Raw genomic sequence first — 71714 nt, 5'->3', positions numbered from 1 at the left:
TTGTGTTTTCGGTTCATTCGCTTTTCCGAGTTTGTCGCTGGTTTTTCTTTCCATGATTGGATGTTTCTCATATCGATTGCTTTTATTTGGAAAAATAAATAGTAGGATGACACGAGGAGGCAGCGGCATGCAGGCTTGTGAGGATGTCCATGTTCGTCATTCAGCAAGACAGGCAGGACACTCCCCCGAGCCGTATCCGCAACCACCGCCTCCACCACCAAATCCACCCTCCACTGAACAAATTATGCGATTGTTTGATGAAAGAAGGAATAATGATCTGATTGAGTTGTTAAAAAGTGTGCAAGCTATGGTTGGATAGAATGGAAATCCAAATGGACATCATTCTAAGTTGTCAGATTTTCAAAGGACTAAGCCTCCTAGTTTCAGTCAAGTGATTGACCCTTTGGAAGTAGATGATTGGTTGCGAACCATTGAGAAGAAACTTGAGATTGCTCGCACTGATGAATCTGACAAGGTTCCGTTTGCTACCCACTATCTTGGAGGAGCCGCTGCTATATGGTGGGATAATGTGAAAGCTCTGTGGCCTGCGGGAGAATAAATTACGTGGAATAATTTCAAGGACCAATTTCTCAAGTATCATATTCCAGCTGGTATGATGAAGGTCAAGCAACGCGAATTTCTTGGTCTCACTCAAGGCAGTCTGTCAGTAAGCGAATATTTGCACAAGTTCAACCATCTGGCCCGTTATTCCCTTTATGATGTGGCCACGGAAGAAAGGAAGATAGACATATTCCTTGGAGGATTAAATCAACACCTCAGGAGTGCTCTCTGCATGCTCGACTTTCTAGATTTTCAGTCTCTGGTGAACAAGGCTATCATTACAGAAAGAGAGTACAAGCCTGTGCAAGACAACTGCCCCGTAAATAATGACTACAAGTGCAAATTTGAGCCAAAGAAGGACGGACAGCCTATTCAGAAGGCCCGTACCTAGCAACAGACTTAGGCGGAGTATCAACCAAATTGGCAGCAGAATGTGAACAAGACCACTACTCAAGTCAAGAATGATCTGACCAACCTAGTGCATGAAGAGCGTTAGCGCAACAACGCCTGCTTCAATTGTGACCTGACCAGTCATTATACCAGACAGTGTCCCAAGAAGTCAAATGCTCTGTTCCGACCGCAAGTCAATCGCATGGGCCCATATCATACCCAGAAGCTCATCCAAGGGCAAGTTAATAATCTCTCCGCAGAAGAAGCGCTGGAAAACCCCGAAGTCATCATTGGTATGTTTCCCGTTAATAACATACCCGCAATAATTTTATTTGACTCTGGGCTTCCCACTCTTTTATTTCTCGGAGTTTCGTTGCCCAAAACAAATTTTCTTGCTCGCTATATGCTGGTTCAATCCCCGGGATCCGTGATCAAAAGCCATCTGGTCTGCAAAAATTTGGAAATTGATATCAAGGGAGTCCGTTTTCCAACCACCTTGATAGTCATTGAAGCTGCCAAGTTGGATGTTATTTTGGGAATGAACTGGTTGACTCAGTATCAAGTATGCATAAATTGTGTGACCCGAGAAGTCACCCTGACAAATTAGGAGGGCCAAGCCATAAAATTTATTGCCCGCAAATGTAAACCCAAAATGGACATGGCCTTCACTGCAATAGCTGAAGAATTGGATCTGATTCCGGTGGTCAGTGAATTTCCCGATGTATTCCCCAAAGAATTACCCGGAATGCCTCTAGACAGAGAGCTTGAGTTTGCAATTTATCTTCTACCCGGGACTGCACCATTGTACAAAAAGTATTATCGGATGCCTTCCTCCAAACTCGTGGAATTAAAGTTGGATGACATGCTGCAAAAAGGATATATCCGCCCAAGTTCGTCACCATGGGGATCACCTGTAATATTTGTGGACAAGAAAGATGGTGGTCTCAGGATGTGCGTGGACTACTGTCAGTTGAACGATGTCACCATCAAGAACAAATACCCACTACCAAGGATTGATGATTTGTTCGATCAGCTCAGTGGTGCAAAGGTATTTTCCAAGATTGATTTAAGGACCGGATATCATCAACTGAAGATGAAGAAGGAAGATATTCCTAATTCCATGTTCACTACTCGTTACGGTCTTTATGAATATATGGTGATGTCCTTCGGTCTCACAAATGCCCCCGCCTTTTTCGTGCATATGATGAATAAGGTGTTCATGGAATTCTTGGATAAGTTTGTGGTGGTTTTCATCGATGATATTCTCATATACTCTAGAAGTGACGAGGAGCACAAGGAACACCTCCGAGCAGTCTTACAGAAGCTCCGTGACCATCAGTTGTATGCGAAATTCAGCAAGTGTGAGTTTTGGCTCAAACAAGTCGGATTTCTGGGGCATGTTCTATCAGCAGAAGGTATTGCAATGGATCCAACAAAGTAAAAGATGTGCTTGATTGGGCAGCACCCACGACAGTATCCGAAGTCAGGAGTTTTCTTGGATTAGCCGGATACTACCGCCGGTTCATCGAAGGATTCTCCAAAATTGCCAAGCCAATGACAAAACTCCTCAAGAAAGACAAGAAGTTTGAATGGACTGAGGATTGCGAGTAGAGCTTTAACGAGCTAAAAACCAGATTGACATCGCACCAGTCCTGACTCTCTCAGACATTTACCGCAGCTTCGATGTGTATTCTGACGCATCCAGAAAAGGTATTGGGCGCATAGTTATGCAAGATGACAAGGTAGTAGCTTACGCATCTCGCCAGCTACGACCTCATGAAGTAAATTATCCTACGCATGATTTGGAACTGGCTGCGGTTGTGCACTCTCTAAAGATTTGGAGACATTATCTCATTGGGAAGAGATGTCAAATATTTACCGGCCACAAGAGTCTCAAATATATCTTTACTCATTCAGACTTAAACCTTCGACATCGAAGATGGCTCGAGTTGGTCAAGGACTATGATCTAGGAAAAAATTACCATCCGGGAAAAGCTAACGTGGTCGCTGATGCCCTCAGTCACAACCCTGCCAATTTAAACGTCATGTTGGAGTCGTTGCCTCCATAACTCCAGAAAGAGATCGCTTAGATAAACTTGGTAATTGTAAATGCCGGTCTCGTGAATATTTTGGAAGTAACTCCTACTCTAGAAGAAGTCATTCGCATGGCACAGGCTGACAACAAGAGTCTGCAAGTATATTTCCAACGTCTGCACAAAGGCAAGACTCGGGATTTCTCAAAGGACACACTGGGTACACTTAGGTTTCGAGGAAGGATATGCGTACCTGAGCAAGCAGACTTAAAGAAGAAAATTTTGGCAGAAGCACAAAAATCTTCATATTCGATACACCCCGGCAGTATCAAAATGTACGAAGACTTTAGACAGGTATTTTGGTGTGATGGAATGAAACAGGACATCGCATATTTTGTCGCTTGTTGCGACATCTGCAACAAAGTAAAGGCAGAACACCAGAAACCCACCGGACTTCTCCAACCTCTACCCGTCTCACAATGGAAATGGGACGATGTCTGCGTACACTTTATCACCGGTCTACCCAAGACTCACCAAGGCAATGATGCTATATGGGTCATAGTGGACACGCTGACAAAAGTGGCTCATTATATTCCCATCCGCACCACCCTCCACGTTGATCAACTCACACAGTTGTACATATCTCGGATTGTCAGTCCGCATGGAGTGCCAAAAACAATCACTTCGGACCGAGGTTCATTGTTTACCTCCGCATTTTGGTCCTGACTCCATCAAGCATTGGGAACCGCTCTCAAATATAGCACCGCCTATCATCCACAGATAGACGGACAGACCGAGCGAGTGAATCAAATTCTTGAAGGTATGTTGTGAGCATGTGCCTTAGCCCATGGACCCAAATGGGAAAATTGTCTTCCATATGCGGAATTCTCGTACAACAACAGTTTTCAAACCAGCCTGAAAATGTCACCCCTTGAAGCGTTATACGGCCGTAAGTGCCGCACTCCATTAAATTGGTCTCAAACCGGAGACAGTCGTATCTTCGGTACTGATCTTATATTGGTGGCAGAGAAGCAAGTCAAGGAAATTCGAGATAGACTTCAATTGGCTAAGTCATGACAGAAAAGTTATTATGATGCCAAGCATCGACAAGTCAGTTTTGAACCCGGTGAACATGTGTATCTCTGAGTCACCCCGATGAAGGGAGTCAAGAGATTTCAGACCCGAGGCAAATTGGCACCAAGATATATTGGTCCGTTCCCGGTTATGACATGAGTTGGCACCGTTGCTTATCAGCTGGAATTGCCACCAGAATTATCGGATGTACACAACATGTTCCACGTGTCACAACTAAGAAGGTGTATTTCACCACCCGAGAAAAGGACTAATATGTCAGAAATTGAGCTTGCCATGGATTTAACTTATGAGGAGAGACCGTTCAGAATCTTGGATGAGGCAGAAAGGGTTACACGCAACAAAGCGATCAAATTTTACAAGGTCCAGTGGGAGCATCACACAGAAGAAGAAGCAACCTAGGAAATGTTGGGTTCTACGGTAGGGTGCGTCGACTGCAAATTAAAATTTACCTACATGCAGGACAATAGGAACATGCTACGGGAGATGGATCATAGTTCGTTACCACTAGACGTGCAGTGCCGTGCAGCGGAAGAAGAGTTGGGGCAGCGCGTCCGCGTGGATCGTCTCCTCCTTGTCCGATCTCCCTCGAACAGTCGGTCGTCCGATCCCACGTACAAGTTCGCCAGAGCGGCGCAAGTGCACCGCCTCTAACGGTATCCGCGCGTGCAGGAGGAACACCGTGCGGCGGACTGCTAGGTTTGATCACACAGTTGGCAGCGAGTGGAGGTGGCTATTCGCAACACATGCAAACCATAATGACAACGCCAAAGCGATCAACTGAATAAGTGCGCTGCACCTCCACTATTTATAGGCATCCATCGCAGGCTCAACACTTGGGCCTTGCACGGATCCTAAAGCCCAAAGTCTACTCAGTCGCGTTCCAAGTCCAGCTCGGATCACATCCGACCAGTGTCCTCCGAACCGATCTCGTAAGTTCCTTCCCTTAAGCGCGCGACCCCTTAGGTTCAAGTTGGCTTGGTCACAGTCCGGGTCACCTCCGACCTGCACGGTTGGTAGCGGCCTCTAGCAAGGCATGTCGGCCACCAAGCAGACTATGAAGTTGGTTAGGCGAACCTGTACAACGTGTCACACTTCTGTTCCCTTTGCCTCACGATATATGTTGTCGGGCTCAAGGCGAGACTATCATCCTTGTGCTAGTCCGACCTCTTTCTCATTCCAGTGATTCCGACCACAAACCGGATTATCTCATAATCCTTGTCCCATGGCCATGCTTATCCTGGTCAGATCACACGAGGGGCCCAGAGTATATCTCTCCTGATCGAAGGGGCAAATCCCATCTTGCTCGACCTTGTCTCGCAGCATGGGACTGGACAAACCCGAAACCTACCTTTGTAACTACCCAGTCATGGAGTAGTGTTTGGTCGGCCCAAAGCAAGTCTGTCACCATCCCGAGTACATGCGTCAGCTCAGGTCTTAGGACATAGAACGTATGTTGTACTAGAGACTCATGTATGACATATCGCTGCGTCTCATAGTCGGGTCTGTCCGACTCGGACCTTATCTCGACTCGGATTCGACCACATCGAATCCGACCAGATCCTTCTGAGTCCATATTATCCGGTTAGCATCCAATGCTCCATGGCTAGTGAGACCAAGCCATCGACCGTTCCATATGCTAGTCTAGTCTAACGTGTGCCCACACGTCACTTGCGACTAGGGACAATCTAGGATGTATCATACAACATAAGATCTCACAGACAAGTCACGTACTTGCCAACAAGTATCATTGATTACATCCAAGGACTATCTTTATTCATAAACACATAGGAAATATCATCATACATGATTGCCTCTAGGGCATATCTCCAACAGGAAAGAGATGCATTAACCGAATCCCCTGGTTGCTTTTTAAATAGTCATGGAGGCAAATAATCGAGAACATTAACTGCCCCACGCCCCAGTCAGAGGATCACGATCGCAATGAAGACTCCGGATTCCATGAGGATCCGGACATATTTGTAGAATTTGAAGACGGAGTATACTATCAGGCGAGCCTTGATGGCTCGGAAGTAGCTGTTATGGCTGATTACCCCGACCTCTATCCTTTCGTGAATGTGAGTATTCAAAAATTGTATTCTCAGGGAAGAGAGATACTTATGCTCATTTCTTACCCTCCACGTCGGAACATGTTTCACAGGATCGGTGCTCAGTGAGACGTACCCAGGGATGGGCAACCAAGAGAAGGTCAGAACCTTCGCAAAAGGGTGGCGCAAAACGAAAGGAAGTCAGAAGCGCCACTGAGCCTGCTCCATCACCGAAAAGGTATATTCCTCCTATTTCATATTCAAGCGTGAAGCCGAATTGTCATTGGCATCCTCCTTCAATCATAGCAGGAGGGGTATACGGTGAACCGTGAACAAGATCCTAGACAGCCGAGCTGCGGCCAATACGGCGCCGGAGACATCAACCAGGACGGGGGCGCATGTTGGTGCGGCACAAACTCATTCACCTCATGGAGAGCCGGATGAGATGTCTGTCACTAACTCCGAAGTTGAGAGTGTGATGAATCATCGTCACTTGAAGAAGCCTTGCGCGCCCCTGCCTTAACGGAGCCAGAGTTTACCGCCCTAAGCATCATAGGTGCATATATCCGAGCTGCCCGGGATGGACTCACAGGAGTTGCTTACCTGCTCTCAAAGGATATGCAGGTAAAAAAAATTAATAGATAGATAGTAGTAGCCCCCGAGACTTAAAGCGGTAGGAAAAAACCGATTTGAGGATCTTTTATGACCGCAGGTACCCAAGGAGAAGAACAGTGCATTGTCTCAGGAGCTTGAGACGAGCCGGACACGGCTAAATACAGTTGTTGCCGAGCTTGAAGAAATGAAAAGTGCCCCGATGTACTTTGGCAAAGAAAAAAAACTAGAAGAAGGAGTGAAGAAGCAGGCCGAAGAGATAAAGAGCTTAAAGGCTCAACTCTTGGAGGCACAACAGGAAAATCAGAAGCTGAAGGGCGGCATATTCGGTATGACTTGTGAACTATCTGGATTGTTGATATAATCATATAATGCAGAATGTTATAGTTTGGTTGATATAGGTATGTTGACTGGCCGCCCCGAGGAGGAAGTTGCCGGACTACAAAGCGACATTCTAAAAGAGCTGGCAAAGCTGCATGAGCATGCCCGGAAGGCCGCGCCATGAAGAATATGGCCAAAGCCTTATGGCCCTCCGACGCCCTTCCAGAAAGTATGGAGGGGTTGGCATCGCTTCGAGCTATGGAAGACGTCTGCATGCTGTGAAGGTGCTCGAGAGGCATGGGCCATGGTGAAGACACGCTATACCGGGCTTCATCTGAATCATATGGCCCGAGTTAGACTGCAAGATCCTGATGGGAAGGAATTCCTGTAAGCTTGGTGTATGGCCAAGTAATGATAGCGGCGAAATACTCACAACAAGATTGTAAATTAGATAGCCTATTAGATTGAATAGAAAGAGAGTAGGCGTTCCATTCGATGCATCAATGTACTTTCTGACCGAACTTATCTCCTGCCGAACTTTATAATTTTTTTGTCATCGCAGACCTTCGGCTTCTACCTCCGGACCAAGAAGTTGGAGTGTTTCCGCATACTATGTTTAACAAAGAAACATTGAGTATTTTCGGAAACCAGGCAATCCGGTCATATTGCTTGAACAGATAAAATGTGTTCGGGGAGTTATGTTATATTATTGTTTAATGTAAGAAACATCTTCCAAGAAAAATTGTTCCGTTAAGGGTTCCTTTCCTGGGGCTAGGCTTGTATCCGAAGACAGGCATCCGATTTTGTAGTTTTTTTCCAGGAACAATTCGTTGTATATGTGCCGACCAATTATTCCCTTAAGAACGCTAGCTTTCGGCTTCACCCATCTGAGGTATAGGTCCGGATAACCCGGTTGTAACAATCGTAGAGGTGATCCCTTTACACCCTAGCCGAAAAATCAGGAACGTGGGGTATAAGCACGGGAGCAAGGCAACCCAGTTTGGCAAAAACTTCAGTCATAGAGGTGCATAAAATGGCAGAAACAACAAATAGTACGGGCAAAAGAAGCTCGTAAGCTTTTCAATAAAATGCTTCTTTAAAAGAAGCACCCATGTATGGTGGGGTGTATACATTTAAAGATGTGTACTCCCTACAATGCGGTCGATCCAGACATACAATTAACAAAAAAGGGAAAAAATTAAAAGGGGAGAGAAAATAGAAAAAACCTAGTTCAAAATGAAACCTAAGGAGGCCAAACTATGTGTAAAATCTTCAGAGCTGGGCGGCGTTCCATGGGTTCAGCTCAAGGCGATTATCCTCTGCATTGCGAAGGCGATAGGCTCCTCTAGTAAGTACTTCATCTATTATGAAGGGGCCCTCCCATTTAGGTTAGAGCTTATCCTTTTTCTTTTCCGGGAGGCATAGAACAAGTTTTCCGACATTGTATGTTTTAGCCCGCACTTCTCTGCTTTGGTAATGCCTGGCCTGTTGTTGATAAAATGTGGAATGGGCCTTGGCAACGTCGTGCTCCTCTTCAAGTCCATCTAGGTCGTCCTGCCGATCTAGTTCCGCCTCTTTCTCTTCGTACATGCTCACTCTAGGCGAGTCATGAATAATATCGAGGTCAATACGGCCTTTGCGTTGTACACCATAAAGAAATGTGTGTATCCGGTCATTTGATTGGGCGTGGTCCGGAGTCCCCAAAGTACGGAATAGAGTTCCTCAACCCAGTGCTTGTCTGATTCTCGTAAAGAGCGCACTAATCTGGTCTTAATACCACTCATGATCAGACCATTTGGCCCGTTCGACTTGGCCGTTTGTTTGAGGGTGGTATACGGATGCATAGTCAAGTTTAATGCCCAACATAGCGCACCAAGTTTTCACCTCATCAGTTGTGAAGTTAGAGCCATTATCAGTGATGATACTGTGCAGGACACCATAAGGTGGACTATGCCGGATATAAATTCAATCAGCGGTCCAGCGTCAGTTGTTTTTACTGGTTTGGCTTATATCCATTTAGTGAATTTATCAACCATGACCAGCAAGTATTTATTTTTATGGCTTCCCCCTTTAAGGGGTCCAACCATGTCGAGCCCCCATACCACAAAGGGCCAAGTAATGGGGATCGTTCTTAATGCGGTGGGAGGCATGTGGCTTTGATTGGCGAAAAGCTGACAGCCCACGCAACGTTGGACGAGGGCTTGAGCATCTGCTCGAGCCGTGGGCCAGAAAAACCCTGTCCGAAATGCCTTTCTTACAAGGGCTCAAGTTGCGGCATGATGACCACCGAGGCCAGCATGTATCTCTGCCAGGAGCTGCCTTCCTTCTTCTTCGGAGATATACCTTTGAAGGACTCTTGTAGTACTTCTTTTATACAGTTCACCCTCATGCACTTTAAAGGATTTAGAGCGTAGAACTATGCATCCACCCTCGTTTTGATCGTGGGGAGCTCTTGCCTATTAAGGTAGGCCAAGAATGGTTCATTCCAGGGAGCGATAACTGCCATGATCTCATGAGCAGAGGGTGTTATCTCGATATCCGAACCCTCGATGGTGTCTGCGTTGTGTTTCGCGGCTGGGGGTGTGATCAGGTCCATATTGCCTTCTCCGCTCTCACCCGGCCACACCACAAATGGCTTAAAGAGCCTTTCTACAAAGGTGTTGGGTGGCACGGGTCGCACTTGGCGCCCATACAAGCAAGGATGTCGGCTGCCTGATTACTTTCTCGAGTGACATGATGGAACTCAAGTCCGTCGAACCGAGTTGATATTTTTAATATGGCATTCCGATATGCCACCATTTTTAGGTCCTTTGCATCGAACTCTCCATTAACCTAGGAAATTGCGAGGTTCGAATCGCCGCGCACCTCCAAGCGTTGTATACCCATGGAGACAGCCATGCGAAGACCGTGTAGTAGCGCCTCGTATTCGACTGCATTGTTCGAGTCCGTATACTTAATTTGCAGTACTTAGCAGATTGTGTTCTCGGTAGGGGATGTGAGGATTACACCAGCCCCCAGTCCAGCCAGCATTTTAGAGCCATCGAAGTACATAATCCAATTGGAGTGTGAGTTGTACTCTTTAGGGAGTTCGGCTTCCGTTCATTCAACGACAAAGTTGGCCAATACTTGGGATTTAATAGCCTGACGTGGCTTGTATATGATTTCGAACGGTAATAGCTCGATGGCCCATTTGGCTATGTGGCTAGTGGCATCCCTGTTATTGATAATGTCATTGAGTGGTACTTCAGATGCCACTATGACCGAACACTCTTGAAAGTAGTGTCGAAGTTTGCGGGATGCCATGAAGACTATGTAGGCTATCTTTTGATAGTGGGGTATCAGGATTTGCAAGGTGTAAGGACCTCCAATACATAGTCAATTGGTTTTTGGGTGGGGGATTTATGTCCCTCCTCCCCTCGTTCGACCACGGGGATGGCGATGACTAATTGGTTAGTTGCTAAAATGTATAATAACATAGTCTCTCCAACACCTGGTGCGGCCAAGATTGGGTTGCTTGTGAGAAGGGCCTTGCTTTCTTCCAATCCGGCTGTGGTTGCATCCGTCCATTTGAAGTTGTCAGTGCGGCGCAGTAGCTTGTATAGTGGTAATGCTTTTTCTCCTAATTTGGAGCTAAATCGGCTTAAGGCTGCGACACACCCAACTAGTTTCTGGACCTACTTTAGGTCTGTTGGTATGGTCAATTGTGACAGAGCTCGGATCTTGGCTGGGTTTGCCTCAATTCCTCTATGGAAAACAATGAACCCCAACAGCTCCGGCCGGAACTCCGAAGACACATTTTTCCGAATTAAGTCGTATGTCGTATGTTCGGAGGTTGTCAAAGGTGAGGCGAAGATCGTCCACAAGTGTCTCGACGTGCTTTGTCTTGATGACCACGTCGTCCACATATGCTTCGACTGTTTTGCTTATTTGCTTTTCCAGGCAAGTTTGAATCATGCGCTGGTAGGTAGCCCCAGCATTTTTTAGTCCGAAGGGCATAGTATTAAAGCAGAAGGGACCATAAGGAGTGATGAACAAGTTTCCTCCTGGTCTGATTCCTTCATCTTAATCTGATGGTATCCGGAATAAGCGTTGAGGAAACACAAGGAGTTGTGCCCTGCAGTTGCATCAATAATTTGGTCAATGTGAGGCGGTGGGAAGGGGTCTTTAGGGCAAGCCTTGTTAAGGTCCTTGAAATCGACACACAGGCGCCGGGATTTATCCTTCTTTGGTACCATAACCAAGTTGGCTAACCAATCCGGATGTTTAATTCCCCTAATAAACCCAACCTCTAACAATTTGGCTAGCTCTTCTCCCATGGCTTGACGCTTTGGGTTTGGAGAATCATCGTAGCGTCTGCTTCACGGGTTTGAATCCCTTGATTATATTAAGACTGTCTTCGGCCAGTCTTCGTGGGTTGCCGGGCATATCTGAAGGGTGCCAGGCGAAGATATCCCAATTCTCTCGTAGGAATGTGCGTAGGGCGGCATCCACTCTCGGATCCAGCTGTGCTCCGATAGATGTTGTTTTATTAGGGTCCGTCGGATGCACTTGGAATTTCACTATTTCCTCGGCTCGCTTGAAGTAGGTGGATTTGGATCTTTTGTCAAGGATCACATCGTCCCTATCCACCATGGACCGCAGGGTGGTTAATTCCTCCACTGCTAGGACTTCGGATAGAGCCTCGAGGTCCAAGGATGCAGTTTTGTTTTCGGCGCGAAGGGCTTTGTTTGGGTCACTCGAGATTGTGATGATACCATTAGGCCTGAGCATCTTGAGTTTCATATACCCGTAGTGGGGTATAGCTTGAAAGCGTGAGAAAGCGTCCCGGTCGAGGATGGCGTGATACCCGCTGTTGAAGGGGATCACATGAAAGAGCAACTCTTCAGATCTATAGTTCTCAGGCGTGCTGAACACCACATCCAGTCTAATTTTTCCCGAATAGTGTGCCTCTCGACTAGGGATAATACCTCGAAAGGTGGTGTTACTTTGCTCGATGCGTGACCTGTCCATCTGCATTTTGTCGAGCGTGTCCTCATAAATGAGGTTTAAGTCCACTGCTGCCGTCCATGAGCACTTTGGTAAGCCGGAAACCATCAACGATGGGGTTTAGTACTAAGGTGGCATGTTCTCAAACTGATCGAGCCTTTGGTTCGTCTTGGGTCGTAAAGGTTATTGCCATATCGTTCCATGGGCTCACTGCGGTAACTTGATGGACTTCGGCAAGGTCGCGGAGCGCCCGTTTGCGCCGATTGTTCGAAGAAAAGGTCTCGAAGACTGTTAGGACGTTAAAATTGTCCTTCTCTGGTGAGTATCTCTCTGGAGTTGTGGTGAGGATGGACTCTCCACTTTTTGCTACTTATCGTGGAATTGTCACGGTAGATGTCCTAGTGAAAGGACTTAGTCGTGGAGCCATCACAACTAGGAAGCTTAAAGGGGTTAATTGGGACAAAGGACACGAGGTTTATACTGATTCGGCCCCTTACGGTGAAGGTAAAAGCCTACGATCCAGTTTTGAGTGGGATTGCTTATGTCTCGATAACCAGGGAGCGAATCGCTTGACCTAGCTCTCGAGTTGATGTTACTTGTCCTGAACCGCCGCCGGGTTGTCCCTCTATATACAGAGGTCGACGCCCTGCGGCTCACAGAGTCCCGGTCGGCTCATAAACAGTGTCCGGCTCGGTCTCTTAACTATTCTTGCCTTACAATACAAGTCACGCATACATGGCGGTTTATCACTATGGGCCTTAAGTCGCCTCTGGGCCTTGGGCCCTTAACTAAACCGCCATCTATATTCTAGGTCTTGGGCTTCAAGATATTTGCAAGTATAACCCGACCCCTCCTGGGCGGGTTATACCAATAGTTATATCCCCAACATTAGGCCCTAGATTGATTTGAACTGGTTCATGTCAATCTTCGACACTTAAGGAAAAATCTTCTGCCCTTATGAAATTTTTGTAACCCGCCATGACGTCATCCTCTGGATTTGTGGTAACCTGCCATGATGTCACCTGTCATAAAAGCACCTTTTATCCAATGCATCCCAAAGGATCTTTGTCTTGATGACCATCTCAAAAATCGAGGCGTCCTTGTAGTTGGATAACTCATATTTTCGTCCTCCTCGTTTTTTGTGCTCTTTTAGTGGCCCTTCCTTATAAATAGACCCGACTATGTCTTCCTCATTCTTCCCTTTCCGCATCTTCTTCCTCTCGCCCCCGTCTGTCACTGGAGCTCTGCCGCTGCAGCAGCAGGGCATCTCGTCTCCGTCGACCTAGGTCGCTGCATCGACCTGAACTTGACCAGAAAACAGTGCCGCCCCTCCGCGGCAGATCCATCGTAGTAAGTTTTCCCCTTTCCGCACCATAGATCCATGCTAGGGTTAGCGAGTTCATATGTACAGTTCCCTGTTCATTCCAGTTCTTTGCATTTGCTTCTGCCGTGGTTTCTTTGATCCAATAGTAGCGTAGATCATGTGCGGTAGCTGCCCCGCATCCATTTTAGGCGCTATTTCTTTGTAAAGAATCCTCAGTAGAACGCATGAACTTCTCTATACTATGTTTTTAGGTCTAGAAATTTTTCTTTTCTGGACGTCTGTTTGATCCAAAATAATAGATGTAGTTTGTGAAATCTGTTTATTCAACACTTAGGCAATAATCTGCACTTGTTAGATTCATCTAGCCATGGCAACTCTGATCACCGGTTTAAAAGAGGCAATGCTCAATTGATAACTTGAACCACCCTTGGCGGTTTAAATAGCCTTGACGGCTTATAGACCCTACGACGACTTAAATAACCTTGAATTAATTATCCTTATGCCATTAGGCCCCTTCGTAAGCCGCCATCTTAACTATGCACTGTAATATTTTCCTGCCCAGCTTAAATTTGAACCGGTACTTTTTCTCTGTCTTAGGCTTTTCAATCATAATGGCACCAAAGGCACCCACCTCCTGCAACTGGGTTAAATCCATTGTCACAAACAGTACTCTTAACGATTTTGTGAAGACTGGCTATCTACCGAAGAAAGAAGTCATGACTTATCGTGCTCCTAACCCGGAGGAGGAATTTCCTCAGCCCAAAGAAGGAGAAGTTGTTGTTTTCACGGATCACATGAACTAGGGTTTCACTCCACCTGGCTCAAAGTTCTTCAGAGATGTGTTGCATTTCTTTGATCTTCACCCACAAGACATCGGACCCAATTCTATGTCTAATATCTGCAGCTTCCAAGTATTCAGTGAAGTATACCTCGGAGAAGAACCCAACTTGCTGCTCTTCAGAGAGCTATTTTACTTGAACCGCTAGAATGAGTGCACTAGCGGTCAGAGCTTAGAGCTTGGTGGTGTCTCAATTCAGTGCCGTAGGGACGTGATCTTTCCTTACGCCAACCCGTCGAGCCACCCCAAAGATTGGAATATGATGTGGTTTTACTGCCAAGACAGCTCTCCGGCTGCTGAAAACCCTCTGCCCGGCTTACGTGCTCTTTGTCTTGGGCCCAACCATCATTTTCCTGACAAGATTCCAGCCGCCGAACGCAAATCACTCGCCCCCACTTTGTCCAAGATCAAAGCTCTTCTGGGAAATGGGTTAACATCCATTGACCTGGTCCGGGTTTGGCTCGCCTGGTGGGTCATTCCGTTGAGCCACTGCCCCGGCTTGATGTGCGATTATACGGGCGCAAAGGATGACCCTGTACGACACAGCCCTGATGACTTGCCTGAAGATGTCATCAATGATATGACCAAGTCTCTTTTGAACTAGAGCCTGGCAGACTGTGGTAAGGTGGGCTTAGCCCCCTTTTGTAAACCTAACCCGGCTCCAAAGGTAAGCCGCCCATATGAAATAATTACCTTGATTTTTCTATGTTTCACCCATACTCATACATATGTTAATCTTTGTAGGCGGGTGATAAATTCTGGAAGGTCAAATATGACCATGAGGCTGCCAAGAAAGCCAAGAAGGAGAAGAAAGCCGCCAGAAAAAAGGCTGCCAAGAAGAAGGGCAAAAAGGCCACCACCTCTGACCTGCTTTGGCTAGCAAACTCTTCTGAGTCGGAGGTAGCCCTTGATTCCCTTGGCTTATTTTTTAACCATCTTATTGACACTGATTATCAGCAGGAGGACACAGGAGCAAGCCGTAACAAGGCTGATGAGGTAACTATCCTTTCCTTCGACTCCGAGCCTTTGCCAAGACGGAAAATCCGCAGAGTGACCCGAAAAGTAAGATTTTCTCATCCTTTAGCTCATCACGATCCTTAATTTCTTTTCAAGCGGCAGATTCATGAGATCCGGAAGCAGGCCCGGACTAGCAAGGATGCGGAGCTCTCCTCCGGCTTACCAAACACCCAAAAGAAACGCCGGAACAAGGTCACCTCTGATTTAAATTCTCTTTATCCTTTGGTGGGTCTTACTCGCCAACCTCTCAATTCTTCTGACTCGGATTATCAGGAAACTTCCCCTTCCTCTAGCGACTCAATGCAGTCCAACCTGCCGGCTTTCAAGACTGCACCAGGGTATAACAATCTACTTATCTTTTATTTACTTTAATCCCTTGCATCTGTACTAACCTTTTATTTTGACACAGTGGACAAGCCAAGCCCAGCAAATGGGTTAGGAAGAACAAGCCAGCTGAAGACATGGTCGTGACTGAGCCGGTTCTTGAAACAGCTGTACAGGACTCGTCAACTCATGAGCCACCATATGAGCCAGTTCAAGATATACCAACTTCCGTTGCTGACCCGCCTGCTGAATGAGCCGTTGGAGTCAGAAAATCCAGAAATCCCTAGCCCGGTCAGGACAGATGACCCGCAAAACACTGACGTTGAGATCACTAGAACCGGCTTTGTTGAGCCGGGAAGGCCAACTGTGCTGGCCAAGTGTCCCACCAAAGAAGAACTTCTGCAACACCGCCGGGTCAAGCTGGATGTTGCAAACTATGCTCATATGAGTGTTCAAGACATCTTTTCTGGCTACATGAACCAAGTGCACAGCAGCCGGAGCCTTGAGATTGACATGGTGAAGCAAATGCACCAAAAAATCAAGGTATAAACCTTTCTCTCTTTATTCATTAATCTGTACTATGCTAGCCCCCAAGTCTATTGCGTATGATGCTTATGCTCTAGACTTAGAAACAAATTTAGTGACATTAGTAACATAGATGAATAAGACATACAAGAAGTCCGGCTTACTCTGTAGTCCCCAAGGGGCGGCTTAAACAACATGGTTAAACCGGTCCTTAAAATGGTTATATAAAAAGTGTACTTACAGAGATTTGAACCGCAATATGCATTAGCCCCCAAGTGCCAAGTATTATTGTTTGCAAAAGTGCTTGGGACTTACTGTTATGAACCGCCACTGAAAGTAAAATTCTTCGGCAAACAGTAGCCCCCAAGTGCCAAGGATTGTTGCTGGCAAAAGGCTTGGGACTTTAATACTGCATAAAAATTGGCTTGATTTTTACCTTGTATTTGTATAAGCCGCCACGAGTCAACTCGAATCTCAGGTGACTGATCTGAAGAGCCGCCTTGAGGCCCAATAAATGGAGACCCAAAAAGCCGATACCAAGTTCAAATTCAGTATTTCTGAACAAGAAAACTGAAGAAAGAATTTGATAATGAAAAGAAGTCCTGGGCTGATGAAAGAAAAACTTTAATTAACCGAGCTGAGAAGGCAGAGGCGGCTCTGGAAGAAGCAACCGGTGAATTAACCGGCTTAAAGCGCCAAGTCTCTCAAATGGTCTCGGCAATCTTTGGTAAGTCGCCCTGCAAGCATTTAAACATTTGAACCTTTCAGATGATCATACAATTGGAATTGACTCACCTGATCATGTTTATGCAGGCCCCAGAAGCTCCAATTTGAACCAAGATATGTTGATCAGCTGAAGGCAGTTTACACCTTGATGGAGCAATTATATACCGAGTCTCAACGTGCATTAGCCACAGTGGCCTTGTCAAATGAAGTGCCTACCCTCCTCGTAGAGGTCTTGAAGAAGCTCTCCGTGCTGCCCCAACGGTTCAATGAACTGAGGCGGTCAGCTGCAAGAGTCGGAGTGGTAAATGCTTTAAACCGGGCCAAGGCTTGGCTACCAGAGTTAGACCCAGCCGACATTGCCACTGGCTATCCAAGCTTGAAGGAAGATGGCACTCCTTTTGAAGAAGCAAATTTTACCGCTTGCGTAAAGGAGATACGCCCCGTGGCTACCCTGATAGCGAACGAAGTGGATCTTACCAAGTACCAGGCGGGTTATGCTGAAGAGAACCAGAGAATTCCGACGCCTCATTATGAAGTGACCAGTCTGATCTCCCCACTCCGTAAGCACACCTTCGCCCCTGAAGTTGACCTGATCGGTCTAGTTGATGATGAAGCCAAATTTGAAGCTTTGAACAACATTGACTGTTCATCGTCAACCTTCCAAGAAAGGGAATAGGGCAAAGACGCGGAGAGGGCTAACCCGAACGCTTCAGGCCAATCATGAAGGCTAACCTGCCATGGCGGCTCACACCTGTGACGTGCTGAAAAAACAATGTGAATCATCTGGACTCAAGGAGTCGTGTAATAGAGTAGAAATAACCTTGCTTTGGTCGTGCCATCGTGCATGTTTTATTGCTTAATGTCATTAAGATGCCGTGTTATATTCACCCGTGTTTACTTTTCATCTGCTTTCCGTATGCTTGACCAAACCTTTTTAACTGTCCTGCACATGAAAACAGATCACAAGGTCCCTTGGCGGCTTACCGCCAGGCGGGTCATAATAACTTAAAAAGAGTCACAAATAAGGCTGTGAACATATAATGTTTAAAACACAACTATAATCGTACACCTGCGATATTTAACTTTGCACCGCCGACTCATATGACCCGGTCAGTAAGGGCGATAACCCAATCTTCGGACATCAATATTTCCAAAGGTATAATGATGCTCATATATTGGCGACTTATCAGCCAAAATTAAACCGGGTTAAAATTAACCATACTTATACTTGTAAACCTCAAAAAAGTCTCAAGTCAAATAAAAGGGTGCTTCCAAAAAACTTAAACCAAATATAAAAAATTCAAGGCTACTGATTCGAATACGATCAGTAAACCGCTCCAGAGGGGTTAAGCTAGGATTCAAATACGATCATGTAGCCCCCGGTGGCTTTGGCGTTGCGCCGATCAAGAGGGTACCGACAACTGTGTTCTCTTTGGTTCAAATACGACCTATGTTTGAACAGGAAGCCCCCTAATGACCTTGAGAGTTTTTTAACGACTCTGATTCAAATACGATTAAAGTCGGTTCCCAAAAGGGGTTAAGCGATGATTCAAATACGATCAAAGAAGCCCCCTAGTGAGCTCGGGAGTGTGCCAATCAAAAGGGTACCGACAGCTATGTACTCTTTGGTTCGAATACGACCTATGTTTGAACAGGAAGCCCCCTAGTGATCATAAAATTTTAACGGAGAGATTCGAATACGATCGTAAGCCGGATCAAGCGGGTTAAGCCGGATCGAATACGATCAGCCCCCAAGTGATCATGTGAAATAACAATGATAATAATGATGACATATTTACCTTTGAGGAAAAAGGACAGAGGTCCTTCTTTGTTATTTAACATAATATATACATTGTCAAAATATGTACATTATGAGAGCCGGTGGCTCAAGTGTAGTAAATCCAAAGATGAGCGATATTCCACGGCCGGCGGGTCTCCTCCTCCGACTTACGTGAGTCTTTGTGCTCCCAAACATCGATAAGGTAGTATGACCCATTGTTCAAGTTCTTGCTGACCACAAAGGGCCCTTCCCAAGGTGGGGATAACTTGTGCGCATCAGTTTGATCCTGGATGAGCTGGAGCACCAAATCACCTTCCTGAAAGGCTCTGGACTTAACCCGGCGGTTGTGATAGCGGCGCAAGTCCTGTTGGTAAATCATCGAACGAGCTGCTGCCAAGTCCCGTTGTTCATCTAATAGGTCAAGAGCATCCTGACGTGCATGTTCATTGTCCGCCTCCACATAATCCGCCACGCGAGGCGAGTCATGATGGATGTCACTAGGGAGAACCGCCTCAGCTCCGTAGACCATGAAGAAAGGCGTATAACCCGTAGATCTGTTGGGAATAGTGTTGATGTTCCATAAGATAGAGGGTAACTCCTCAACCCAACAACCCGGCGTCCGCTGGAGGGGGACCAAAAGCCGGGGCTTGATGCCTTTCAAAATCTCCTAATTGGCTCTCTCAGCTTGACCATTGGATTGGGGGTGAGCCATTGATGAAACATCAAGCCGAATATGCTCACATTGACAAAATTCTTCCATGGCGCCTTTAGAAAGATTAGTGCCATTGTCAGTTATAAAGCTGTGTGGAAAGCGGAAGCGAAATATCACCTTCTTCATGAACTGAACTGCCTTAGCTGCATCACACTTACTGACTGGCTCTACCTCAACCAACTTTGTAAATTTATCAACTGCCACCAAGAGGTGGGTCTTTTTATCTTTGGACCTTTTGAAAGGCCCAACCATGTCAAGCCCCCAGACTGCAAATGGCCAAGTAATTAGAATCATCCTCAATTCTTGAGCCGGCACATAAGCCCGTCTTGAGAACTTCTGACAACCGTCACATTTACTGACCAGGTCCTCCGCATCAGCATGAGCCGTCAGCCAATAGAATCCATGGCGGAAAGCCTTGGCCACAAGTGATTTTGACCCGACATGATGAACACAATCCCCTTCGTGAATCTCACATAGAATTTCTTGGCCTTCTTCAGGGGAGACGCAACGCTGAAACGCCCCTGTAACACTGCGATGATGCAACTCGCCACTGACAATCGTCATTGACTTAGACCGCCGGGTTATCTGCCTGGACAAGGTTTCATCCTCAGGAAACTCGCCCCGGGTCATATAAGCCAAATATGGTACTATCCAATCTGGAATGACATGAAGAGCCGCCACCAATTGTGCTTCCGGGTCAGGAACAGCCAAGTCCTCCTTTGTAGGTAACTTGACAGAAGGGATATGCAGAATATCCAAGAAAGTATTAGGCGGCACCGGCTTACGCTGAGGGCCCAGCTGGCTTAAAGCATCAGTCGCCTCGTTCTTTCTGCGGTCAATGTGCTCCACTTGGTAACCCTTGAAGTGTCTAGCAATGGCATCGACTTCACGGCAATAAGACGCCATGAGAGGATCCTTGGAATCCCACTTGCCTCATACCTGTTGAGCCACCAAATCTGAGTCGCCAAAACACCTTACCCGGCTTAAGCTTATCTCCTTAGCCATCCGAAGACCATGGAGTAAGTCTTCGTACTCAGTTGCATTGTTAGTATAGGGAAACATCAACCGTAGCACATAACAAAATTTGTCACCTCGAGGGGAAGCTAAAACGACTCCATCCCCCGAGCCCTCCAATTGCCTGGACCCGTCAAAATGAATAGTCCAATATGTGTTGTCCGGCTTTTCTTCAGGCATCTGTAGCTCTGTCCAATCATTGATGAAATCCACGAGTGCTTGAGATTTGATAGCAGTGTGTGGCACATACTTTAAACCATGAGGCCCAAGTTCAATGGCCCACTTGGCGACTCGTCTTGTCGCTTCTTTGTTCTGAATTATATCTCCTAAAGGAGCAAAACTAACCACAGTGATGGGGTGGCCTAGGAAATATTGCGTAAGCTTCCGGCTTGCCATGAACACCCCACAAATGAGCTTCTGTCAATGGGGATACCGTTGCTTGGACTCGATAAGTACCTCACTGATGTAGTAAATCGGCCGCTGAACCGGATGCTCCTTGCCAGCCTCCTTGAGCTCCACCACGATGGCCACGCTAACAACGCGTGTATTAGCAGCCACATATAACAATAAAGGATCCTTATCAATGGGAGCAGCAAGAATCGGCGGCTCAGCCAACTATCTCTTCAAATCTTCGAAGGCAGCGTTGGCAGCGTTACTCCAGACAAAATTATCTGTCTTCTTCATCATCTGATACAGTGGTATGGCCTTTTCACCTAATTGGCTTATGAACCGGCTTAAAGCAGCGATACGACCCGCCAAACGCTGAACATCATTGATACACGCTGGCTTAGCCAGAGAGGTGATGGCCTTGATCTTCTCCGGGTTAGCCTCGATGCCCCTGTTCAAAACCAGAAAACCCAAAAGCTTGCCCGCAGGCACGCCAAAAACACACTTGGCCGGGTTAAGCATCATCTTGTAGACCCCGAAGATTGTCAAAGGTCTCCTTCAGATCATCTATCAAGGTCTCCTTCTCTCTGGATTTTACCACAATGTCGTCTACATAAGCATGAACATTGCGCCCAATTTGACTATGAAGACAATTCTGCACATACCGCTGGTAAGTCGCCTGGGCACTCTTAAGCCTGAAAGGCATAGATACATAGCAGAAGGCTCCAAACGGAGTAATGAACGTCGTCTTCTCCTGGTCATTAACTGCCATCTTGATCTGATGATAACTAGAGTAACCATCCAAAAAACTCAAACGCTCGTAGCCCGCCATAGCATCAATGATTTGATCAATACGAGGGAGAGTAAAGGGATCAGCAGGACAAGCCTTGTTTAAATCCGTGTAGTCCACACACATACGCCAGGTGCCGTTTTTCTTAAGCACAAGCACCGGGTTAGCCAACCACTCTGGATGAAAAACTTCAATGATGAACCCAGCTGCTAAGAGCCGGGCTACCTCCTCACCGGTGGCTTTACGCCTCTCCTCATTGAACCGTCGAAGAAATTGCTTGACCAGCTTAAACTTTGTATCAATATTAAGAGTGTGCTCAGCGAGTTCTCTCGGTACAGCTGGCATGTCAGAAGGTTTCCATGCAAAGATGTCCCGGTTCTCACGGATGAACTCGATGAGGGCGCTTTCCTATTTGGGATCCAAATTAGCACTGATACTGAATTGTTTGGATGAGTCGCCTGGAACAAAGTCAACAAGCTTAGTATCATCGGCCGACTTAAACTTCATAACCGGCTCATGCTCTGTGGTTGGCTTTTTCAAAGACGCCATAGCTTCCGGATCAACATTGCCCTTGTAGAACTTCAACTCTTCTGTTGCACAGACCGACTCAGCATAAGTTGCGTCGCCTTCTTCACATTCCAAGGCTACCTTCTGGCTTCCATGCACCATGATGGTTCCCTTATGACCCGGCATCTTGAGCTGCAAATACACATAAAACGGTTGTGCCATGAACTTGGCACAAGCCGGCCGCCCAAACAAAGCATGATATGGGCTCTTGATCTTGACTACTTCAAACGTCAATTTCTCGGCCCTGGAGTCATATTCATCCCCAAAGGCTACCTCCAATTCGATCTTACCGACTGGATACGCCGACTTACCGGGCACGACGCCATGGAAAACAGTGTTGGACTGCTTAAGGCTTTTATCAGTTAACCCCATGCAACGGAAGGTCGCATAATAGAGGATGTTGATGCTGCTGCCTCCATCCATGAGTACCTTGGTGAATTTATATCCACCAACCTGAGGGGCCACCACCAAGGCTAAGTGACCCGGATTATCAACCCGGGGAGGATGATCTTCCCTACTCCATAGAATAGGCTGCTCAGACCATCTAAAATAACGAGGAACTGCCGGCTCAACAGCATTCACAGCCCTCTTATGAAGCTTCTGGTCTCGTTTGCACAAACTGCTGGTAAATACATGATAGTGTCCACTATTCAGCTACTTTGGATGGCTCTGGTATCCTCCCTGTTGCTGTTGCTGCTGTTGGCCACCTTGGCCAGATTGCTGATTATAACCACCTGGATTGCCTTGAGAGTTTTGCAAGTTGGGATTTGAACCGCCGCCCGGGCCATGAAAACCGCCGCCACCTGAGCCGCCGCCCTGCCCATTGTTACCATCGAACATGTTGGAATTTTTGAAAGCCTTCATGATCGTACAGTCCTTCCATAGATGAGTAGCCAGCTTCTGCTGAGTGTCATGCCTTGGACAGGGCTCATTCAGTAAGTGCTCAAGTGTGGGGCCTGACCCGCCAGACCGGGGAGGTGGTCTCCCCTTACGCCGTTGGTTGTTACCCTGTGCATTAGTGTTAGCCACAAACTCCAAAATACCATCGGCCTTACGTTTATTACCTCCTTGATTTGTCGGGTTATGTTGAGGGCCCTTACCATTGCCGTTCTTCTTTCCCTTCCCTGTCTTTTCATCATCAGACTCGGGATCCTTGGTACTATCAGAATCGGCGTACTTGACCAGAGCCGCCATCAGTGTACCCATATCATTATAATCACGCTTGAGCCGCCCCAGCTTTTGTTTCAGAGGCAAAAAACGGCAATTTTTCTCCAACATTAAGACTGCAAAGTCGGCATCCATCTTATCAGACGAATGTATTATGGCCTTAACCCGGCACACCCAATGGGTTGTAGACTCGCCCTCCTCCTATTTGCAATTCATCAAATCCATAATTGACATGGGCTGCTTGCACGTATTCTTGAAATTCTGGATGAACCGAGCTTTTAGCTCCGCCCATGAACTGATTGAATTAGGTGGTAGGCCTTTCAACCAAGTGCAGGCGGTCCCATCCAACATCATGGTAAAGTACTTGGCCATCGCAGCACCACTGACCTCCAATAACTCCATAGCCATCTCGTAACTTTCAATCCATGCCCCGGGCTGTAAGTCGGCCGTGTAGTTTGGCACCTTCCTAGGTCTCTTAAAATCCTTGGACAAATGCTCATTACGTAGAGCCGGCACTAGACAGGGGACACCTTCGGTCCTGGTGGCCACACCTGCCTCGATAGAAGTCATCGGATAAACCGGATGTGGCTGGTGAGCAGTCAGTTGAGCCGCCTGCTCAGCCGCCCGCTCAGCCTCTTGACGTATTATGTCTTGATCTACCAAGTTAAAGGCTCCATGGCATGCCGGGTCATGCCCACCTGGCTGGTTAAGCCGCCGGACGTTGCTTGAAACGGCCGCTGAATCCATGTGCCTGCTATAACTTGGGCTTTGACTTGGACAAGGGGTTGAATGAATCCTGTCTTGGCTGTACGAGTACGCCTCCTGTTGTGCTAAAGCTATCTGAAGAAGTTCCCTGACCCGGCGGGTTTCAACCGCTGCTGGAGAATCGCCATCAATTGGGAGAGCTGCCAGCCATGCCGCCGTCACGATCATGTTCTCCAACGGGTTAGAATAGTGACCCGGAGGTGTTGGTACATACTGCGGTGGAGCAGTATTCACGCGGGGAGGTCCCATCACCTGTGGCTGAACCGGCGCCCCGACCCCGGGTGTTGCAACCCGGTCTGCCTCAGCACACGGGGAGAGCCACGTCGGGTTACTGGGCCCTACTCTAGGTGTGTGAAAGAGGTTTCGAGGATCATAAACCGAAGGGAGTCGAGACTGAGTCTTCTGATATCTTCTCGTCATGACCTCATTAGACGCGTTCTGATCTTGCGTGAGCCGAAAAGTCTGTGCCTGAATCCGCTGAGCCTGAGCATCTAGAGCCGCCCGCTCTATGATTATCCTGACATCTTCCGCTGCTAGGTCTTCCTTAGCCTACACCATATCCAATTTTAACTGTGTCACTTCTGCATCATGTCGAGCTTGATCCGCCGGGTTGACAACAACGGTTAACAGAGTGGTCATCTTATCTGTGAGATCCATCAACACCTGAGTCGGCGAGCGCTCAGGGCCTCCTGCCCCGGCTGCTGCTGACCCGGAGGTTATGGCTGTCGTAGTTGTGGAGTCTTGGATAGGTTATGTGCTGGCCATGAAGATTCCGACCCTGCTCGGCGGCTTGAGGTAATCCGGAATACTGTTGCCATCGGGACAGCCCCCAAGCCCAACGTCTTGCACTTGATACAATGAATCTGCCTCACCTGTGGATGACTCACCATTAGAGTAGATGGCCGTCTCACCGTCAGATGCAAATCCTTCAGAGAGCCCTCCGTGGATGCATCCCACGAAGGCACGCTTCACAGCAGGCGGAGCCCGGTCGGGTCTCGCACGTTGAGCCATCTCGACGAGGTCGGTGCAGATGTTCGGCTCAGGGCCCGGCTCGTCGATCTTGACAATGAAGACGTGAATTCTGCCGAAGGGGACCTGGTACCCGTACTCAATTGTGCCGGCGTCGGGGCCCCAGCCTGCGTCATCAATGTAGAGCTTGCCGCGGCGACTCTTGGTCATCCGGCTCATAGCTTATCCCTTGAGCCCTTCGAAGCTGCCCTTCAAGAACTCAAATCCACTGTGCGCTGGCCCCACGGTGGGCGCCAACTGTCGTGGAATTGTCACGGCATATGTCCTAGTGAAAGGACTTAGTTGTGGAGCCATCGCAACTAGGAAGCTTAAAGGGGTTAATCGGGACAAAGGACATGAGGTTTATACTGGTTCGGCCCCTTACGGTGAAGGTAAAAGCCTACGATCCAGTTTTGAGTGGGATTGCTTATGTCTCGATAACCAGGGAGTGAATCGCTTGACCTAGCTCTCGAGTTGATGTTACTTGTCCTGAACCGCCGCCGGGTCGTCCCTTTATATACAGAGGTCGACGCCCTGCGGCTCACAGAGTCCCGGCCGGCTCATAAACAGTGTCCGACTCGGTCTCTTAACTATTCTTGCCTTACAATACAAGTCACGCATACATGGCGGTTTATCACTACGGGCCTTAAGTCGCCTCTAGGCCTTGGGCCCTTAACTAAACCGCCATCTATATTCTGGGTCTTGGGCTTCAAGAATATTTGCAAGTATAACCAGGCCCCTCCTGGGCGGGTCATACCAATAGTTATATCCCCAACACTACTTGTCGAAGTACCCAGCATGCTCGGAGGCTATGGGTTGGGACTGTGTGCGGAGTGGCGTGAATTGGGCAGGGCTTGTCCAGCAGTTCGTCAAGAACGGAGATGTGTCCCATGAAGGGTTTGTTCTTCCTGCCCATAGACTGGTGGTCAGGTGACCCGCCAGGACATATTCATTTGACTCGGGCCGCACACTACGTCGAGGCAGCGGGCTCCAGTTGAGTTTTCTGGACCCTCCATGTGCTTCCCATCGCACAGTACTTCTGCACTATGTGTGATAATTCCGTGAAACTCTATATGTGGCGACAGTCGAGGGCTTTCAATATTCCTTCGTCGGTGCAGTTAACGGTGGAAAACCGAAACTACGTCATCGTCCGAGCAGTCTACGATCCTGTTTTTGACAAGCAGGAATCTGACCCAAAAGTGGTGGACCGCTTCCTTAGGCTGCTGCAGCACATACATTAGGTCGCATATATCTGGAGGACCTGAGTTGATGGGAGAATATAGATAGTGGTGGGTGGGTGGATTAAATTTTGGATCATATCCCACGTTTGTGTTTGGAGCCAGGATGGCTTCCGAAGTGACCAGTTCGAGTCCAGTTAAGCACAAAGGCTCCAACAATCCTACATTCGAACCAGAGTCCAGAGGGCGTAACGCCCCATCCGAAGGGGAAGTGTCCGGCTCAGGGGATTCGGGGACCCGAATATACTTGGTTTTCAATATGGGGAGGGAAGTGTCAGTGCCCGGTTCCTCGACGACCGCCATGAAATGGGTGATTGGCGGGTGATTAATTTCCCTCTGGTCGGGCTTGAGCCTGATCCAATCATAGTCCGTTGAGACCCCCAGGGCGGCGATGCGGTCTAGTAGTTCGTTTAAAGACGAAACATCTGCCGAATCCAATTTTTTGAGTACTTAGGGCCAATGCGAGGACGGTGTCAGGCGGCCATGGGGGGAGTTGCAGGCTCGACGGTCGCGTGGGCCCTCATGGTGAAACCGCCGAACCGGAGGGTCTTCCCCGAAGCTAGGCACCCTCCGGAAGTGATATTGTTGTTGATGACTAGGTGAGCCATAGATCACTTTTTGCAGACGGCATAATAGAGCTCTCAATGAAAGCACCAATGTCGCTGTCAAAACCGGCAGATCTCGGGTAGGGGGGGGGGCAAGCTGTGTGTCTAAGGATCAATGGTAACAGGAAGCCGGGGGACACAGTGTTTACCCAGGTTTGGGCCCTCTTAAGGGAGGTAAAACCTACTCCTGCTTGATTATATTCGACGAGTATAAAGATTACAAGAATTGATCTACTTCGAGATCGTAATGGCTAACCCTAGATGTCTAGCCTATAAGGATTCCAACGATGGTGAAGAAGATAGCCTCGGCGGACTAACCCCTCAAGTTTATATATACACCGGAGGGGTCTAGGGTTTGTACAAGATCGGTTTATCAGGGAAGGAAACTTCTGGACTCTATTTTTGCCGTCCACGTAGCGAGAAGTCCCATCCGGACATGGTAGATAATCTTCAGCTTGATTCTGTATGGCCCATGCAACCTGGCCCATACTCCCATGTCGGACACATGAGGACCCCCGAATCCAGGACTCCCTCACACGGCTAGGCAGCAATGGATTGCCGTGACTCACAGTCTCGCCATGGCCAACTTACGCCACCGCTTTCGTGAAGCCGCTGCGCCGACCTTCTCTAGCCAGGGAAGACCGCGCCCCCGGCCGCCTCGCCTCCTACTGTTGCCAGCGTCGACCCCGTCAACACGACTGATCTTACCTCGCCCTTCTGCGTTCATGAACACGAGGTATTCGTTGGAATGCCCCCAAGGAGGAGAAGAAAGTTTGAGAGAGATGACAATGTTGGGTGGGCCCTCCTTTCACCTTAACGGTCAACAAACGGTATTGACCATTTAGTGCCATGTGGACCTGAACAGTGGGCCCGGTATGTCGGAAATTGGATTAATTCGTCCCAAATTGACCATGTGTGTTTATTGAGAAAATTAGTAGGGAAATCAGTAGTTTTTTGGGGCGCCCAAGAAATTTGGTAGCAAATCCGAAGCTGGACTTCAAATGTGGTGGGTTTTTGAATTTCACTCAAGGAAATGTCATATTAGTTTTAACAGTTATTTGATAAGAATTTATTGACTTACCAAAGAATATTTTTATTTGGGAGAAAAATCAGAGAAGGGAAAACATCAAACATGAGAAGGGAGATGGGTCATAGAGAGGTTCGACGAAGTAGAGAGTGAAACGAGACCATTACATTCTTTGTCAGCATGTTAACATGAACTAGCATAGTTTTTTTTTTTGAAGTAAATGTATCTATTATGCGTAGATCAATTGGTAGTGCAGATAACAGAAATGCTAAACCTACTCATACGTGTAGCACTTCAATGCCAAATGATAGCATTGCTCCTTTTGTGCACTTAAATGTATCTAGGATTGCAAATGAGTTCTTTTTTAGAGCGCCAAACCTGAGGCCATTTTCATTTAGACTTTGTATAGATAATAGTTAGCCCAGAATGTCACGTAGTAGTAGTGAAGAAAGGCGCGAGAAACAAGCAGCAACCTCGACACTTCCCCAGTATCTGTTGCGTTATGATACAGCACTCCACACGACGGACCCGACATGCCAACTCCCAATTGGCTCTTTGAAAGGCGCATCACCGTACAAGGCTTTGGTCGGTCACTCCCCGTAGAAGGCCTTCTCGAAGCACTGCAGGTACTCTGGCTCGAGCGCGAACAGCACGGACACGCCGTCGTCCTTGTCGGGCGCCTGCGTCACGTACGCCGTGCCGCTGCCGAACATCTGCGCCGGCGCCACGAACTTGGGGCAGCCCCAGCCGAAGTCGGCGTCGTGGATGGGCATGCCCAGCCAGCTCACCACCCACAGGTCCGTCTCCGGCATGAACTGCCCGCGCGCCGCCTGGCTGCCCTTCTCCGACTCCAGCTCCAGGTAGTCGATGACGGAGCGCACGAAGGCGTCGTCCACCCGCGCCACCGCGCGCTTGATCCGCTCCGCCACGAACCCCAGCGGCTGCGACAGCACGTCGCCCACGCGCACCGTCACCAGGTCCCGCACGATGGCGTTGCCGAAGTAGTTGGCCGGCAGCTGCGGGCGCAGGCGCTGCCGGATGTTCGCCGGCACGCGCAGCCGCGACTCGGCGTCGGGGGCCAGCCCGCGGGCCACGCACATGGCGCGCCACAGGTGCGCGGTGAGCGCGCAGTAGGTGGACACGCCGGGCGCGCAGCTGGACTTGATGTCGGCGAGGAGCTTGGGAGACACGGCGTAGACGCGGGTGACGAAGGGGCGGGGCAGGCCGTTGAGGTTGCTCGGGGAGTAGACCGGGTGCTCGAAGGTGACGTGCGGGGGAGAGCGCGCGCGCAGCACCGTGCGGTCGTGCACCGGCGGGGACGGGTACACGTACGCAGCGTCCAGGCCGCGCGCCAGGGTCGTCCACGTCCGGATGAACTGGATCGCGCCCGCGCCGTCCATGGTCACGTGGTGCATGCCCGTGCCCACGGCCACGCCGCCGCACTTGAGGAACGTCACCTGCAAAGCCAAACCCACGGGTGCTCTTGATTAATTCACTGGTTACATTTCGCATCCAGTATAATAACAGTATATAAGATATGGCACGATCATTGATATCTTTGTTCCCATTCACGTCATTGATCTCTTTGTTCTCCTGCTCTGAACTTTTCTACTGTATAAAATCTCTGATTGATGTCACGCGATAACCGTACTCAAATAGCATGGTTCGCCTGCTTGACACACGAGGCAATAATAGCGTACTGTAATACGACGAGACGACGGCGACTACTACTCTCTGTCCAAATTGTCAACAGCGACGAGATAGCCCCGGCGGTATCACGACAGCAGCCAGGCCATAGCTGCAGACTTATAAAACACAAAAAGATTGATCATGTCGTGAGAATCAACTAGCTTCCAGGCAGCTATCGCGGAGCTTCGTTGCAGAGTACCTATCCCTCATGCAGGTGCAGGCACCCGATAACTAGCAGTAGATTAATGTTACATGTCACCGTCCGGTAACGAAGCCATCTAGAAGGAAGATATGGTTTCCATGTGGGCACGTCGGCAGGCGCACCATGATCGAGTGATCGGAGAAGCAAGCGACGCCTCCGGGTAAGTGGTAACTATGCGGTCCTTTACGGGGAAGCTAAAGCCTAAAGCAGAGCCGTCGCGTTCGACGTCCACCTCAATGATTCAGATCAAATGCAACTGCGGCAAGTGGTCGCTGTATGCGGATAGGCACAAAGGATGCACGTCCCCAGATCCGGAGAAAGATAAGACCTGGACGATCAAATAAGCCTCAAATGAGCTGGGCTGAATGATGAGGTCGTGGATGGATCCTTCCCACGGACTTGCAAGGACAACGGATCATCTAGATGAGTAGGAGTACTATATAGATAGATGCCTGCAAATTTGAGGAGCCCGCTGCTTTTCCTGGGGTCCCATTTCTGTACTAACTGACAGATTAGCGCGAAGAAAATTTGGAGAATATGATCGTAAATGTGCAAAGCAAGGCCTCCTCTGCGACTCTCTGCCGCATTAGCTATTGGCCTGTCACGTTTTTAGTACACGTTCATGACTGCTTCTTCCTCATTCATCTTGTGAAACAGGACCAGAACCTCTCTACCTCAAAACGAATGAATCTTCACGGCGAGAGGAACGTCTCCCCGGAGGCTAGGCCACCACGACACTGGCTCCGCGGGACACTGAACCCAGCGCCAAAATTGTGGACGCGACGCGGCGCGGCGCGCGGTCGCCCATGCCCTGCTGGACCACCTGCGCGCCGTGTCGCTCCCGGCGCGTCTGGACTGGAGTGTTTGGCAAGACAACGACGAGCGGAGGAGCGACAGTCAAGATCAGAAGCTCCGGCTTTTCCCCTCGGGGATTGATTCTGCACATCATCTTCCTTGGAGTACCACTACTTCCAAGACGTGTACTACTGGTCACTAGTCATCTCATCTCACCGGCAGACTGTTGGTTACGTTCACGGGCCGGCAATCAGTGAGCCGTCCTGTGCGTGCCACAGTGCACTCCCTAACCAGAAGAGAAGGTTGCGTTCGATCGTGAAGTCAACTACTGACAGCACATGGTACGAAAAGAAACTCTGTAATCACCGTGAGGCGACAAACAGCAGCACCTTCCGGCACAATTTCTACTTAGCTAGCTAGAAATTTCATCACTGGAAATGGCCTAGAACGCCAAAGCAGACGCTGCTATACTACTGTCCAAGCCGCCGTTGGTTTGCAACCAAGCGAGATGAGATGGGATGAGATGAAATCATCCCCTGTGGCACTGTCCCCCCGGTTTTGTCGTCGTTGCCACGAGACACGGATCGATCCAAAGTCGCACGTCATCTGCTTCATCTGTTCCGGGAGTGCCACCCACCCATAATTGATGGGAGTACTATTGACTTCCCTAGCTAGGCCGCCCCTACCGCGGCCGAGTTCGTGCAAACCGCCAAGCCAACACGTACGCGGCGCACCCGCCAAGCATTCATCGCTCACCTTTACTCCCTCCGTCCGGGTTTATTAGGCCCCTCGACCAAAACTCAGGTACCAAGTCTATTAGTTGTAACTGTGCGAGATTTTCTAGGAGTGCAACTGCCAACGAGCGTCGGCCAGCTTAGCACGCGTGACTCTCTACGAGAGCCCAGTTGTTGCATGCACAGCAGAAGCAGAAATACCGCGCGGTAGCCACGAGCTCAAGTAATCTTTCTCTCCGATCAACGACGACTACCCGATATATAAGTAAATAAATAGAACGCACACGCACATCATGCAAAGATGTCCAAGGATGCTCGCGTGGCAGACCACCAGTCCGTCCAAGAAAGCCAGCATCCGGTTCTATCATTTTATTTACTGTTTTTTTCTACTGTTTCTTTATGCAAATGGAGATAGATAGATAGATTCCACGCTGCTAGTATTTCTTAAACCTCGAAGATAAAAAGAATGTTTAGGTCCTCGAAAGAAGAAGATTATGTTTCGATCCAACACCCGGTAACTGTGTCGCACGACTGTCAGGTAACTAGTACTACGCCTCACTGTCGAGGTGGGGCCTGGGTGTCGGGGCCCCACGCGACAGCGAGGGCGAACAGTCAATCGGCGTACAGAACGCAGCACCTCCCCGGGTTTCCACCGGCGTGCGCGCGAAAATAAATGGGCGGTTAAATCCGGTTCCGTACCTGGACCATGGCGAGGAGGCAGGGCGGGTCGCCGGAGGCGGCGAAGGGGACGAGCAGGCGGCGCGCCTCCGGGGAGGGCTCGAAGTCCCGGAACATCTCGTCGCCGGTGAAGTCGGCCCGTGCGACGACGAACAGCGCGCCCTCGCCGTTGCAGTCGATCTCGAGCCGGCCCTCGGGGCCCGTCGCCATCCGCCCCGCCAGCGGGTAGAAGGGCACCAGCGCCCTCGCCAGCGCTTCCCGCAGCCTCTCCGGCGCGAAGAACCCCTCCCCCTCCTCCTTCTCGCCGTCGCCGTCGCCGGCGGGGGGCGCCGGGTAGTAGTAGACGAGCGGCGTGTGCGTCTTGGGCACGGCGAGGTCGAGGTTGGAGAGCCAGAGCGTGTGCCGCGGCGTCGGCTCGCTGGGCGTCACCAGCGTCGTGTCCACCACCTCCACCTTCATCTCGATCTCGCGTCGCGCGCTGACTGCCCGGTCCCTTTCGCTTGCTTGCTTGTGCGCTGGGCTTGGGCGGTTTCTTGCGTGTGTGCAGCCGCTCAAGAGTGTGAGGGTTTATTAATAGGGGGCCGAGGGAAGTACGCGAGGATATTTTACCGGCGGGCTCGTCGTTTAGAGTCTGACTAGTAAGCATGCACGTGCAAATGCACGTCTCGACTAATATCCAAATATATATGAGAATAACATGCATATAAAGATAGTTTGGTTGCACCGAAAAATATTACAAATTAAGAAAAGAGAAACAAGCCTGCCTTTGCATATATAGCCTTTTTTATTTAGAGATAGAAGACAAACACGTCAATTTTTGTGTCCATTCCCTTGTTCAGACCCCAACATGAATTGCATATGCATTATTAAGTAGCATGCAAATCCATATAGGTAGGGTTTGACAAGCAATGGGTCGGTGGATACCGACCGAAGAGTTTTATGACAGCCGGAAGACTATATATTTTACATGCCTTTTGCACATATTTGTTACCAACCCAAGAGCATAATAAAATTGAAAAGAAGATAATGGCTGCATATGTGCTGTGCCGGAGCTTAATTTTTTCAGTCTCCAAAACATATTGCATCGCAAAATTCATGTCTATAAATAAATAGCCACAACATATGGCAAATACAGTAAACAAATCCATGGAGATGGAAAAATAAATTTTGATAAAAAAAACTACAGTGTGACTACCAATGCGTAGATATCAAGTCCAGTTTATCATCTCTTATTAACTTCCTACTTGAGGCACTTGAGAATTTCTCGTACATCATATGGGATATTGTCTTCAGCTTCATTCGCATCATACTCGAGCAAGTGTATCAAAATATTCTTTCTCAACTCATAACCATCCTACATGAGCAATGCATGATGTTAGGATGCAATTTTGCTTCAAACTTTTTATGAACGTGTGATACAGAATACTCACCGTGTAAATTGGACGAACAAATTTGTTACCATGCCAGAGCATATAATTGAAAACAAAATAACCAGATTCATTCCTGTAGATGAATACACTATCGTTATCTTCGGAGGTTATGACAATAAATCTAAAACATGCATAGTGATTTTCAGAGTAACTGACCGGTCTAGGCTCATCGGAACATCAAGTAGTGATTTACGTGGCCAGGCAAATGTATCAGACTTCCAACCCGGTTGTGCTAATTCGAGTGCATCATTCAGGTAGAATGAAACCCTCTGAAATTTTAACGCATATCTCTCTGGGGATAAGGGCGGAAATATTGGGTCCAAAATAGTTACTTGACGTGAATGTTTGTCGATTGCGAACAAGATGTAGTGGCCAAGGAATGCATGAGGGAGCAATATCTACAAGCAACACTCATTCAGAACAAACATTAATCACGACAACCATATAAAATAGACCAAACTTACCCAATTGCATGATGATATGTTGTCTATCTCAGTCGAGCTACGGAGCAACGATGCTAGCGCCTGAATATCTGGCTGTACCCGCGAATCTAAATCTCGTGCGGAAGCGAGGGCGGCCTCGATCACGGACGTCTGGGTAAAAAATGGTTAAAAAACATGATGGTGAAAATACTAATATAGTTTGTGACCTGGGGTAACTTACACAAAATTGTAGATCCATAAAGCACACTCGAGGATCTACTGGCAGTAAGGCCTTGTCACGTGCAAGTATACGTATAGCCATGTTGAAACAATCAATGTCCAACGGCTGATCCCTGTGGAGTATACCTTGAATCCTTCTGAGACTTAATCCTATCAGATGGGGTTTAGAGCTTCGCACCCACTCCTTCTGTAGGTAACAAACTGTTAATAATTGTAACATTCTAATAGTGTACATTGAAACTTTATACTTCTTAGACATGTTGCTTACTCCAGGGAATCAGCATCATTAATTAACATGATGTGGTTGCATAGTTCGTCAACTAAATCTTGCGGGTCCGCGGCGATGATAGGGTTCGGAAGGGGGCTTTTGTCTTTGGCTCCATCGGGTGAATCTTGCCGCTTACGCTTTCGATCCTCCAGAAACTCAACATCAGAATCAGATACATTTTCTTCATTGTCAGGCTGATAATATATTGGACTTCCTTTTAACATATTAAGTTCTGTTTCCAACAGTATGACAGCTAATTTTCGTCGAAATTCTTTCATGTCCTCCTGCATATAGTAATTAAAAATAATTGGTTAAAAAGCACCATTTGAGATGAAATATGCTATTAAGAAAAAAGAGATACCTGAATGAACTGATCAGACAAAATATCTCCTGTCCAATACTCCATAAAGTTTAACATAAACAATCCACATGACGTGCTACAATATCGAAATATTCCTTTAGGCTTTCATGTCAATATAAATAAAGTATTTAAAAAAGTAATAATGTTCATTGTACAAGTCTCCATGCATCGTCCAATGTATCTATTACCTCAATGTTTTGGCTAACAAATAAGACCAGATTTCTGTAACAATATTGTTTTCACAAGACTTTCTGTTCTACCATAAAATTATCTACAATTCAGTTCAGATTATGAGATGTGTTCATCATACCCATCTGTTTGCATTGGCTCTTTGAGCTGTTCCACGACTTTCCAATCCGTAACATCGAGGTCTTGCCACCTATCACCTCTCTTAAACTCCGGCATCTCGCATGCGATTTTTAGATGCTGGTCAAGTCCTTGTAACTATTAAATGGAAAAATGTCACTACATATATTAGGCAAAAGAGAATGTAATGTATGAAGGAAAACACAAGAAGTAGACATTTACCATGTTAGTGAGGTCACTTCGGCTCATTCCAACTCCAAGCGAGTCCAGTACCTGTATCTCTCGTTTCTTCGCATTGATTACTGATAGATACCAATGGCATTTTTCGATGTTAACTGGAAGGAATACCTGAAGTAATAAATATAACACGTAACCATTTTCAGGTAAAAAATGTGCTTAATTATTATATTTAAGAGTAGTGAGTTAAGACTGACCATGTCATGCGCCAAAAAAGTATTCATTGTTTTACAATGTGGCGATGTGTTGCCGGGTCTATCTCATCTTTCTTTAGCAGGGAAGACTCAAACGTGCTTGCAATATGTACATTTCCACCCGCTCTATCTTGCAGATGGTCCTGGGCACTTATACAGTATATGTATGCATTTATTACCTGTAATTTCAAAGATAGAATACATTTAAATTTCAAGACACTAATGTTTAATTATGAGAGTTTGTGTGGTTTGACTTACATTATCGCGCAAAAACACTTTATCATGCGTAAGGCACCTCATCTCCGCATTTGATAATAATGCATCATTGATGTGCACTAACATAGTTTTTTCAGGTAAGGACATGATTGAATTAATAATGGAAATTTCATCCAATGTGCAAATATAATCTGTCATGGGACGACATGAAGCCAAATTAGTTAGATATAAAAAAGACCCAATGAAATGAAAAGGTTGATAATCATTGCGAATGTAAGTACCTTGTGGTGTAATATTTGTATTTGCTCTTCTTGGTTTGCTATGACGTGAATTGGTTATTCCTATCTGCACATCTGAAGGCTGTATAGGACTTGCTGAGTTTGTAGTCTCTTCCGACGACATGACCTCCGGGCTCTTGTTGATAGGTTCTTTTTTATGGTCAACAATATCCATATCTATGACTAACACACTCTGCAAAAGTGAAATTCATATACAACTATGATTTAAATATAGGTATAAAAAGTTTCCTGGGAATAGTATCATAATTCATATGCAACATGCAAAAAAAAAGGTTAAAAAGCCTGACATCTAAGAATTTTGATAGCCTTGACAGGCAATGATGTCACATGGACAGTGCAGCGGTGAGCTTTAAGTAATTTGTTTAGCAGCGGGGTGTGCATGCATCTAGTAGTTACGTAGACTTGCTAAATTCCTCTAGTCATTTGACGGCTTCGCCACTGCAATAGACCAGACGTGGGTAGATCTATCTGATCTAGGCGAGAGAAGACGGGGAGAACCAGGGGCGGGCCCAGGAATTCAAGACCGTGTATTCAAAATTTGAAAACTTTTTTTGGAGGCCTACAGCCTTCCTTTTGGTGCGTAAAACTGATTATAGCAACGTATTGCAATAGTTCGAAACTATATAAAAGATACCACATAATATATTGTATTCATAAAAAATGATCATAACTTGGTATTGTTGGACATATAGAAGTAAAAAATTATTCAACATATGATGGCAAAATCAAGATATATAGAGGATAGAAAATAGTAAATGATAAAAAAAGCTTGCAAATTACAGGATAACTTTGCGATCCTTGATGCTCTGGAAATGAGTGATGATGTCCTCATCCTTAACTTGCAAGAAGAAATCCCTTTCGACAAATGTGACCAAGCAATCATTCAAGTATTTTTGCCCCATCTTGCTTCTTAGCTTGTTTTTATATAGTTCATTGATGAAATTGTTCAAGTTTTAGAATACTACTCGTTATACATATTGCTTACTGTAACAAATTCAGAATTTATAAACATTCTCCCATCACAAACTTAAATAAAAAATTGTACATTCTCATGTCTAAACAATTCATAATTGGCTGCAAACCAGTCTTTACTTAACCAGTAATTAAATAAGAAAGTCAAGTGGTGAAAATACTTACTTAGGTGCCGAAGTATGCTTCTGCAATAGTGCAGCCTGCTGGACAGTGAGAAGAACCGTGCCTGTTGCTTACAAAATCAGAGTGACAGAACCTACAGAAGTAAAAAAAGGAGACATAACCTGTAAGATGAATTCAGTGGCACTTCAGGTTCAGAGATGAGACGATTCAGAAGTTGGCTGTTGCTTACAAAATCAGTGCTTGTGTATTTGAAACTGAATCAATGCGGTCAGTTGTGCTGTTGTCGATGAGAAAATTCAGAACTTACACAGAAGGGATGCAGGCAGGGAGAGGAAGCGAGGGGTTCGTCGCTACGGACTGGCGGCGCGCCGTGCGCACGCGCGCGAGGCGACGGCGGCAACAGCCCTGCCGGCCGCCCGGCGGTCGCCTAGCGTAGTGGTTGTGGCGGCGGACCGGCAGTTCCGTCAGTTCGTGTGCGATCTGCGGAGGCATATCAAAAGAGGCTCCCGTCCCGGCGGGGAGGCGAACGGCGCGGCCTGCAGGAGGAGGGGCTCCCGTCCCGGCGGGGAGGCGAACGGCGCGGCGCCCGGCGGGAGGAGGACGGGCTCCCGTCCCGGCGGGGAGGCGAACGGCGCGGCGCCCGGCGGGAGGAGGACGGGCTCCCGTCCCGGCGGGGAGGCGAACGGGGCGCGGCGCCCGGCGGGGAGGCGAACGGCGCGCGGCGCCCGGCGGGGAGGCGAACGGCGCGCGGCGGCGCGGTCTGCAGGAGGAGGAGGAGGAGGTCGTGCGGCGGGGCGGTTTTTGTTTTTTGTCTGCGAAGCGATTTTTAGTGCGGGGCGATTAGCGATCGATTTGGCTTGTTGCGTGGTTGGTAGCGTTAAACACAGAATGATTAAAGACCATTAGATCTTGATGATCGATGGGTGAGATTGTTTGGATCTGCCCTTCTCTTTCTTTTATAGTGGTAGTAGATGAGACGGTGATTAGTCGATTAATCAACAGAGGTTGGCTGCGCTAATTGGTGCCATCACGTGCGAACGGCGCCGACGGGACGTGTTCCCCTGTGCTCATCGTGATCCGCCGGTTGCCCGTTGAAACTTTGGGACGGTCGAAGTTAAACCTGATCTTGTACTGGCGTAAGTGTCTCGTAGCTAAGCTACTGGATTCTGTTGCGCAATCTTTTTATCTCGTCCGCTTTTGCGCTGCTTCCACGCTGCTGCCTGATATGATATCCCCTCGTGATCGATCGTTTCTGTATTATTTTGCGGGAATAGACCGGGAGCCGAGTCGTGTTAAAATAATTCTCGGTGGCGTCATGTGTAAATCGGGCACGTGTTTGCATTGCCATCCGAACAGGGTAGCAACTGGCTCGTCTTCCTGTCCACTCTTTTATTACCGACGTGAAGCGCGATCAATGTAATTGGGTAAAGGCGACACTTCACTGGCCAGTGGTCGCCCCCGAGCATGCAGAGCGAGCGAGACTGGACATGGAGCCTGTGGCCATCTAACAGTCGAGAAGATACCCATCCAGCGATCACGAATCGGCGGGCACTGTTTCGCCGTGCCTAGAAACTGTTTCAGAACCGAACGTGCGTACGTGGCAGAACCGTCGATCACGAGAGAAACATGCGTGCGTGCCTGCGTGCCGATCCGGCCAGTTTCAGAATGCGCGGCTGGAGTGGACGAACACCTTGGTTATTAGCGTGCTCGGCGACCCGGCTGCCGTACACCGGCTGCTATCGCAACCTATGTGCCTGAATTTTATTAAGAGCAGCGAATAGATGTGCGCAGCACTATCACGATGGATTCCATCTCCGTTGCATAGAAAAGCGCATGGAGAAAAGAATGGCCCTGAGTCCCTGACCGAGCTCGATGAAGACGACTAGATTAATTGTTTTTCCAGTAGAGTAAAACCAAGAAGATAACTAGGACGGCCGCCATGGATTGGACAATAGTTTTTCCAATGTAGGGAATCGAATACGGTTTTGCTAAAACTCATCTAGATGAGTTCTAGTTATCTCTCATTCATCTTTATAGCCATTGGATATGATGCAATGAGATGTGTGTACTGACATGGGTTGGTACTCCTTTGTATCTGTTTATGTATTACAGGTGAATGAGACCAAATTATATCTCATCTAAATGAGTTCTAGGCACTCTCAATCCAATCAAATAAGGTCTTGCTGAGCACTGGCCCGGTGGCGCGTTGTCGCTTTATGCCGGTATATATATTAACGATTCTCTAGTCAAATCAGCTTTCATTAGCCGGCGAAACCTATTCGTGTAGGAGTGGCCGTGCCGCGCGCTCAGCGTAGCCATCTGGTCACCGTCTGCGTGGCTTGGGATGTTTATCGGTGAAACTTCCATCATCATCTGCCCACCCCTTGAGCTGGCAATCTCTTGCCTGTCCGAGCTACTCTCTTCGTCTCATAATAAAAAACTTTTTTGATAGATTAGAGTAAAAAAACATATTACATTACAAGACCGAGGGAGTACTACTTAGTGAATTTCTATTCAAAGGGAACTTTTATGGAAGCTTTTCATTTGCTTCTCTGCAATGATTGTTTTTGGCCTAATTTTTCCGACTCAACCTCTATTAAAAAGATAGACCTTGGTTCTATCTGGAGAGCAGTCATTGTCTACTACTACCTGACGCTCACGGCAAAAACAAATATGTTGGTATAAAAAGAAGAAAGCGATTATAATCTGGCAACCGGTCGCAACTTATGTTGGTCGCCCTTTCCGTCGTTCAATCCAGTTGAATTGTCCGTCTCACAAAATTCATCTTCCGAACCTTTTCTTCTTCGAAAAGTACTCTTATAAGTTCTGAAAGATCAATAGAAGTACAACATTTCAGACATAATAAAATGTACATCAAGGTCATTGGACCGCTAAAAGACCATTGTCCAATGACCTATATTGGCCTTTGCACCTTGCTCTACTACTAGTGTTACAAGGACTGCTATCTGTGCAGTCCAACATCGTACATTATTACACAGTCACAATACACAAGCACCAAACATCACACATTATTAAACAGTCACAATACACAAGCAGATATAAACATTGATTTCTTTTCATATAATCATAATACACATTATTACCAAACATATGCTTCTAGTACTCTTTAGACATGAGACTGTCTTGTACTATCTCTGAGTTGTGTAATGACTTACTCGCCATATGCTACTCTAACTAGGCGGTTACAAAGATCGATTTCTCGTGTATTGTGAAGCATTATCCGTGGTCTATATAGACGGGGCCTTGTTTACCATGAGAGGGGGATCACCACAATGTATTGAACTCATTCCAACGGCCTTGTATCTTGAATCCTATTACAAGGGCATCTTCATAAAATTATAGAACTAGTCAATTTGGAACCCGTAATCCAATTGCCAGCCATGGGTGATACACCGGTCATCCCTGCTATGAAATGGAATTTAGAATAGTTGCTGCCAGCACAAACATAAAGTGTTCTTCTTCTTTTTTTTCTAACCGGGCTCCCCCCCCCCCTTTCCATTACTTTTTCACTAACGAAAATACTAAGTTCTTACCGCCAGAGAACAAGTAAAGCGGGGGTAGAGAAAGAGAAGAAGCGAGCCTAGGGCAACACCAGGAAACCCGCTGCTTGTGCCTGCCATCACGACACATGTGATGGGGCAAAAACCTGATGTCACCTAAACTACCAAAACCTAGAACTCTGGTTGTTGCTTCACAATAGGCTACTGTTCCAAGGGAATAATTTGTTCTTCTTGAGTACACTTGTAGTATATGTGGATCGCCTCTGGGAAGAAGGGACCACCTCTTGTTCAATTGTTAGTTTGGCGAGGACTACTGGAAATATATTACTCCTGATTGGAATCCTAAGTAAAATTCCGTTCGAAGGAAAATTAATACTTTCAGAATTGAACTACAAGTGTCATTTATTTGGGAGACCTTCACTCCTATTGCTTGGACAATCTAGTCACTCATGAATGATTTCTTCTTCTTCTTCTTTTTCACGAAAAGTCAGGAATGATTTTTTCCAAAGGGAGACAACATAATCCCTATTCTTGTTGCACAAAATTCGAAGAGGAACCACATTGGATCACATACATAATTTTTTTTGGAGTTGGGATCACATACAAAGTGTCATGGAAACGGATCTACCAGTAGAGATGGGGGGTAAGTAAGAGGGGCAGAGCCTAGCTACGGCGAGGTTGTACACTCAGATTTATGAGTTCAGACCCCTCTCGGAGGAGGTAACAGGCCTATGTCTCGGTGTCGCGGAGGCTTTGTTGATTGGAGTGTTGAGTTATAGGGGGTGCGAACCCTTGTGCCAGAGGGGAGGGGAGGCTTATATAGAGTGCGCCGACCCCTCGCAATCCTCAGTTATGCAAGGGTTCAATGAGAGAATAATGTTACGAATGTTACTGATAACGCCCGTGTTTAATGATATTTAAGGGTACAGAGTGAATGTCCGACCGTTGCCATTCAGAGGTGACTCTAATGGGCTAAGTTGGGACACCCCTGCAGGGTTAAACTTTCGATACCCATGCCCGCGGTTATGTGGCAGCTGGGAATTTGTTAATATCCGGTTGCAGAAGACTTGATACCAGATTCGAATTAAAATATCCAACCGCGTGTGTAACCGTGATGGTCTCTTTTCGAGTGGGTCGAGAAGCGAACACGATGGTGTTATGATTGAACGTAAGTAGTTTCAGGATCACTTCTTGATCACTTCTAGCTTCACGACCGTTGCGTAGTTTTTCATCTTACTCTTGTACTCGTATGTTATCCACCATATTTGCTTAACGCTTGCTGCAACTCCACCTCCTTACCTTATCCTACCCATAAGCTAAAATAGTCTTGATCTCGCGGGTTTTGAGATTGCTGAGTCCTCGTGACTCACAAGATACTACCAAACAGTTGCAGGTGCGGATGATACCAGTGCAGGTGATGCAACCGAGCTCAGTTGGGAGTTTTATGAGGATCTTGGATGTTATTATGTTTCTTTACCGGATGATCAGTAGTGGAGCCCAGTTGGGACGATCAGGGATCTAGCATTTGGGGTTGTCTTCTTTCTTTTGGATTTGTCCGTAGTCGGACTATGTGTGTACTGTGAATGATGTATGCGTTATATGATCTTTGTGTGAAGTGGCGATTGTAAGCCAACTCTATTATCCCTTTCTTGTTCATTACATGGGATTGTGTGAAGATGACCCTTCTTGCGACAAAACCATAATGCGGTTATGCCTCTAAGCCGTGCCTCGACACGTGGGAGATATAGCCACATCGTGGGTGTTACAAGTTGGTAATCAGAGCCATCCCCGACTTAGGAGCCCCCTGCTTGATCGAATCACTGACGTTGTTGAGTCTAGAGCAAAATGTTTTGAGTCTTAGGATTATATATATCGGAGAGTAGGATTCTTTTTACTCCTCAGTCCCTTCGTCGCTCTGGTGAGGCTTCATGACGTAGATGTTTTGACTTTCCTCTCCTCAAATTTCACTAAAAGAATTAGGATCACGCGGGTATTTTGGGATTGCTCTGATATTCTTGTGACGAGAACATTGTTCTTGGTGCCTCCTGACATTTAGGGGTTGTGGCAGTGTCCCGGGGAGTTGAGCTCCAAGGTGTTGTCATCACAATTTTATAGTTGCAGTTCTGGAATACCTAAGATTTCGCCGACATCGAAAATCTCTTTTATGCAGTTGTTGGTGAGATAACCTCAATGCCACCCAGTACTGGGGTGGGAGTTTGGGAGTATTGCCATAGCTCGTATAACGGATGCTTTTCGAAGGTTGAGGTACACGATTTCTGGAGTTTTCTTGGTTATGTGTTGACAGATGGATACAGCTGGATGTAGGGATTGTTAGTTTGGGTGAGATATATTGCTTCCCCTGTATCCCCAACACCAGAGTGCATAACCAGAAAATTTCGGGAGTTTTATAGGTGGGAATTCAAGTAGCTATAGTTTTTTATATTTCCGACAAATGCATGATATGAGATTGGGGTTCGACGTCTAGTGGTCCGCCTATCCATGGTCGTTTTTACAGTGGTCTCGTTCTGTCTTAAGAGTCCTTGGCTATGCTGACTCGGGGACGCTTCGTATGTCATGTGCACTGCCTTGTACATGATGGTGTTGTACGATCAAGCCCGTGTGGGCCCCACCACGAAAACTTCGGACGAAATATCTATCATATGTTTGTTTCCGGCTTATCCTGCAACCCAAATCCTTTGTTTTGTTTTGTTTTGAGTTGTGCTATTCGAGTTGCTTCGATGTCAAGTGTTGATCCATACCTTCCCTAAATGGTGTTCTCATATTTCTATGGGAGTGCTAATCCTTCTTGATCATTGAGGTTGTCATGTTAATTCTTTCCAACCGGCGTGCTTCTCTTCAAGTGGGTCCGATCATTTCAACATCCGCAAGATCAATTCTAATTTTTCTCAACGGTATCCATTCCATCTGCCCAAGTTGACTTTGTTTTCCCACCCTCCCACCCTTTTTCTTCAAGGACTGAGATTTATTAACCAAGTATCCTTTTATTGATGGGAAGTCTCTCCATTCTTTTCCGTCACTGTTCTTATCCAGTGATTCTCAGGAAGATACTAACGGAGCTTCAAGTTTATTATTCTGCGTTCTCTTTTCTTCTCTGGTGGATTCAATTTAAGCTTTGTCGATCATATCCTTTCCTCGTTTCAAATGTTTCTCATGTCGGTGCACCTCTCAATCACTCACCTCTTGCTATTCATTTGTTCTGGAGTGCTGAAGATATCTCAGGAGATTCATGTTTTCATTCCTAATCCGTTCAAGCTATTTTGAGATTATTATCTCATTCAAGTCATTTAATTCAACCGGTGCAATCTCTTTTTAAAATCGTTCAACGGTGTTTTCTTTTGAGTGGGCCCTAACCCACACGTCTTTTCCCAGGATCTTACCTGACTCTTTTATTTTGGAGCTATTTCCAAATTCATTTCAAAGTTTGACATAAGAATGAATTTCATCAGTCAGATGTTCTCCGAGATCGCTTCAAATTCTTTTCATCTTTGGCTCAACATTTATATTCTTCATTGTTACGGAGTGCCTCAACAATTCATGGTGGTTCTTCAAAGATTGCATCCATTCTCGAAGTGTTCTTCAAGATTCTTGTTGCAGGAGCTCAAGTAATCTTCTTCTTGCGTTTCGAAGTGTAGTTCTTTCTATCTTATCTTTTGAGGTGGTGTTATATCATTCTTGACAATCTCCATTCATGTTTCCGTGATTCACATGTTGTCAAGAATGAGGTATTCTAAATCCATTAATCTCTTCGTTGGAGTTATCTTGTGTCATATTTCACCTAAAGCCTTCCCTAAGGAATGTTGATATTGTAGTGCTTATCAATGTTCCAAGTTATCTCTATCATCTTGGTGGTAGAAGTTTTTCATCTAGTTGGTGTTATCAATTATATTATTTGTTTTCGTAGTAGCAGAATTTCGCCTCAATTTTGAAGTTTTCCATAAGCCCACTACAAGCTTATTCGTTTCGTTGTTGATTTTCCAACAAGTCCGTTGAATCCTTCTTGGAAGGGTGCTTTCCAAGCTCATTTGTGGCAGAAGTTGGCATTTTCTTCTCCATTATGTTATTCCAATGATCTATCTTCTATTCTTTCTTCCAGAGGCATTATGATGTTGCTCTCTTTACTCATCATCTCGAATTGAGGATCGTGTTCTTTTCATGCTTATCCATTTAAACGGAGTGTCGTGTCCTCTTTTCAAGTTCTTTTCATCTTATAAAGTCTTGCATCTCTTTTCAACCGGAGTGCTGTTCGAATTTGATCTTCCTTGTTCCTTGTTTATCTCGTTTCAACCAGAGTGGTTCCAATTCCTTCTTGTCCATTGTACTTGTCATTCATAGCTTTGCAACCTCCAAGATTCACATGGTGTTCCTTGTTTCTCTTTTCTACCGGAGTGTTTTCAACTTCATTCTTCTTCACCGCGCTCTTTCTTGAATTCTTTCAAGCTTTACAAACTTCTAAGGTTCGTGGTTTCACTCGTTTGTCGTAGAAGCAACTTTGTTTTACCTTTTCTTTTTCCGCTTCTCTCCGGTGCCATCCCTAGGATTTCGGGTCGAGATCCTCTGTTAGTGGAGGAGACTTGTGACGCCCCGAGACTGACGCTCCAGATGCCTTCCATGGATTCCGAGTTTCGCCGTGGGTTTTATTTGTTTGTTGCATTCTTCTTATCATCATTTGCATTGCATCATGTCATTTAATTTTAAAAACTCATCTAAATAAAATTTATGGATCTTCGATCCATTTAAATCGAGGGAATTCACATGGTGTTTTCTCTTTATAACATATCCTCCCAATATTATTAGGGAGCTATTAAAAGTATTCCATTCTTTGGAATCACCATAACACACGTGCAAAATAAATCCCATGCCTTTTCCTCTCCGAGTTGACGTCAAAACCTTGTCAATAATTCTTTCTCTATTTATTGGAGTCCCACCAAAAATCTCAACATTTTTGGACCTTTCAAACGCCCACTTCTTATTCAAACTCATTTGAATTTAATTCAAACGAGTTCGAATCCAATCTTCGCACACATGCTCATTTATAGTTTTCTTGGATCAAGCTCATTTTTGTGAGTCCAGGAAAATTGGCCTCATGCACGAATTCTTTCTCCAACCATCTTCGTTTCTCTCTTTTCTTTCTTTCTTGTTTTCTTCTCTATAAATGGAAATGAGGGAGGAGAGAGCACAACAACCATCCAGCCCAATTTGGATCACTTCTCTCCCTAGTCTCCCACCTCGCGCCGCCAGGGAGAGCCTTGGCTCGATCTCCATCCTCCTTCACCCCATGCCCGATCCCGCTCGTCCCTGCGCCCTCCGGCGAGCTTGGCCGCCCGTGCCTTCTCCCCTCCGCCCTCCTCCTGCGCCGCACACACACGCCCCACGTGTCACCTCCCATGGCGCCCGCAACCATGCCTCCGCTGCAACCCTCCATCGCCAGCGCCCTGCCTCCTTCACGCCTCCCCATCATCATCTCCGGCAAGAGGCCGCCGCCAAGCTCGATGGCGCCCTCGTGCTTCTCCTCCTCGCCCGCGACCTCCTTCCACAGCGCCAAGCCACCGCCGCGTCAAGTCCCCTGCGCCTCCCCTTGCCGGTGCCCTGTCCCTGACCTCCTATGGAGAGACGTGATTCAGGACCATGGTTCAGCCGAACCTATGGTCTATGCCATACGATTTAACATCCTACAACATGTGGATCTGTGACATGCATGTCAACTGCATTTTTTAATGAACCATGCATGGATCCTCATGAATAGACATGCATGCCAACTGCATTTTTTAATCAACCATGCATGGATCCCCATGAATAGTGTCTAGAAATCAATGGTGTCGAGCGTAGGTTCGGCTAAACCATGGTTCCGTACAACATTTTCGCCTCCTGCGATGCCTGCCGCCGCTGCCTTCTTCCGGCGCCACTGCCCGCTTCTCCGCCGCCGCGCCATCTTCTTCAGGCGCTCGAGCACAAGATCGTCCGCGCCCCACCTCCTTCTTGCCATGGCCGGCCATCTACAACACCTCCATGGCCTTTCGCCCGAGCCACCACGACCACGTGCGCATCCTTCATGGTTGTCGTGCTGTCGGTTTTTCATGCCTCATCCTGCTGCTGTGGGTCCCTCGCGAGCCGCCGATGTCCTCGCGAGCTGCTTTGTCCGATAGGGCTCCCCTCCAAGATAAGCTGGCTGCCTCGTTGGCCCTGCTGCCTTTGTCATGCCCAAGTCAACCCAGACGCCCGCAATCCATCTTTTGTTGCACACCAAGTCGGCCATGCCTTGCTGCCTCCTGTTCTCTGTTGGTCAACAGTTGATGCACGCCAAGTACTTCAACTACAGCCGATGCCCCAAGGACGCCGAGGGAAAATTTGACAATTTTGACCTTGGGATGAAATCAATTCACAGAATGAACTGCCCATGAAACTATTTCACGTGACCTTTTTGTGTAGCGCCCGCCACGCAGGCGCCACACCCTACGGTGCAACGCCTAGCACTGGGGCGTTGCACGCCAGTCCACCGTGGCAGCCCTGGGCCCTGCACCTAGCAGTGCAGCGCCTCGGAGCTAGGCGCCACACATGTTAGGATGGTTTGGCTTCTCGATGATCACTGGGACAAACAACACCGGTCGTACGCTATGTCGGTGGAGCAGCGGGTAATAATGAAAGTTGCCGGTGTTATGAATTTCATGTTTATTTCAAACACAAATGCCCCATATGTAATGATTTGTTTGTTTGTTTGTAGGAGCTTACACCTCTGAAGCTTCGGTCTCACGGGGTCACCCTTGGGTGGATGCGCTATGATGAGCGGTACACACCGAATGTAAGGGAGACAGGACTTATCCCTTTCATTCAGTTGGTCAGCCGGTCGACGCCACCCAACAATGTTGCAGTACTCACCACGCGTATTGATCATTGGAGGCCGGAGACACACACTTCCCATCTTTGGACCGGGGAGATGACCGTGACGCTCCAGGATATGCCTATGATCGCCGGTCTTCCTATCGATGGGAACCCTTTATGTATGAACACCGATTCTGATGGGTGGCACGCGCAGATGCATGCCCTTATCGGTATGGTTCCTCCGGAGCCTCAGGAACCAGAAGCAGAAGACAAGAAGAAGGAAAGAGTTGCAGCCGGTGCTCCTTTCACATGGATTACATCAAACTTTGGTACTTGCCCTGAGGATGCTAATGAGGACACAGTGAAGACATATGCTCGTGTCTACATGTGGTACATGATATCCAGGACTATGTTTACTGATGGCACATGCAAGAATGCTCCATGGATGTGGCTGAAGGTGTTGACCGTCTTCGATAGCAAATGGAGTTGGGGTTCGGCAACACTAGCTTACTTGTATCGACAGGTATGAAGTTGTTTCCTTTTCACTTCATTGCTACATTATCAATGCGATCTTGCTGTTAATTCAACCATGTTCTCTTTTATGTGCAGCTGGACGAAGCCCGTTGTAGGCCATCTGGAGGTATTGGTGGTTGTATGCTCGCACTTTCCATATGGACCTGGGAGCGTTTGCCAGTTGGATGACCGAAGACTGTGAAGTACAAGGATTGGGACGACAAAAATGACCCACTACGGCGCCCCACTTGGGCTTACAAGTGGGATGTGTTAAATGAGACGAGGGATGATCCGTCGATCATGTACAAGTTGTACAAGAGTGAGCTGGACGCGATCACGCCTGAGCAGGTGAATCGACATTGCATAAGTGATTATCATGCTTCTATCGTAACTCGATATCAATTTTGCATTCTATCCCATTTTGCAGGTGGAATGGGAGCCGTATGGAAAAGGAGAGAGTTTTGGTAACCCTATAGAGTTCAGGCTGAATCCGATGTGCACTAGGTATAGGGATCTATGGCATATGCGGTGCCCACTCATATGCAACTGGGCGGTTGAGCTTCACCTGCCACATCGGGTGTTCCGCCAGTTTGGTTTGTTCCAGTCATTTCTGCCGGAGTGGGAGGACACGGACAAGGTGCTACACGGGTAAGATATAATTAACCTTGAGCACTTAGCGGCTTCTCGGCGGTTTCAATGGTGGTAATATTTTGTTTCTAACTTGCAGGTTGGATAGGAAAAAGCAGCGGAAGATCAAGGATTAGGCCAAGCATCACAGGAAGTATGTCGTACAGTTTGCACTTAGTGTGGAGCAAGCTAGGGCTGGAAAACGAGCCCAGCTTTGTGAGCACTGCCTGATCGCGTTCAACAACTATCTCACATGGTTTCTTGGAAGTACCCGTGTGGAGGTATGCAAGCCGGCGTATGCTGATGAGATCTTGGAAGATTCGACTGTTTTTGATGAGCTAGCCCAGCACCAGTACAATGCATTAGTCAGGAAAGGCAATGCAGTGATCCCTTCAGCTCCAATGATGAACTTGGTGGCATTTGCCCTTTTTGCTTTTCCATTCGCACTATTCTCATCTTCGCTTGCCTAACACGTTAATATCGTTTCTGTTCATAGCGTGCCCAGATCAAGTAAGCAGCTGATGAGACCGAGACTATTCTGGAAACAACCTCGGCTGGCAAAAGTGATGGGGAAGGTGCACTTCGAGCATTCATTAAGGTTCACATCTCCTTCAAACTAGCACTTAACATGTTTTGCTACGTTCGATGTCTCATTCACTTGTACATGTTGCATCGCCAGGGCCAAAAGTTAAGGCAGCTATCAAACCTTTTCGGTTGTCGTGACCCGGAGTATGTATCACCAGAACGGTCTAGGTCGGCGACACCATCAGATCCCACTTCGGGCCAGGGCCATGGTGATCCTTTGGAGGATGAGGATGTGGATGTGATCACCCAAGAGGTATGGCATGAGCATATATCCAATTGTTGATGCTTTGCTAACTATATCCTCACACACGGTCTTTCCATATCTTTTATTGATGCATAGGTTGCTGATGATATGACCTTGGGGACGTACCAGGTCCTGTCTGCATACCAGTTAAAGCCTAGGAAGGGAATCAAGAAATACACACATGAATACTTCACCCAAAGAGGCAAAAGGACGGTCGGCACCTCGCGGATGGCGGCTTTGGATGACTATTTGGATGATGATGTGGATGACATGGAGGAACCGGAGCAGCAGCCGGCGCGGGTTCCTCTTCCTAGGAAGGTGAAGAAGATGGGAGTCAAGAGGGGGGAGGAGCCAACAAGCGCTCAAGGAACTAGTCATCGTCCTCTATTTGTAATGATAGCTCTATGTTGGTTGTAGCTCTATGTTCAACTCTATGTTGGTGGTAATGTTGAACTTGTCGTGATGGTCGCTCTATGTTGAACTTGTCGTGATGGTCACTCTAGGTAATGTTGAACTTGAAGTTGTTAGTAATGTTGAACTTGTCGTGATGGTCACTCTATGAAATGTCTTAGCTCATAGTAATGTTGAAATTACTGTTTATTCTGTGATGCAACTACCTGTGACTTAAAATGACCCAGTTTGAGCAACAGAAGGCAGGGCAACAGAGAGCAATAGAAGGCAGGGCAAGTTACAGACTTGTGTGGCGCCTAGCTTGCAGGCGCCACACTATACAGTGCAGCGCCTAGCCCGTGGGCGTTGCACTGTACAGTGTGGCGCATGCAAGCTAGGCACCACATCAACACTTAGCGAAATTTTGGACAAAACTGGAGCAACAGGGAGCAACAGAAGGCAGGGCAAGTTACAGACCTGTGTGGCACCTAGCTTGCAGGCGCCACACTGTACAGTGCAGCGCCTAGCCTGTGGGCGTTGCACTGTATAGTGTGGCGCCTGCAAGCTAGGTGCCACACAGGTCTGTAACTTGCCATACCTTCTGTTGCTCTCTGGATAGTTACAGACTTGTGTGGCGCCTAGCTTGCAGGCACCACACTGTACAGTGCAACACCCACATGCTAGGCGCTGCACTGTACAGTGTGGCGCCTGCAAGCTAGGCGCCACACAGGTCTGTAACTTGCCCTGCCTTCTGTTGCTCCCTGTTGCAACACCTAGCCTGCAGGCGCCACACTGTACAGTGCAACGCCCACTGGCTAGGCGTTGCATTGGGACTTAGTGAATTTTTAGCATATGCAGACATAGTACGATGATGTGAAGTAGGATTGAAACATAGCAAGCAAACAACTGTGAAGACAACATATGCACAAAGTACTTCACGACACATAGTAGTTCATAACACATAGTACTTCAACTTGAGGAGTAGTTCATACAACCAAATTTAGGAGGAAATACATAGTACTTCATGACACATACTAGTTCACAACCAAATCGAGGAGGAGGCATAGTAGTTCACAACCAAATCGAAGAGCATAGTTTAGAGGATAAGGCGATCATCTTCCACAAGCAAGTTGAAGTTGAAGATGACATAGCTCTATTGCGTAGAGCAAGGCCCCTTTCCCTTCTTCTTCTTGCTCTCTTCTTCCTCTTCCTCCTCCCTTTTCCTTATGAGGTGAGCCTCCTTAACCACCCTCTCCATGAATATCTTGTTCTTCCTCTCCTCTTTTTCAACTGCGAATGCTCAAAGTTTCATGGTTCTTTCTTCAAAATCCTTTTGACGCTTCTTCTGTGCCTCCTCACATTTCCTCACCAATGCTTGCTCCCTAGACCACATCGCATTTGTCGCTCTCTCTCTTTCCTTCCTCTTCTTCTCAAGCTCCTCTTCCTTCTTCTTCTTTAGTGCGGCTGCATCCTCATCTCTAAGCTTCTTCGCAGCCTTCTCCCACCATCCCGCCATCTCATCTTCGCCATCCTCCTTCATTGTTGGTTTGTTGGGTTGGGAAGACGCCATACCTACAATGAGTGAAACATAATGGTCAGTAAAGACAATAAAAACAAATGGAAGAACATGTACAACAAGAACATATGAAAAACAAGAACATATGAAACATTATAGTTAGTGAGCAACATAAGGAAATGGTCCATCGAGGTATCCAAACATTCCTCTATAACGACCTTACCCATGTCCATCACCACGGCCAAGTCTACCACCAAGGCCAAGACCATTATCACGGCCAAGACCATCACCACGGCCAACACCACCACCACCACGAGCTCTACCACCACCACGTCCTACACCACCACCACGGCCTCTTGTAAGTCCTAGTTGTCGACCTCTTTGTTGCCTAGATCCTCTTTGGCTAACACTTGGTTGGCTTGGCACTTGTTGGCTACCACTTGGTTGGCTTCCTTCTGTAGCTCCTTGTTGGACCTTTTCCTTGGTTTCGTACATTTTATTTTGTTGTGGCCATGACCTTTGTACTCCCCACAACGGGAGCTCTCACGACGCTCTTGGAATTGGTCGTTGCCCGCTTCGCGGTAGCCACCATGGCCCCATCCGTCCATGTCGCCTCTAAGACGCTTTGTCTTACGTCTACCCCATTTAACAACCTTCAACTCCGGATCCGGCTATAGTTTAACACCATGGTACTCCGGCTATTGTGATTGGTCAAAATATGGGTGAAAGCGGGGAGCCCATGTTTTCTTGACCATCATGATTGAGAACTCCGACTCCCTCATGGTGCGTGGGTGATTGATGTCCACATTCCTAATGCGACCGGCCGTATACAAGTGTGAGCATGGGAGATGAAGCAACAATGGCCTTCTGCAAGAGCAATCACATTGTGTTAACGACACCTTGAAAGCCCGACCTCCATGTTGGCGGCCATCGTTTGTGGTTCCTCCTAGCTCTTTCACTTTGTACTTCCACTCTTCGTTGTCATATAATATAGCTTCTTCTGAGTCCGCCTTCCGTGATTGAAATTGTAACCATTCATCAACCTTGGGTGGGAACTTGTACTTGTACTTAAGTGGGTTCTTGCCCGATATCTGTGCATCCGTTTCCATCAAGTACTTTAGAAAGTACGCATTCATCTTGTCAAATGTGTATTGAACTATTGCTGTCACGGGTAATCCACGTGCACCTTTGAGCACCCTATTGAAGCATTCGGCCATATTGCTTGTCTTTGACCGTATCTCCGGCCATCTTCATAAAAATCACGTGCCCACTTGTTCCGGTATTGAATGTTCCTATTGAGAAAGTCTTGAACCCCAGGATCTAGTTTTTTGTGTGTGAGCAATTTGTGGTACAAAGTGGCGAACCGCTTGTCGGAGAAAGCAAGACAACAATCTTGAAGATCATTGGCCAACTCCTTAAGGCCACATGCCCTATATAAGTTCGAACAAAAGTGCCTCATGCACCATCGGTGGTGCAATGGAGCATGCCCAGGAATGTCAATCTCCACCGCGTTAAGAATTCCTGGATGCTGATCCGATATGACACAAATTTCCCTTTGAGCGGGTAACACCTTCGTCCTCAAAAGACGCAAAAACCACTCCCAGTTGTCATTGTTCTCCACCTCAACCAAAGCAAATGCCAATGGCAACACCTGGTTATTTGCATAACTTGCTATTGCAACCAACAAGGTGCCCTTGTATTGTCCGGTCAAGAACATGCCATCAATGGCGATGACCGGCCTACAGTGTTCGAAAGCCCTCACGCATTGCTCGAATGCCCAAAATGCATGGCCAAATACTCGGACTTTCCTTCCTTCATGAACCGTTGTTTGGTGCCCATGAGGCTCGACCACATGAACCATGCCCGGGTTTGTCGCTGCCATGGCTAACAACAACCTAGGGATTCAGTTGTATGCTTCCTCCCAAGTACCATACAACATCTTAACTGCGGCTTGTTTCGCCTTCCATGCCTTGCCGTACTTCACCTTGTAATGAAAGATGGCTTTCACAAGGTCAATGACATGTTGGACGCTCATTGTTGGAAGTGTGGATATTGAGTTGGAGAGCCTGTAAGCGACGAACTCAGACATGAGTTGTCTATGGTCTTGTGACACAATCTTGCCATCCACCCTTTTGCCTCGGCACATGTGAGTTGGCACACAACTCACTACATGCCAAGTGGGACCTCCTTTCCATGGTCTTGCACGCACAATCCACGGACATATTTCATCTTCACATGCACATGCAACTGTGTAGCGCACATTGACGTCCGAGTGCACCACCTTGTGTGGACGATAATGCGTAACTGAGTATTTGTCGAGACACATCTTCACTTCCAAGAAGGTTTCGAACTTAGACCCCTTTGCAATCCGGTTCTTGTCATCTCCCAAATCACGGTGAGATCTTGGCCTAACCCCAATAGATATACATTGGCCACCATCTACCACGGCTTCATCAGTGAGACTAACATCCTTGAACAATGTAGTCCGATGATCCCGACGAATACCTTCTCGAAAGCTTCGGCCTCCTTCACCGTGAACCCCTCCGCATCAACTTGTTCACCGGGACCATCGTCATCCGAGTCCGATGCATATGCACGAGAAAAAGGGATGGAATGGTCCATTATCTCTTGCAAATGATATTTGTCGAGATCACCCACATTGTTGTCATGGAGATCAACTTCATTGTCATCGTCTGCATACTCATCATTCTCCTCTTGCAAAGCTTCATCTTGGTTGCTTGTAAACGGGCTCAATGTTGGCCTCACTTCTTGGGTCAAAAGAGGTTCAACAATTTCATCTCGCTTAAAGGGTGGGGAGCTACTAGCAACCAAAGGGTAGGGGTTCCGGTTCAAGTCCAAATGCAACCTTGAATCAACCTTCTTCGTTGCAAATAACTCAAGAGCCTTGTCTAGTGATTCGACCATCGTTTCCTTGTATGCAACCCAACGTTGCTCCGAGTTGACATGCATTGTCTTCCAACAGATGTGCATTCCAAAACCTACATTATGCCTTCCCTCCAACTCAGAGATATCACTAGGGTCCATCCAATTCAAATCTTTCCTCACTTGTTGCAACAGCTCCGCATACCTAGGACTACTATCAAACACCATGTCAAGCTCATATGGGTCCGGATCAATATTGCCTTTCAAGAAGGCGTCTTTGTCCCCATGACGAACAAACACACATGTTCTTCACATCCCTATAAGCATTCAAACAACACAATGTAACATTGCTTCCATGAGTACTAATCCAAGGATTAACAAGGAATACAAACCCTAAGATATATATCAAACAACAACCCTAACCCTAACCCTAGCCCTAAACCTAACCCTAGAATCAACATAAGAACACCCATAAGAATAACCCTAACATACTAACAAAGCCTAATCATAGGAAATTGGCAAACAAACATCTCACATCTCCATGCAAATCTCTAGATCCAAACAAAACTAGGGTTTCCCCAAGCTAGCAACAAATGAGCAAAATGATAACATTACTTGGATCAAAACAAGGGGATCGGAGAAGATTACCTTGAGGGAGGGTTTGACTTCGAAATCCACAGATAAATTCGCTAAATTTGCAAGATTTGGGAAAGGATTTGAGAGGAGGAGAGAGTGGGAGAGGGGGCAAAGCTCGGGTGTGTGGGGTGGGGGAGTGGGGGAGGGGGGAGGGGGGCCAGCCAAGTGGCTGGATAAGTCACAGTGCAGCGCCCGAGCGCCAGGCGCTGCACTTTAAATGTGTGGCGCCTAGCTCTGAGGCGCTGCACTGCTGGGTGCGGGCCTAGTGGCTGCCATGGTGGACAGGTGTGCAACGCCCCAGAGGTAGGCGCTGCACAGTAGAGTGTGGCGCCTGTGTGGCGGGTGCTACACAAAAAGGTCAGGGACGTGAAATAGTTTCACGGGCAATTCACTCTGTGAATTGATTTTGTCCCGAGGTCAAAATTGTCAAATTTGCCGACGCCCACGGCGATGCGTCAAGTTCCACTACTGTCGACCCCATGGACCGTCAAGTACCTCTACCGCCGCCTGACATCTATGGAAACATGTACGACTACGACGCCAAGTACCCCTTCGAGTTGATGAGACCGGCAAGACCGAAGACCCCAAGTACCATGACTACCCTCAAGGACATTGATTCCGTCAAGTTTGACTACAATGTGTGTACAACTACCACCGCCGTGATTTCGACAAGAAAACGTATACCACAACTTACACTACTGTCGCGAGAACGACTACTTCCACTACGGCCCGTGTACCACTACTTCCTTTTTTGAACTCGATCCGCTCCGAAACGCACACTTCAAAGGTATAACGACGAGTCGACCACCGAATGCATGCGTGTGTGAGATGCCTGTGTTTGCACCACATCCGAATTGTCGCTCTTTGCCAGGACACGGACACGTGGGAGCCCGGTATCTGGGATCACCCCACCATATTTTGCATGTTCCGTAAATCCACACTTTCTTTTGCACCGACATCTCGACGAGTTGTTGGATCATCGGAATGTTGTCGTGACAGCATTTCCGTTGTCGTTGCCGTGGCACCCCATTCTTTCCACCATGGTGACAAATGCTCCCTATCATACTAAATGTCAACATTTTCATAAAAAATGCATAAAACTTTCATATGTCATCCGCATCGTGATAACAACTTTTAAATGCTTAAAATTGTTGTTTGCATTAAAACTGCTAAATGACATGGGGACTTTCCGGAATTGTTGTTTGTTGTTTCCAGCCTCATTTAAACTTGCCTAAATAGTTAGTTTACTTATGTTTCACCTCTTGCCATGTTTAACAACATTTAATATTGTTGTGTACCTAAACGAGAGCGAACTAAATAACTCGAATGTGGCGTTTCATCAATATGCAACTTGTTGCATTTTGAGCCCCACCTAATTTGTAGTGTTGTTTGTTGCACTTTGCCATGCCATGCCTCTTTAAACCGAACATGCATCATACTTGATTTTGCATCATGCCATGCTTATGCTTGTTGGTTTACCATGTTGTTTGCTTCCTTCCGGTTTTCTTCTCTCGGTAGCTTCCGTTTCATTCCAGAGTTGTGAGGATTCGTTCGACTACGTCCGCTTGTCTTCTTCTTGGAATCGTTCTTCTTCCTTGCGGGGTCTCGGGCAAGATGACCATTACCCTCGATATCACTTCTATCTTTGCTTGCTAGTTGCTTCGTTCTATCGCTATGTTGCGCTACCTATCACTTGTTTACCATGCCTCTCATATTGCCATGTCAGCCTCTAACCCACCTTCCTAGCAAACCATTGTTTGGCTATATTACCGCTTTGCTCGACCCCTCTTATAGTGTTGTTAGTTGTAGGTGAAGTTGAAGATTGCTCCATGTTGAAACACGATTATGTTGGGATATCACAATATCTCTTATCTTTAATTAATGCACATATATACTAGGTAAAGGGTGGAAGACTCGGCCTTATGCCTGGTGTTTTGTTCCACTCTTGCCGCCCTAGTTTCCGTCATACTGGTGTTATGTTCCTTGATTTTGCGTCCCTAACACGGTGAGGGGCATGGGACCCTCTTAACAGTTTGCTTTGAATAAAACTCATCCAGCAAGGCCCAACATTGGTTTTACCATTTGCCTAATAACAACTAAAACTTAAATAGGGGATTTTCTCCGGACCCCTAGTATTTTTAATCAACCCCCGGGCCAGTGCTCCTCTGAGTCTGGTCCAAACTAGAGCACTGTGCGGGGCCGCCCCGGGGCAACCTGGGTTATTTTGGCACCTGTACACTTCGCTCATCCGTGGTGCCCTGAGATGGAGATACGTGCGGCTCCTATGGGGATTTGTCGGCACACCAGGAGGTCTTGCTAGTTTTGTTTTACCATTGTCGAAATGTCTTGTGCACCGGGACCCTGAGTCTGATCGGATGTCCCACGATGGAGGATTGTCTCCGTGGATCGTGAGCTTATAATGGGCTAAGTTGGGACACCCCTGCAGGGTTAAACTTTTGAAAGCCGTGCTCGTGGTTATGTGGCAGATGGGAATTTGTTAATATCCGGTTGTAGAAGACTTGATACCAGATTCGAATTAAAATACCCAACCGCGTGTGTAACCGTGATGGTCTCTTTTCGAGTGGGTCAAGAAGAGAACACGATGGTGTTATGATTGAATGTAACTAGTTTCAGGATCACTTCTTGATCACTTCTAGCTTCACAACCGTTGTGTAGTTTCTCATCTTACTCTTGTACTCGTATGTTAGCCACCATATTTGCTTAGCGCTTGCTGCAACTCCACCTCCTTACCTTATCCTACCCATAAGCTAAAATAGTCTTGATCTCGTGGGTTTTGAGATTGCTGAGTCCTCGTGACTCACAAGATACTACCAAACAGTTGCAGGTGCGGATGATACCAGTGCAGGTGATGCAACCGAGCTCAGTTGGGAGTTCGATGAGAATTTTGGATGTTAATATGTTTCTTTTCCGGATGATCAGTAGTGGAGCCCAGTTGGGACGATCGTGGATCTAGCATTTGGGGTTGTCTACTTTCTTTTGGATTTGTCCATAGTCGGACTATGTGTGTACTCTTAATGATGTATGAATTATATGATCTTTGTGCGAAGTGGCGATTGTAAGCCAACTCTATTATCCCTTTCTTGTTCATTACATGGGATTGTGTGAAGATGACCCTTCTCGCGACAAAACCACAATGCGTTTATGCCTCTAAGTCATGCCTCAACACGTGGGAGATATAGCCGCATCATGGGTGTTACAGCTGGCCGAGAGTGTGGCGAAGAGGGCCAAGGTGTCGGCGGGCGCTTCACACACACCGGTGGTGGAGATCAGCTCGGACAACAGCCCCCGGTGGAGCCCCCGGCTCAGCCCCTAGCGTGCGTTCACCACCTACTCCTCATCAACGTGCGCTGGGGTATGATCTTTTGGCATTGACCTTGCCGTGGCTGCAGGAGGAGGACAACAACAGGAGGAGCTACCGAGGGCCACCCCCAACACGCCGCCCCCATCGACCACACCGCCCCGAGGGGCATCCCCGGCAAGGGCACCAAGCACCAAGCCCATGCGCACGGAGGAGGAGGAGGTGGTGGAATTGGGCACTGGTGGCTCCGTCCGGGCAACAGATGTTGGCGGGGAGGGGCCGCTTTTTCTCAGCCCGGCACGGGTAGGTCACCTGCTTTTTGTTCCTGCTTTTCCTTCTTTCTTATTTTCTTTTTTGAACCCTGATCTTGGCCTTACCTCATTCTCCTTCCCGGCTTCTAGGTCCTCCCTTGGTGGACCAGGAGGACATCGACACCATCATCACAGAGGTTTCCAAGGACACCGGGGCCGAGGCCGACAAGATCGCCCGCCGAGGAGGCCGCCGAGACCATGACCGAGGACGCCACCAAGGGGCTCGCCGGAGGGACCGACGAGCCTACTTCCGAGGAGGCCGGCAAAGGCGCTGTTGAGGAGGCCGACAAGGGGCCTGTCGGGGAGGCTGGTAAGGCTGCTGCCGGGGAAGAGGTGGTCGACGACCAACCCTCCTCCTCTGCCGCCTCTGGCTCGGGAAGGTACTTGAAGGTGGGTGACGACCTGTTCGTCCACCTTCCAGGGACGACGGGCACCAGGGCACCGGCCGAGGGGGAGGTGTTCGATGACGAGGTGCTCGCCGCCGCCGGGCTCGAGGTTGTCGATGAACCAAGCGCCGGTGGCAGTGGTACCCAGGAGGAGCAACTCCTTCGGGCCATGGGCGTCAGCTTCTAGAAGCTCCAGGCGCTCCACCACGCCCTTCTGGACAAGACAAGTCCAGGGAGGCGGCGGCGGGCAAGGCGGAGGCGGATCTCGAGGAGCGCATCGCCGGAGCGTAGGCCTGGTTCCGCCAGGCCCACGAAGAGCTGAGGGATGCCCAAGACCAGCTGGCCGAGCGCAAGCAGGAGCTCCTCTTGAAGCAGGCCGACATCGAGAAGGCCCAGAAGGCGGCAAGGGAAGAGGCCACCTAGGCCGAGGCCGCTCGGTCCCAGCACCAGGCCGAGTTGAACTCCCAGGAGGAGGACCTCGTTGCTCGTGAGGCGGCGCTCGCCGCCACACTCTGCGGCAAGGACGAGGAGGTTGAGAGGCTCGTCACGCAGTGGACCCGGGAGTTGGAGCAAAAGCACAAAGAAGCACTTGATGCTCAAGCTCTGGCCCACGGTGACAAGGTGAAAGAGCTGGAGGTGGAGCAGGACGGCCTGAAGAGCAGGGCCGAGCAGCTGGAGAGCCGGTCAACAACATGTTGCCGCCTCGCCTTGCTTCGACACATGTCTAGGCCAGCAAGGCGGGCAGCACCATGTTGGCTGGCAGGCTGCTGAGCTGGTGCGGTGGCACGTCTTCACGAAGATCTGCATGCCACCACGTAGGGCTTGCTGAGTTGGCCTCGGGGCCGCACGTTGCCATGCATGTGCTCACCTGGCTGGCTGGGCCGGCAGCTGCATGGGAACGGCGGCGGAGCCTTGGCGGGCGCGGGCCCGGCCGCGGCCCCACTGATGTCCTCGGCAAGGCTCTTGTCGGGGCCCCAACAAGGGTCTTGTCATGGCACTGTGGTCGTCCCCGACAAGGATCTTGCCGGGGGTCTCGTCTTCCGGTCTTCATCTGATTCTGCGATCTTCACAAAGATCTGCATGCCACCATGGAGGTGCCTCCCGAGCCTCGGTTCCAATGTGGTTGATGATGTTGGAAACCTGGGGCTCAAGGGTGGTGCGCCCTGCTGGTGTTGGACAAGTTGCCCCGGCAAGGCACTTGCCGGGGCCGCGGAGGCCGCCCCGGCAAGGACCTTGCCGGGGGAGCCTGCCTCGCCTTCTTGCTCTTTGCGTTTCTGGTCTTAGCGTTGCTTGATTGTATTGTGTCTTCGGCTCCCCTCCACTGCCCTGCTAAGTGTGGCCGCGGGCGCGGCTCTGACTGCCCGTGTACAGGTAAAGGGGTACAAAGTAGAGCCCCTACTTTTGTACACCGACACCTAGCACCGCTCATTGTCATGTCTTGCATCGTCATGCTTATGTTTGCACTGTATTTATTGTTTCTTCCCCCTCTTCCCTCCGGTAGACTACGAGACCGACACCGCTGCTACCCAGTACGACTACGGAGTTGACGACCCCTCCTTCTTGCCACAGCAACCAGGCAAGCCCCTCCCCCCTTGATCACCAGATATCGCCTATTCTTCCCTCTACTTCTGCATTAGAGTAGTGTAGCATGTTACTGTTTGCTTAATCCTATTTTGTTGCATAGCCTATCATTGTTGTTACAGTTGTTGATACCTTACCTACAATCCTAAATTCTTAGTATATTATGCTACTTTACCATCTATGGCCCTACATTCTTGTGCGTTTGCCTTGCTATACTATCGGGCCGTGATCACTCGGGAGGTGATCACGGGTATATACATACATACATACATACTATATAGTTGGTGACTAAACTCGGGTCGGCTCGTTGAGTACCCGCGGTTGATTCATGGATTGGGGGCTGAAAGGACATACTTTCCCGACGGCCCTCTGAGTGGATCTTTGTGGTGGAGCGACAGGGCAGGTTGAGACCACCTAGGCGAGAGGTGGGCCTGGCCTTGGTCGGCGTTCATGGTTACTTCACAATAACACGCTTAACGAGATCTTCGTATTTGATCTGAGTCTAGCCACTGGCCTATATGCAGTAACCAACTACGCGAGAACAGTTATGGGCACTCGACGTCGTGGTATCAGCCGAAGCCTTCTTGACATCAGCGATTGAGCGGCGCGCGCCGGGTTGGACTGGAACGCCTGCCCTTGTATAAGGGAGGCTAGGTCTACTCACCGGCCGCGTTCGCAACATGCAGGTGTGCAATGGGCGATGGGCCCAGACCCCTGCGCGCATAGGATTTAGACCGGCGAGCTGACCTCTCTGTTCTGCCTAGGTGGGGCTGTGACGTATTGATCTTCCGAAGCCGGGCATGACCCAGGAAAGTGTGTTCGGCCATAGGGATCGAGCATGTTGGGAAATGTGGTGCACCCCTGCAGGGAATTTTATCTATTCGAATAGCCATGTCCCTCGATAAAAGGACGACCCGGAGTTGTACGTTGACCTTATGACAACTAGAACTGGATACTTAGTAAAACACACCCAGACAAGTTCCAGAGACAAGCCGGTGATTGCTTTCCCACAGGGCGATGAGGGGAGGATCGCCAGGTAGGATTATGCTATGCATGATACCTGCTAGACTTCAATCTACTCTCTTCTACATGCTGCAAGACGGAGGCATCCAGAAGCGTAGTCTTTGATAGGACTAGCTATCCCCCTCCTATTCTGGCATTCTGCAGTTCAGTCCACCGATATTGCCTCTTTACACATATACCCATGCATATGTAGTGTAGATCCTTGCTTGCGAGTACTTTGGATGAGTACTCACGGTTGCTTTGCTCCCTCTTTTCCCCCTTTTTCCTCTTCTTCTCAGATGCTGCAACCAGACATTGGAGCCCAGGAGCCAGACACCACCTTTGACGATGACTCCTACTACACGGAGGTGCCTACTACTACGTGTAGGCCGCTAACGACGACCATGAGTAGTTTAGGAGGATCCCAGGCAGGAGGCATGCGCCTCTTTCGATCTATATGCCAGTTTGTGCTAGCCATCTTATGGCAACTTGTTTATCTTATGTCAGTACTTAGATATTGTTGCTTCCGCTGACTCATTTATGTTCGAGCACTTGTATTCGAGCCCTCGAGGCCCCTGGCTTGTAATATGATGCTTGTATGACTTATTTTACTTTTAGAGTTGTGTTGTGATATCTTCCCATGAGTCCCTGATCTGGATCGTACACATTTGCCTGCATGATTAGTGTATGATTGAATCGGAGGCGTCACAAGTTGGTATCAGAGCTGACTGCCTATAGGAATCCCCCTTCCACACTCCTTGGCCAAAGTCGAGTCTAGTCACTACAAAACTTTTACAAACATGGTTGTGAGTCTAACGGGCCCACGTCGCCATTTTGGGTGGTATTAGGATCTTTTACTCCTAGACCTTTACTCTGGGACTCTGATCTCTCCTCTATTCGGGTTAAATGATTTTACTAATACCGACTCTAGTTTCTCGTAACTACTTCCTCCCGGAGAGCCCTCGCTCCAAATGATTGCTTAGTGCACCAGAAGATTCAGAAGATACTATACGATGTTCTTCCGAGACACTTGTGCCCACCACCCTTACAAACTCCCTACCACTGATATATCCTTATGGATAACTGTATACACCTTCCATTCTTACATTCCATCCCATTGATCTTGTTACTACAAGATGCCCCAAACTGCTCTCCGTTGCTCCGAGAGTCCTTTGAACTTACTGCCTTGCATTTCTTACCACATGAATACACTCTATGGATAAATTCTCGCACTTACCGAGTATCCGATCATCCTTAGTGATCCATGTAATTCACAAAAAATTCTTCGAAATGCTATTCAACCTTCTAAAAATCCTCAGCACCTTATTGCTACTGAAGTTCTTACCTTCCTGCATTATGGTTAATTCCATATATCTAGTAATCTTCGTTGGCATCCTTTGTCATTATCATTTTGGGTCTATTGATTCAATATGTTACGAATGCCCGCAATCATCAGATGATCCTTATGGATTATATTTCCGGCTCATCCATCATTTTTAACTCGAGCTGGTTCTCGACCAATCAAATTGTCGTTGATTGTACCCCTAAGACTATTCAACTTATCCATCCCTAATCAGAGCGTTGCTTCTGATCCCTTGACTGGGAATTCATAATACTTGTGCAATTGAGCCTTGAGTTAGTCAGTTGTTTCTATAATCTGACCCCCTTGCATTCTTTCTTCTTCTGGTTGAGTACCGATGCTCACATCAGATCCCTTGTGGACCACTAGATTCTTTATTGGGTTTTATCTGACAACGTCCTTCGTATTCAATAGCTTTGTGAGTCTTTGCTCGGATAAATAATGCCTTTGGTAAATTGTATCCTCTGCCTTGTCGAACATGCTATGCTTTCGAGCTTGTGTTATTTACTCCTGAAGTTTGTGGTATATGTTCCTAAGAGGCCCTGATGGGTTGAACCTATGCCTTTTCTAATCTGTGTGAACCCAGAAACTAGTACGGGTCTTACTCTACTGATGTTATGTCAGATAAAATTTCAACACTACAACTTCGTCGAAGGCGAGAAGTGAGTGAAAGGTTATGCAATAGAGAAGTGGAAGTTGACCTTGAACTTTGTGTTCATGCCCATGGACACGATGTAGATCCTCTCATGGAAGCTTCTTGTAATAATACTTATTTCCTTGATAAATATCCTCTGGTATCTGTGAATTGATCCTTTGCAACCGTGGTTCCGACCATGATTGTTCTTCTTTGATCCATTTCTCGAACAAGTTAAAGCACTTTTCTTCTACAGATCAATGTGCCTTCCCAACCTCTATTATGATCTACCTTCAAGTATTACCCCTGGTATCTCGAGGATATCATGCCATTGAACTACATCTAATGAACTTTTGTGAAGTACTACCTTTCCATGTCATTGTCACTTCATGGGTTATGGGTTGTTTGTCAACCGAGAACACCGATAAGTGAACTGATTTTGCACTCTGATTCAATAATTCTAAGTGAATTTCGTTGCTTACTAGTTTAATAATCCTTCAAGTCATTCCTAGCCTGATCGTCTATATCATTATCATGCTAAATTTTTACTTTGCCACCTGGTCCTTCTTCCCGGAACACAACTTTGATGGTGAGCTAAGCTTACGCCGATCTTCCTCGTCATATCATTTCACCTTGAACAGCAAGCTTGATTTCGAGTTTGTGTCATACCCGTGGTTCCAATAACTTTTTGCTCCATCCTTCCTTTTGCTTGATGTCGTCGATGAGCGATTATATCTTCATGAAACCTCTCGACAAATGAGTCATGATCATCATCAACATTCCGAGCTCTTCAAGGATATCGATCGAATTCATGTTGAGAAATACCATCCTTGCCCCTCGATGATTTGTGTTATCATCGACAACATCCTTGTCTTCCCTCAACACCAACATGTTCATGTTTTGAAATGAATCTTGAGTTCCTTGCTATCTAGCATCTGCTCTTCTTTACCTGGGAGTATTACTATCTTTTATGTCAAGAATGTCATGAGAATTTTGCCACCTCTTAAAAATTCTTGGTATAGTGATACTTATCACCATCACCATTCTTTCTTGGTCCCCTGTTGATTCTAACTGGGATACCAACAAGTGAACGGTGCCTTTTGGATTCAGTCCTTCTAGCAACCCTATTTCTTTGAAGTTAATGGTCGGCCATTCATGCTTAGACAAATGGTTACTGAATCTCCATTCCAACATCGAACATGCTACCTACGCCCATATTTCGGGCGCACCTTTCAACTAATGTTAAATTATGTATGTTTTCCTCGAGCATACCTCATTATATCATTTGATCCGACAAATGTTATCTCCTTGTTTGTATAATTGTGGAAATCGATCTTTTGGAAATCTCAATGAATTGGCACTGAGTCCATCAGTCGCCTCCTCACCCTATCCTTGATTTAATGTTGAACTCTTGTTTTGGAACTCGCTTTCATAGTTCATTTCTCGAGGATCTTACAATGTCATCTCGTCAATTTGAGTTGCACCTTTTCATCTCAGGCATCTTGAGTCTGAGGTATCCTGACCCCAATCAGATCTGGATCTCGGTCAGATATGATGGTTGGAACATATTTCCAAGAGGTATGATGTTTGCCTTTATATGGCCTGGTAAGGTGATGTCATGCCTAGCACACCTGGCTAGAGGCCCTATTGTTATAGTTTCCTTTTCCCAAGGTTATCCATTCTTCCATGAGGAAATGGTAGGACTTATTCTACAAGTTGTTCCTGATGAATCCTTCATGTATCCAAGGTCTGACCTTTGCTTGAAGACCTTGTCAATGCCATCTCGAAGCATGTGTGTGGCACTTCGATTTCCAACAAGAACATTTGAAGCCCAATGCTAAATGGTTCTTGCTCAATTATCCACACACCGTTGTATGGGTAATGTCATGAAATTTATCTCCCATTACATACCGGGTTTTCTACATTATATCTTGTCACGGATATCATGCTTTGCTTGTCCTTGAGAAGGATATACCCTTGTAAAATGTGTTTAAACACATTTTACTTTCCAATGTTTTGTTTAACCTTTCTTGTACACTGACTTAACTGAGCAGTGATAATTCCCCGCTTAGGTAAGCACCTTGTTGTACCACTCTGTTAGTAAGACCCTGTTGCTTTTGTTGATGGCATTCCGGTAACCACCGATGGACGAGAACTTTGCCTATTGGTCCGCCTCGTCCAACAAGCAGGAAAATGGTTCTCTTCATCCCTCGCCCTTGGTACCGATGTTGTTGCCGACATAACTGACAGACTATCCCCTGACATGCCTTGCTTACATGAACGTATAAGACGTCACCACCCTTCCTACTTTAACCCACATGGTGGGCCCATAACTCATAGTTCCACAGGATCAAAACCTGACTCACCCGTACATTCCTGTTTCTAAAGCTTTCCTCATGCTTGGTTCGTATGAATTCACGAGTCACCTTCCTAGAGATGACCTACTCTAGTATCAAACACTATATTTATTTTCGTTGCCCTGAACCCCCTTCCACTTTCAGTTTCAGCCATTGAACGATTGTCTATCCGATTGAAACTTCTTATGGTACCTTCTTACTTTGCTCTCCACGTGTTTCATTTTTCAACTCAAGAGATACTCATGTGTTCATCCTTGGGATACCCCCAGATGATTTTCCCTTATAACATCCTATCGTTGTAGAGCTGCCCCTTACCTATTCATAAGTACGATGGAGTTCCCTGAAGAAAGGATGACAACTTCATCATGATGCATTGGAATAAAGAATTGAAGACATCAGCGAAAGGGATTAACTTCTTCGAGAAGAGCAGCCAAGACTGAGAAGATTCGTTAGAATATCTTAACCAGACCTTTCGCCCTTACTCTACCTCTTCAATCTCGGGACGAGATTTCCTCTAGTGGAGGAGAATTGTGATGCCCGGGTAATTATGCTACAGTAATCCCGCGTTAGTGATGCCACGTCACCTCGGTTATTGTTGTTAATCTCCCAATGATTCAAACCCGATCGAATTCAGATTTGAAATAAAAACAAACAACAAAAGTTTTCAAACACGAAAAACTAAAATGTTCACAACATTGCAAAAATTACCAAAGCTGTTATAAAAACAAAACCAACACTTCAGAAACTCCAGAAATTCCCCTAGGAATTAAAATAGTGGACCAACAACACATTACTTGGCCTTTTCGCTTTCTAAAAATAATTAAACCTTTTCAAACGACCTTCAGCTTTTTGTGGCATTGCTATATAATGCAATAATGTTCATGTGACAAGCTACATAATTTACATAAGTTCTTTGGTGGTTAAGCAATTAACAAACCAGAGCAAAAATGAAAAAAAAATGTAGAATGAAAGACAACCTATCACGCCCAATATGCGACCCTATCCAAAAGGAACTCGAAGGTCCCACCAAGGATAGACCCGCATATTGAAACGCTTTTGCAAGGTGGATATCATTACATCAACATTACATAATAGATGGGGATACATACATAAGGCATACAATGCCACACGAATACAGCATCACAATACAAAAGAGCATCATCCGACTACGGATGAAACACAAACAGAAACTCAAACGACATCCACCCTGCTAGCCCAGGCTGCCGACCTGGAACCTATCCCCTGATCGAAGAAGCAGAAGAACTCAACGCAAGCAAGCATCGCTCTCACGTCATGATCATCGCATAACCTGTACCTGCAACTATTGTTGTGGTAATCTGTGAGCCACGAGGACTCAGCAATCCCATTGCCATGGGTATCAAGACTAGCAAAGCTTAAAAGGAAAGGAAGGGGTAAAGTGGTGAGGTTGCAGCAGCGACTAAGCAAGTATGGTGGCTAACATACGCAAATAAGAGCGAGAAGAGAGCAAGCGGAATGGTCGTGAAGCTAGCAATGATCAAGAAGTGATCCTGAACTCCTACTTACGTCAAACATAACCCAGAAACGGTGTTCACTTCCCGGACTCCGCCGAGAAGAGACCATCACGGCTACACACGCGGTTGATGCGTTTTAATTCGGATCTGGTGTCAAGTTATCTACAACCGGACATTAACAAATTCCCATCTGCCTATAACCGCAGGCACAGCTTTCGAAAGATTATACCCTGCTGGGGTGTCCCAACTTAGCCCATGACAAGCTCTCGCGATCAACGAAGGAATAGACCTTCTCCCAGGAAGACCCGATCAGACTCGGAATCCCGGTTTACAAGACATTTCGACAATGGTAAAACAAGACCAGCAAAGCCGCACGATGCGCCGAGAAATCCCGATAGGAGCTGCACATATCTCGTTCTCAGGGCACACCGGATGAGCGAAGCGTACAGGAACCGACGTAACCCAAGTTGCCAAGGGATGGCCCCGCACGGTGCTCTAGTTTGGACCAACACTTAGACAAGCACTGGCCCGGGAGGGCTAAAATAAAAATGACCCTTGGGTTGGCCGGCCCAAGGGAAAGGGTAGGTGGTGGTGAGGAAAATGGTAAAACCAAGGTTGGGCCTTGCTGGAGGAGTTTTATTCAAAGCGAACTGTCGAGGGGGTCCCATAAATCACCCGACCGCGTAAGGAACGCAAAATCCGGGAACATAACACCGGTATGACGGAAACTAGGGCGACAAGAGTGGAACAAAACACTAGGCAAAAGGCCGAGTCTTCCACCCTTTACCAAGTATATAGATGCATTAATAATATAAGAGATATTGTGATATCCCAACCAAAATCCTGTCCGCCATGGAGCAATCTTCAACTTCACCTGCAACTAGCAAGGCTATAAGAGGGGCTGAGCAAGCGGTAACATAGCCAATCAATGGTTTGCATAGGAAAGGTGTCAAAGGTTAGAGGTTCATGGCAATGTGGGAGGCTTGATGAGCAAAAGATAGGTAACGCAACATAGCGATAGAACGAAGCCACTAGCATAGCAATGATAGTAGTGAGATCCAGGGTAGTGGTCATCTTGCCTGAAATCCCGCAAGGAAGAAGAACGAGTCCATGAAAAAGACGAAGCCACGAAGATGAACCAAGCGTAGACGAACGAATCCTCACGATCGCAACGAAACAGGAACTATCGAAAGAAGCACATAACATGATAAACACACCACACATGAACATGACATGATGCACAAACAAGCATGATGCATGACAAAGCTACATGAGGCTACTCATGGCAAGAGATGATGCAAACAAGAGCAACACATCAAGGCAAGTTTAAATGAGGCCGGGAACAACATATAACAATTCCGGTAACTCCTCATATGCATATTTCGAAATTGGTCCAGATCTGAATAAACCTTATGTTTAAGTTGTTAAACAGCAAGTTAAGATGCACAAAGATGATCTACACGAGATTCTAGTCAAGTTACATATAAATTCATTTAATTCGGAGCTACGGCCTAGAAGATATGAGCAACACAAGTTAAACATGGCATTGATGCAATATGCACCCAAACATAAAGCAAACACCTCAAAACATGGATGCAACATGATAATATGAAACTACATGCAATTCTAAGCAAGTTTCATATAGAGCACACTCAAAACGGAGCAACGGTGCAACACACACACACACTATACAAGTTATAGATACAATCTGTCCAAAACAGTAACTAGTCATATTGCAAGCATCAAAACAATAAGCTACAGCACCCCAACATGAGAACAAAAGGCATGGACATGATGTACAGGTAAAGCATTACAAAACATGAACACTGAGCTATCTCCAGAAATCACTAGAACATGCTCAAACACACATGGTAAGATTGCAAGTTATAACAGTTTCAGACTTTGCAACAAATAACATCATGATGCAATGTTTAGAGCTATCAAACAACATGTTATAGGAACTTATAATGGAAAACAAAGGCATGTCATGAATCTACTAATTTCATAGATCAAAAGTCCTTTACTGACCATGAGCCAAAAAGGATCAGAAAATATGATGGCACCCATGTAAACATAGCAAGTTATAATACGGATTCAAACATGGCAGAAACAGAATTATGAAGGCATGTAGATGAGCTTGTGCAACTCACTACAGAGCATTATATGGCATGGCAAGGCAACCAACAGTAACAAGGCATATTTGTGAAGCCAAGCATGGCAATAGCAAGGTCATAGGGTGCATGGATCACTAGGAAAACACATGGAAACAACTGAACTTAATGTAAACAGGCTGACAGCAACATTATGAAGCAACTTTGGAGCAAGATATGAACAAGATATAGCAAGCTATAAATGCAACCATGGGCATGGATGGATAGAGCATATCATGTAGATCAAAACATATTTAGTGATCATCTCCAGATTATGCATAGAATGACTAGTAGCAACATGTTTACATAGCATCACGAAATAACAGATTCAGTCTAGCAAAACAGCAACATCATGTACCCTACTTAACAAGCTCGATTCACTCACCACAAGTCATTGCATGACAAGATAAGCATATAATCATCAAGAAGACATGTTTGTGAAACAAACCAAGTCAAGAACAAGTCCATAGCATGCAAGGATCAACTACAACAACCTTGGCCAAATTGAATAACATGTAAACAATCTGCCAGGAAACATTTTGAAGCAAAAGTAGAGCACGAAAATGACATGCTAGGCTACTCCATATATGCAAACAAGGGCATGAATGGATATACAACAACCATATGTTCAAAATATCCTTACTGAAGTATCTCAAAATATGCATGGATCTCTCTGTAGCATCATGTTTACATGGCATCAAAATAACAGCAGAACAGGGACTAAATCAGCAACATCACGATGCCTAGTTTGCATGCTTGTGCTAGTCACCACACTGATCAAAAAAATACATGGTAAGCACCCCTGTAAAGATGGCATGGCATAGTTCAAAACACATGTAGACATCAACCTCATAGGATGCACACATCAATCATGGCAAAAATGACAAAAGTGCTTGTTATGTTAACAGACAGCAGAAAACATCATGAAGCACTCCTGCAACAATGATTCAGGCATCAAGATGAGCTCAAATGAATATGATGCAATGGAATGAAGTGATGTACTCGTCGAGACGAACAATTTGACGTATTACACGCACAAAACGGAGCTACGGATGCAGAGATATAGCACGTCAAACAGGGCATGAAAATTACAGCAATATTCGGGACTTAGCAGATTTTACCTCCGCGAAAGTCAACGCGGGACGGAGGGATCCGGGATACGGGGACGTGACGTTTGGTTCCGGGGATGGGTGGATCTGATCCAGCTTCGTCTCCGGTGAGGTTCCGCAAACTCCGGCGAGGAGGGCGGCGCCGGCGACGAGGGATCCGCGGAGGAGGCGAGGGGACGGCGGGGACGCGGTGGAGGCGCGGGTCGACGGGGATGGCACGGGGCGCCGGCGGGCTGAGACGGCAGCGCCGAGCTCCGGCGAGCTCCATGGCGACGCCGGCCATGGAGGTCCCAGCGGCGGGGCGGATCGGGACGGGCGGCGGCGCGGCGGAGCGCGGCCGAGCCGTGAGGAGCTCGGGCTCCGGCGGGGACGAGCGGTGGCGGGGCGGCTAGATGTCCGGCGGGGAGCAGGCGGGCGGATCCGGCCACCGGCGGCGGCGGGCGGCGGCCGGTGCGGGGTGCGGGCGACCCCGGGCGCGCGGGACGGCGGCGGGCGGCGGCGCGGGCGGCGGCTGCGGAGGACGGGCCCCGCGGGGGCCGGCGGCGGGCCTGGCGGGCCGCGGGCGCCGCGCGGGCGAGTCGGGCGGCGACACGTGGCGGCGGAGGAGCAGGTCGGACACGTCCGGCACGACGTGGACGTGTCCGGCGGCGCGGGGAGGATATTTTTTAGGGTTAGGGGGAATTGATCCGGGATTTTTGGGGAGAGGGGCATATTTATAGGTAGAGGGAGCTAGGAGAGTCCAAATGAGGAGCGGTTTTCGGCCACGCGATCGTGATCAAACGGCCGAGAGCATGGAGGGGAGTTTGCTGGGTTTTGGGCCACTTTGGAAAGGGTGTTGGGCTGCAAAGAGAGAGGGGCTTTACGGTTACCCGGTTAACCGTTGGAGTATCAAACGACCTCCAAATGGCACGAAACTTGACAGGCGGTGTACCGGTGGTATACCAAGGCCGCTTGGAAAGCCTCGGTCCATTCCGAGAAAGTTTAACACCCACTCACAACGAGAGACGAAAGGGGAACGCCGGAGGGCATAGGAGTGCCGGATCGCGAAACGGACAACGGGGAAAAGGCTCGAATGCATGAGACGAACACATATGCAAAATGAAATGCACATGATGACATGATAAAATGCAACACACAAGCAAATGACATGGCAATGATAGCAAATAACAGGCAGACACCTGGCGCATCGAATCCGGGGCGTTACAACACTCCTCCACTAACAAGAGATCTCGTCCCG

General features: G+C 47.4%; 3 protein-coding genes across 3 annotated transcripts; all 3 read right to left on the bottom strand.

Moving 5' to 3' along the window:
- Positions 1–28297: 28297 nt before the first annotated feature.
- LOC123112079 (putrescine hydroxycinnamoyltransferase 1) lies at positions 28298–32513 on the bottom strand. The gene is made up of 2 exons (XM_044533002.1): positions 31977–32513; positions 28298–29314 (listed from the first exon to the last, which is right to left on the bottom strand). Exons 1-2 carry the CDS (start codon positions 32412–32414, stop codon positions 28448–28450), a joined length of 1305 nt encoding a protein of 434 aa, XP_044388937.1. The 5' UTR covers positions 32415–32513; the 3' UTR covers positions 28298–28447.
- A 636-nt stretch (positions 32514–33149) lies between these two features.
- On the bottom strand, positions 33150–34235 carry LOC123116218 (uncharacterized). The gene is made up of 5 exons (XM_044537205.1): positions 34049–34235; positions 33850–33978; positions 33542–33783; positions 33386–33458; positions 33150–33309 (listed from the first exon to the last, which is right to left on the bottom strand). Exons 1-5 carry the CDS (start codon positions 34127–34129, stop codon positions 33196–33198), a joined length of 639 nt encoding a protein of 212 aa, XP_044393140.1. The 5' UTR covers positions 34130–34235; the 3' UTR covers positions 33150–33195.
- A 76-nt stretch (positions 34236–34311) lies between these two features.
- Positions 34312–37488, bottom strand: LOC123114810 (putative ubiquitin-like-specific protease 1B). The gene is made up of 9 exons (XM_044536215.1): positions 37331–37488; positions 37066–37156; positions 35911–36100; positions 35672–35820; positions 35417–35592; positions 35205–35330; positions 34987–35120; positions 34677–34752; positions 34312–34599 (listed from the first exon to the last, which is right to left on the bottom strand). The coding sequence occupies exons 5-9, from the start codon at positions 35441–35443 to the stop codon at positions 34312–34314; spliced, it is 651 nt and encodes a 216-aa protein (XP_044392150.1). The 5' UTR covers positions 35444–35592; positions 35672–35820; positions 35911–36100; positions 37066–37156; positions 37331–37488.
- Positions 37489–71714: the final 34226 nt, after the last annotated feature.

This window comes from Triticum aestivum, chromosome 5B (genome assembly GCF_018294505.1).
Source record: "Triticum aestivum cultivar Chinese Spring chromosome 5B, IWGSC CS RefSeq v2.1, whole genome shotgun sequence".
Taxonomy (NCBI): Eukaryota; Viridiplantae; Streptophyta; class Magnoliopsida; order Poales; family Poaceae; genus Triticum; species Triticum aestivum.
This window is presented reverse-complemented; position numbering and strand designations above follow the sequence as displayed.

What these genes read in the sequence shown, in the direction of transcription:
- LOC123112079 (XM_044533002.1), bottom strand. Translation starts at nt 32,414, where the DNA reads ATGAAGGTGGAGGTGGTGGACACGACGCTGGTGACGCCCAGCGAGCCG. An exon ending in GCCTCCTCGCCATGGTCCAG is followed by an intron (nt 29,315 to 31,976) that starts GTACGGAACCGG and finishes TTGGCTTTGCAG; the next exon opens with GTGACGTTCCTCAAGTGCGG.
- LOC123116218 (XM_044537205.1), bottom strand. Translation starts at nt 34,129, where the DNA reads ATGGCTATACGTATACTTGCACGTGACAAGGCCTTACTGCCAGTAGAT. An exon ending in ACATATCATCATGCAATTGG is followed by an intron (nt 33,784 to 33,849) that starts GTAAGTTTGGTC and finishes TGTTGCTTGTAG; the next exon opens with ATATTGCTCCCTCATGCATT. An exon ending in GTTCCGATGAGCCTAGACCG is followed by an intron (nt 33,459 to 33,541) that starts GTCAGTTACTCT and finishes ATTCATCTACAG; the next exon opens with GAATGAATCTGGTTATTTTG.
- LOC123114810 (XM_044536215.1), bottom strand. Translation starts at nt 35,443, where the DNA reads ATGAATACTTTTTTGGCGCATGACATG. An exon ending in GAAGTGACCTCACTAACATG is followed by an intron (nt 35,121 to 35,204) that starts GTAAATGTCTAC and finishes TCCATTTAATAG; the next exon opens with TTACAAGGACTTGACCAGCA. An exon ending in TGTCTGATCAGTTCATTCAG is followed by an intron (nt 34,600 to 34,676) that starts GTATCTCTTTTT and finishes TACTATATGCAG; the next exon opens with GAGGACATGAAAGAATTTCG.